The 72,089-nt window shown below is 41.5% G+C and overlaps 1 pseudogene; it reads left to right on the forward strand.

The window, feature by feature from the left end:
- Window positions 1-44,351: 44,351 nt before the first annotated feature.
- LOC147881324 (calmodulin-like protein 3 pseudogene) lies at window positions 44,352-45,029 on the forward strand (annotated as a pseudogene).
- Window positions 45,030-72,089: the final 27,060 nt, after the last annotated feature.

Raw genomic sequence — 72,089 nt, forward strand, 5'->3', positions numbered from 1 at the left:
GTGGTGTGCTCTCTGAGAGTGCTCTCAACGGAAGCAAGAACGGAGGAAGGAGAGACAGAGACAGAGACAGAGAGCCACACAAGTTTTGGTGGGTGCAGAACCACCCTAATCTTCGTTTTCATTCATTTATATATGTGTTTGAGTATTGTACATAACCGGGGTAAAGGCACAGTGACCTTTAACCCCCACAACCTCCCACTTAAAGGACAATGTGCCTTTAAGGGAGAACAACCAGTGAGCATACTATCCAATGCCCATCAATACACGACAATATTCAAACCGCTGACTAGGTAGACTCTTCGTCAGCATATCTGCAGGGTTATCATTTGTATGAACCTTGACAAGCTCTATGCGCTTGTCCTCAAGTACCTCCCTGATGAAATGGTACCTGACCTCAATGTGTTTGGTCTTTGCATGAAAGACCGGATTCCGTGCTAGTTGAATAGCACTCATGGAATCACTATGCAATGTCGGTACACCAGTACGAATCCCCAACTCTCCCACTAGCCGATCAAGCCATATAGCCTCCTTGCAACCCTCTGTGGCTGCAACATACTCAGCCTCTGTGGTAGACAAAGCAATGCACTTCTGTGTGCGAGACATCCACGACACTGCACCACCTGCAAAGGTGAACACATAACCAGAAGTGGATCTCCTACTATCCACATGCACTGCATAGTCTGAATCTATGTACCCAAGTACACGCATGTCTCCTCTACCAAAGCAGATGCACATCTCCTTGGTACCCTTCATGTACCTCATGATGCACTTAACTGCCTCCCAATGCCTGTTTCTTGGATTAGCCATATACCGGCTAACAACTCCCACTGCAAATGCAATGTCTGGTCTAGTAGCTATCATAGCATACATAAGACTCCCAACTGCTGATGCATAAGGAACCTTGGCTATCATGGCCCTTTCCTCATCTGATTTGGGACTATCTGTACGACTCAGTTTCACATATGGAGGCAATGGAGTACTCATTGGCTTCCCCCCCTCCATATTGAAACGCTGCAATACTTTTGTAATATACTCTTTTTGTGAAAGCCAAAGGAGTTTCCTACTCCGATCACACGTGATGCGCATACCAAGAATATGACCTGCAAATCCCAAATCCTTCATATCAAAGGCCTCATGCAACTTGGCCTTTAGTGCATCTAGCTCATAAGTATTCTTGCTAGCCAATAGCATATCATCCACATATAGTGCCAAGATTATCAGGCTATTATCCTTAGCTCTTTTAGTGTAGAGGCAGTGATCAATTTCACTCCTTCTAAAACCCTGGGACCGAATGAACGCATCAAACTTCTGATACCATTCTCTAGGTGCTTGCTTAAGACCATAGAGACTCTTCTTCAGCTTGCAAACTAAATGCTCTTTGCCCTTTTCTTCAAAGCCTTTCAGCTGCACCATGTAAATTTCTTCATGCAAATCCCCATGCAAGAAAGCTGTCTTGACATCCTTCTGCATAAGCTCCATATCCTCTGATGCCACTAGTCCAAGCATGCATCTAAGTGTGGTCATCTTCACAACCGGAGAGAATATCTCATCAAAGTCCACACCCTTCTCTTGCTTGAACCCTTTCGCGACCAAACGGGCCTTGTACCTAGGCATATCATCACCTGTGACCTTCATTTTGTAGACCCATTTACATGGCAATGCTTTCTTCCCATGTGGCAAAGAAACCAAGTCCCAAGTCTTATTCTTCATAAGTGAACTCATCTCTAACTGCATAGCATACTCCCACTTGCGTTGATCCTCACGCATCATAGCCTCTCTATAACAAGAAGGCTCCCCGCAATCAGTAAGCATCACATAGTCTATTCTTGGAACAAACCTATCAGGTGGTCTAGACACTCTAGATGATCTTCTCAAGGGCATTTCAGCTTGCTGTCCCACCTGCATATCAGCCACATTTGGCTCATCATTTCCACCAATAGATGATCCATCATCTACCCTTGATTGTATACCTGTGGGAGTACTTGGTGGCACCATTTCTTGCACATTTGGTGCATGGACAGCTTGCTGTCTATCAACATATGCAGGTGGATTCACATCCTGGAAAGTGATTCTTCTCATTTCCACATCCCTCATGGGTGCCTTATGCATCTTCTTCTCATTGAAGACTACATCATGGCTGCGTATGATCTTCTTTGCTTCTGGATCCCAGAGACGATAGCCCATCTCTCCACTTTCACCATAACCCAAAAAGATGCATTTCCTAGACTTAGGATCTAGCTTCTTTCGAAGCTCTTTTGGCACATATGCATATGCCTCACACCCAAATATACGCAAATGAGAGTAAGAGGGCTTCTTGCCACTCCATGCCTCTTCAGGAATACCACCATCCAAACTCTTACTAGGTGATCTATTGATCACATGCACTGCAGTCTTCATTGCCTCAGCCTAAAAACCACTAGAAAGACTTGCATTGGAAAGCATGCATTGCAACCTTTCTTGAATGGTACGGTTCATCTTTTCTGCAACTGGATTTTGCTTTGGAGTACGAGGAGATGTGAGCTCCCTCTTAATCCCACGTGTATCACAGAAATGCTGAAAGTCATGAGAGAGATGCTCTCCACCATTGTCAATCCGTAGGCATTTAAGTGTTCTACATGACTGATTCTCAACCAAGGCCAGCCATTTCTGAAATACCTGGAACACATCACTCTTCCGAGCTATAGCATAAGCCCACACTTTCCTAGTTGCATCATCAATGAATGTCGCATAGTATTCAGCCCCGCCTAATAACCATGTAGGCATGGGACCACATACGTCTGAATGCACCAAATCGAGCTTTTCAAACTCTTTCTTTCCCCTTCTTTTATGGGCTGATTTAGTATGCTTCCCATAGAGACAATGCTCACAAAATTCAAAATCAGAGAAACTCAAATGCGGTACATAACCCAAACGGCATAAGAGTTTCATTCCATTCTGGCTCATGTGCCCCAACTTGCAATGCCACAAAGAAGTGCTTGGCTGCTCGGTTATTGCAACAACATGATCAAATACCCCTGATACATGTAAGGAATACAAAGTCCCACACTTGGCACCCCTGGCCAAAAGCATAGAGCCCTTTTGAATTTTCCAACTCTGAAAGCCAAAAGTGGTGTGAAAACCAGCATTGACCCACTGAAATAAGACTCTTGGTTAGCTTAGGCACATGTCTCACTTTTTTCAGAACAAATGCAGACCCATTTGCAAAAGAAAACTTTATGTCACCTACTCCCACTATGTCACATGCATAGTCATTTCCAAGATGCACACAACCTATCTTTCCATTGTCATAAGTGGAGAACCATTCCCTATGGGGAGTAACATGGAATGAAGCACCAGAATCCAAAATCCAATCCTGGGAATATGCATCATCTGAAGTGGTAAGCAACTCTGCAGATAAACTAGACATGAAGAGAACGTCATTGTCACTATCATGTGTGACTGCATTGATCTCCTCGATCTTCACTTTTCCTTTGTCCTCCCTTGGACTCTCTTCCTTTTGATTTGCACCCCAATTTGCATTCTTTTTCTTATCCTTTTGCTCTCTTTTCAGCTTGTAGCAATCCTTTTTCATATGGCCCTTCTTGCCACAATGGTAACACTCAATGTTCTGTGCCCTGGATTTGCTACGAGACTTCCCTCTTTCTTGGGACTTCCCCCTGAACTGTGATCTGCCCCTTTGCACATTTAAGGCTGCATCCTGCTTGTTGCCATCCATAGACTTCTGTCTAATCTCCTCGGCCAACAAGCTACCCACAACATCATCAAATTTTAGTACTCCACCAGGTGCAGAGTTACTGACAGCTGGATGGCAATGAACATAAGAGAAATATTGCCTTAGTCTCTGCATCAAAATTCATCTTCTGAGCCTGAAGCTAGCTGAAAATAATATTGAATTCATTCAAGTGAGAAGCAATGGAGACCCCTTCTTTCATCTACAGCTCAAACAACCTCTTCATGAGGTAAACTTTATTAGAGGCAGTTTCCTTCTCATAAGTGGCACATAGTTTCTTCCACAAATCTTCTGTAGTCTGCTCATTTACTACTGTGAAATAAACTGACTCTGCAAGATGAAGCCTAATAGTAGACTTTGCTAATGCATCCAACTCATTCCAATCATCCTTAGACATATTTGCAGGCTTAGCTTCAATCCTTGCCAAGGGTTTAATCTGCTTCTTTTGAATATGCACATCCCTTATCTGTTCTTTCCACAAAGAAAAGTTTGTCCCATCAAACTTTTTAATGTTGAAAAACTCCTTTTCAGACATGGAAGAGGATGCCATAATGCAAATAAAACGAAATCCCAAATGCTAGTGCATACAAGAGAGAATCACACCAAATACTAGGTGCACCCAAATGTGTATGCCACAATAGAGTGAAATATCACCAAAACTCAAAGCTCAAAGCATCAAAAGATGCATCTGACTCATGTGCATATACTATGCATCCATATGAGCAAATCTGGCCCAAAAGAAAATGGCAACTACAATGGCAATCCAAAATGCTAATAAGTGCCAAATGACTCAAGCATAAACACCATCCACTGGCATATGCATTAATAATATCTCATCCAAGAGAGCATAGCACTATTAGTGCATCACCTGCAATGTGTCAAAGTTGTCCCTCAGCATAAAATAGCATCCATGTGCAAAGCGTCCATAAAAATAGCATCCCACAAGGCAATTTGGGCCTATCAGCGCATTCAATAAGGACCGCAATGCATCCAAATGGCCTATAAATCATCCACTACAACCAAATGCACACCACGAATGAGCACACACTACTCAAACTACAACCAGAGTGATCTGCATAAGGTATGCTCAAGAAATCATGGTCCCACGGTAATGCCATTGCATAATCGGACTCAGCAAGAAAATCTACAAATATCTCTCTTCTGCCGGAACTCCAAAATCCCAACCGATGACTGAGAAATGGGAGTCAACACTTATCCACTTCCATGTGGCATAAATCTAAGGTTTCAAAAACTTAGAATGAAAAATGCATAACAGAGAGACGAAATCGAATACACAGAGATCTATAACTCTGAAAATACTCCATCGAATCGTGCAAGAATTAATAGGTAGGGGTTTTTGGGCGTCCGAAACGCAATGGGACAGACGGTTTTGGAAACCGTGGTCTCAATCACTGGGTCCAACACACGGGCTGAAAAACGTTTTTTGAAACAGGGCTGTTTGTAAACTCCACCGGAGTGTGAATGATGAGCAACATAGAAGTTTTAGGATCTCCTGAGTCCACTGGAACTGACAAATCTGCAAATGGTTGCTCCAAACATGAGTTCCAACACCCAGGCAAAAAACGTAGAAACTGACACAGTGAGTCAGAAATCCAATGAAATGATCCCAGATTCAAGAATGAAGATGTTTCCAAGCTCCTGAAGTGAAGTGGACACCAAAGGCAAGCAATAGTTGCCTCTATAAGTCAATATGGAGTCTCTGTCATCGAACGGAACAGGGAAAAGCTCAAAAACGACTTTTTCTTTGAAAAACACTTAACAGGCTCTCAAAACCACTTCGCAAAGCCAAAGTGACTTTTTTCCAAAGGTTCCTCCAAGGTCTCTGCACACTCGGATCCAAGTAAACTGCCCACAAAGCTTCCCACAGAGCTTCTCCTTCCTCCCACAGAGCTGATGAGCTTCCAGGTATTCACGCACGCTCAGCTAGATCACCCGGGCTCTGATACCAGTTGAGAGTGGTCTCAACGGAAGAAGGAGAGAGAGAGAGACAGAGAGCCACACAAGTTTTGGTGGGTGCAGAACGACCCTAATCTTCTTTTTCATTCATTTATATATGTGTTTGAGTATTGTACATAACCGGAGTAAAGGCACAGTGACCTTTAACCCCCACACTCTCTAGCTGTGCTCTCTCTCCTCATCTTCATTCTTCTCCTCTCCCCTCTTCATATTTTGTTGTGGAATGATGGTGCAGGTCTAGAAATAGTGGTATATGAACCGAATAGCAGGAAATTAAATTTAATGAATATAAGTACTAAGAAACATAATAATTTCAACCACCGGGCTAGTCAAAAACTAATGTCTATTCAACCACGTTGGTTCTCAGGACAATTACATAACTAGTGATTGAGCTAAAGCAGCCACGGTTGCATGATGTTCCAACCACTGGGTTGGTTTAGTAAAGTAACAATATATTGCTATTAATTTCTACTCAACCATGCCACTGGCCTGGACAACAACTAACATATGTTTAACCACGCTGGTTTAGGACAATCACCCAAACCTCGTCGCTTGCCTACATTGCCCCTAGGGGGCTACCACCCCTCGAACCCCTTGCTATCAGGGGAACTACGACCAAACCCTCGTTGATGCTTAGAGTTTAAAGAACCTTCCGCTACATGTCTTTTTGTTTTGGGATTCCAAATTCTTTCACGCCTTAGTTGGACTTTAGAAGTCCACTCTTCCCAAACTTTGGGATTCCAGAATCTCAAATAGAGCTATTTTGTTTCTTTACAACCAATGTAAGCTTTAAGGTTAGGGTCCAAATCACAATCAGTTGTTGAGACTTATGAGGAGTTGGCAAAGGTTGAAAGTATATGTTGCATGTATGCTTACAGTAATCATGAAATTCGACAATGGGCTGGCTTGCAAGAACCAATATTGGCAATAGAGGGGGTACCAAAAGAAGATGATACAATTGAAGGTGGAGGGGATAAAGAAATTGATACCATACCAAGACAAAAAGTGCTTCAACCCTTCGATGAAGAGCAGCATGAGCATTTACAAAAACATGCTTCAATGTTTTGGGAAAAAGAAGAGGAAGCAACAGGTCCTTGAAATACAATGCAAGTATGTGGTTCCTTAAACCCACCCAATGGTTTTTTGTGATTGAATTTTGGAATAGTTTAATAGTTTAATTTCTTTTTTGCTTGCCCTCATGAAGGGGACATCATAGCGATGTGATGCCTCCAAAAGAAATGAAAATGGGTTGGGAAATAATTCAGAAACGTATGCCATTTTGTTGGTCTGTCTCAGTTGTGTAAAACGTTGTTTCATCTCTCTGAATGTGCATTTTTGATTCGTCTCTTTCTGACTTTAGTCACAGATGTGAATCCAACTCTAGTAGTTCCATTACCAGAAGTGGATGTGTGTTGATGTTTTTCTCCCTTTTGAATACACTAGTACCACTATGACCTCAAACATGCGTAGGAGGCTTTGAAAGACATTCAAAGTTAGCGCCTTTGGAAGCAGTAGCAATTCCATCTCAAAGGTCTTTCCCAAATGGGTTAGCCTACTGTAACAAAGGTAGTTTTGGATGCTTATTAACCAAGGCATGCTTGTGGTTTTCAATATAGATGCAGATGTACCATTAGATGGCCTCTGAGCAGTATTTTAAAAATATGGTAAGTGATGGTTTTTCCTGATGTCTTTCATCTGTACCCTCCAAGTTTAATGGTGAATGTATCTTGGGCATATCCTCCAAGATATGGATTTCAACCCCAACAAAAAACCTAGTAATTGATGTTTGAAGTACTGATAAAAGCTAGGCTTTGCAAGTCCTCTGTAAGATTTGAATTTTAGCATTCAATTTGTCTAATAATAATGGATAGCATGTTTTAATATGCCTTTTGTTGTGAATGCATTTTTTTATGTTTGTAGAAAGTGAAAGACATCTACGTGACTGGTGTGTGCAAGAGATTGCTTTCTCAAGTTTCAATACAAGTACAAATATTGACATTCAGGTAATAAGCTAATATCTTATCCATTCGCAAGGCTTACTCTCGGCCCTAATATTATCGACGTTATATTCTCGACTCATGGGGAAGGGCCCGTTCCCTTGGATTATAGCTCTTTTGGGAAGGAAGCACGCCACCTCCCCAGCCACACTATGTGTGGTTATAATAATTATATGTTATATATTATCATATAAATATTTTCAATTGCTCGTTCATTCAAAATTCCTTGTTTTCAATCTGAATTCTTACAACATTCCTCTCTTTTGATGCATGTTCTCAATGCGAGGGAGCAAGGAAATCCAAGCTCAACGCAAGATCAAAACATATCGACACCTTTATTCAGATGTTTGTACTCCATGTGACAATATTGTATAGACTACAAGAAGGATCAGTGATGAGCTCTTGTGAGCATTGCCTTATTCATGTATTTGTTGGGCTTCAACTCCTAAGATGCAGAAACAATATGGCCAAGTCAATAATAAATCACCACCCCTGACATTTGCAAGGAGGACTGGGTGCATATGGAATCCTTCGTCCCTATCCCTTTTCCTAACTTTGATAGTCTAGAATGGCCTCTTCATGCTCCATTCTCTATAGATGCAATTTCAAATAAGATGAGATTTGATGCTCACTCATCAATGAAGACTACTCCCGGTTTAAAGTCTATGAGTGCTAGTTGGTTCATGCCCTCCATTGTATTCTTTAATTACTTCAAATTAGTTTTCCTCGACAAAACGAAGACCTTGTGGGTATGCAAAGACTCGGTATCGGAATTTCTTGATAATATCATTTACCTAACATGGGATGTTAGGGAAGGTTTTCAGAAAGGAGACCATTTTAGATGCTGCTAACCCTGTGGCAACAAGGGCCAAAAGTGTAGTCTAGGGCAGTAACGATGAAAGCATTATGTGTATAGAGTAGCGGCAGCAAAACTCCACTTGTAATATCTTGAGCCTGAAAGATGGTATGATGAATCTTAAAGGATGAGGATAGCCAAAAACCTCTCTAGAAAAGATCCAATCATACATGCAAAATCAAGATCTAGAGAGAGAAATACTAAAAGCCTACACTTTTTGAGGTCTCCCCACTTTGTGTAGAGACCTAAAAGGGCCCCCCACTTTGTGTAGAGACTCAAAAGGTCCCCCCACTTTGTCTAGAGACCCAAAAGCCCCCCCCAAAGTGGAGGGACTCTTATTCAAAAGGTCTCCTACAAAAGAGGTCCCACCACGGAGGTACTTATGGATTGTCTAGAGACCAACATGTATAAATATCTCTCAATGGACCGAAGCTCCCACTCTTTGGGGTTCAGTGTTCAAGCTCACTATTGTGGTAAATAGGCATTACTTGTCTACCCAATTGAAGCTATGTGTTCTAACACATAGTTTGTCTTGGATGGTGGTAGGTAAGTTGACCCCGACCTCGGTTCTCGAATAACTGGAAAGATTTAGCATTCAAAATTTAACCAATACATGACTAAATTTCTTTAATTGTGTCACTTATGTTCGATAACTTTTTTACTTTGTGGCAGTCAATCCTCCCCTATCTACATACATTTAATTACAAGTAAATGTTTTCATATATACCTTGATAATCCTTGCATTTGTATTGTAAACAAGTATTAATATATTAGGTACATTTTCTCTAAACTATTTATATTCTTTCATTTTCATGCAACTTTTTCTATGATGTTTCAATATTAAGTATGCTATTTTTCAGTACTAAGTATGCTTTTAAATCCTACCATGATATTATCTAACCTAGATTAATCCTTGAAGTCATTTTTAGGGCAATAACTACAGCATACCTTCTATTGATCACTAAGTCCCTCCAACCTTTAACAGCTGTATGGGTTACTAATGTTTTTATTGACATCGAAGTGTTTGCTATAGTGACATGTCGTGTTCATGAGTACTTACTGCTTCCTTATACAAGGTTGGATTACCCTCCCAAGAATAGGATCTCACAAGGGCAGTGGCTCTTACTTTTAGACACTTATTATTTCTTACACAGTTCATTTCATTTCATTAAGTCAGAATCTGGAAGGTGGTTTGGTTCTTTGGTAAAAGGGATAACAAGCCAGGGTAAACATGCATTACCTATCTACCCAATTGAAGCTATGTGTTCCAACACATAGTTTCTCTTGGATGGCGGTAGGTAAGTTGACCCCGACCTCGGTTCTCGAATAACTGGCGACTATGTTTTGGAGCTCTAGGGGGTTGAACTGTGGAATGGCGAACTCGTTTTTGATCTTTCTTAGAAGGTCTATTTGGACGACTATGGCATTTAAGGTTTCGATAAGGCTACAACTTTTGGACAGGTCGAGGCTACAGCTAGGGTGAGCTCCATGATTGGGGTGACTCCCTTGGTTGAGCCATGGAGCTCGGCTTAGCCTTGAGCCTGTGAATTAGATGGTCCCTCATGAACAATCATTGTTATTATAGCCTGATTCCGAGTGAATGCTAATCTGAACCTATGAATCAGATGGTCCCTCATGCACAGTCATTGTCACACTCAAACAAGCTCGATGGTTGTTTGGGATTAGTATACTATTTGGGATTTACTGAAACAAGCATGGTGGTTGTTTGGGATGTACTAAAGGTTATATTTTGTGGGGGTTACAACAAGTAATCCAAAACCAACAAAAATGCATTTTGTTTGCTTATCTTCAACATTGTGCACCGAAGCTATTTCTCCATTGTTTCAGAGGACACCAATATAGCTAATGTTGCCCTCTTTGCAACTAGTTTATCTAAGCTGTGTATACCTTTCACTTTCTGTAGGCCATTTCTCAAGTGAGAGAGCATCACCTCTTGGGCATGCATCTCTGGAGGTGTTGATAAGGTTGTTACTCTACAAACTTTAGGGTGCAGGCCAAAGCTTGTGAAGACTTGAGACTGGTAATCACCTGAATGGCCTAATGTTGCTACCTCAAATGCTCCCACCAATCGTGACACCATAGCTCATGTTATTCGCTTCGATGGCAATGATCGAAAGCATGCATCTGCAAGTGCTTCATGCTACTACTTTGCAAGGAGTCTTATTTCTTCTCATTGTTTCTTCCTTTACAGATGTTGCAAAAGTGTCTTTTGTTCCCGTTTTGATACTGTGCTAGTGTTTTCCTCAACCCACAATCTGTTTCTTCTGCCTTGACCAAGCTTTCTAGCTTTCGTGTCTCGCAGCCTCTGTATGCTTCTCTTGCAAGCCATGGCGAGCTGCATGTTGCCATTGATGCCATGGCCATGATCAGTCTAGAAATGATCCAGAGAAGCTAGCTGGTGAGGTAAGTGAGACCCACATGTAGGGTTCTTCTATTTCTTTGTACTTGAGTTCTTTTGGCTTTTACAACTAAGAAGACGAAAACTGTTTTCAGCCTCCACCTTTGTGTGTATTCCCCCATTGTGCATGTGAGAAAGCCGCAAGTGAGACTCCTTCCCTCTCTCCCACTATCTTCACAATTGTTTGCTTGGGTGTAGCCATTTTTTGTGAGGTTTAGAGACTTTTCTGTATATAGGTATCTTGCATGACCCATAACTTATGCATTGCTCAACGGAATTCAGCAAACTTTGTCTTCAAGTTGTAGTACACATTCCAAACTTGAACATGAGAGAAAAAAATTATGGAATAAGGATTTGGAATGAGACCGTCAAAGCATTACAAGTGCTATGTTGTTGCATGTGAAGCATGCATCTTGAAAACCATAGGATATAGCAATTTATTCAAAAACATCAAAATTTTGCTCCATATATGCATGCAACCAAGTAATCATTCAAAAGTACACTACGTGAGCTTCTCCTCAACCCAAGGACACCTTAATGAGAACATTAGGCATGGGTGAACGGGCCTCCAATGTTGTGCTAAAGTTGATGCATACCCATTTGAGGGCACACTCCATAACTTTTTTTTGATATGTTAAAAGCCAAAACGGATTGAAAGTTTGGATCCAAACTAATGGGACTACTTCATGGTGGTCGGAGGATAGGGAGGGAGGAGGAGGGAGTACAAGGGTAGGGAGTGCAAGGGTAAGGGCATGCTAGAACACGAGAGTGTAAGAGAGCATTGACGCAATGAATATCAATCATATGAACATTGTTATCACTTTTACCAAAGAACCAAACCACCTTCCAGATTCTAACTTAATAAAATGAAATGAACTGTGTAAGAAATAATAAGTGTCTAGAAGTAAGAGCCACTGCCCTTGTGAGATCCTATTCTTGGGAGGGTAATCCAACCTCATATTAGGAAGCATTAGGTACTCATGAATACGACATATCACTATAGCCAATACTTCGATGTTAATCAGAACTTGGGCTTAGTGATCAATAGAAGGTATGCCGCAATTATTGCCCTAAAAATGAATATATTGCTTACAAGATTCAAAGAATTAACTTTAAAAACCTTTAAGTTTAGTAGAAAACATTAAGGTATAGAGACCGCATGAAAGTGAATCACAATCCTCCAAAATACGCGTAAACAAGGAATCAAGAAGCGTATAAAACTAGCGATAATATGTTCTAAGACCACCCCAAGATATTGCTAATACGATAACAATTCCAGAATGATAGAGGAGTAGATCGAAGATTAACTAACAAATCTATCATTTAATTGAGAACATGAGCCATAGGATCTCATAAAAGAAATGTTGCCCAAACGTATATAGCGCAACACAGCTAGGTTCACCATAGTTTCAGCCCACCAAGTCCACTCACACGAAGGAAATCATAAGCAACCCACCTTGTAGGGAGTACGTAAGTCTTAGTACCAACCAAGTGCTAGGTCATGCATGTTCGCAACCACCCTCTCTCAAGCAACACATAATGGTAGTATGTGTGGATTGCGTAGTCCAAAGAAAGCCAGAGATACATAATCTATCTCTCCCATACTCCTACGTATTAGCTATTACATAGAAGAGGTTATATATCAAAACACGAGTATGACAATGAGAAATCCAAGCATGGGAGGCAAAGCTTGTAAGTAGGATATGAGCTATGGTGGGAGACAAAGTCCTCGTAGGGAATTGCAATCTTACCAGAAGCGCCAAGGGTAAGTGCATTATATACCAAGTGGTACCAGTCTGAGAAGTCACCATGCCAACATATTGGATTGAAGCATACCATACGCCACATTTCGGGCCTGAGTGTATCAGTCAATGAGAGAAGCAAAGGGGTTGTAGAGAGTAAGGATGTCTAGAGGTTTGAGCACATTGCCTGAAGCACTCGCACAGAGTACCCAACGTCAAGGAGGAAGAACAGCAAGGAAGTGTCGATGCAGTACTCTAGAGTGGCTAAGAAGCAAGCAACTAAGGAAGCCTAGAGAAGGAATATTGCAAACAAGTTCAGCCTTGTAGAGAAACACAAAGAGAAGCAAAGGGAGTATGTGAAGGAAATGGTAGGTTGTCCTGAGCGTAGAGGGTGGCCAAGCAAACACACCCACACACATAGTGCAAGAGACACACAGTGCAACTACTAGAGAATAGGGAGCAAGGCGAGAGTTGTGGAGGTAGGAAACTGTGCGCCAAGGTGATTTAAGCACATCCTGAGCGGTGTATGTAAGTGCGCACAGCAAAGCCATGGAGCAACACTAATAGTTATTGTTTGTGTATGTCAGTGTTGTGTGAGCGCAAAAGCTATGCACCAAGCAATGTTGGACGAAGGAAGCATGAGAGGGCAATAGCACCACCTTACGAAGAGATAGAGTATATTATGCATCATTGCCAACGATACTAAAACAGACAAAGCTTCAAGTTTTAGACAATACTTGGAACAGCAAGTATATCCCATGTAGTCAAGACCATATACATTCCCATCCACGAGTAGCCAATATGGTAGCCTGTAACAATGATGCAGCCAGCAAGTCTGAGTACTATAGCACAATGAAAACGATAGTACATAAGATGAAACCGTATCTATGATGAAGCTCGTACCTGAGAAGTTGCCATTGTGTAACTTGAACCAGGGAAGTGTGATGATAAAAGCACCAGGAATCTAGTGGGGGAGGGATGTAGGGTGAGCAACAGAACCTTTATCCAACAATCAGGAGTAGAACAAGGTAAAGATGAAATAGCACACCTAACTGCCATTGCATATTAGTCACAAGTAGACTTAGGATAGCGAGGCTTGCAAGCAAAGAGAGAATAGTTAGAGGGTAGGGAAAGCATGCCACATCATAAGGTAGTGCTTCAATGTAGGGGAGACAAGTAGGCAACCAAGTCACCCCCAATATAGGTAGATCACCACCCAACTCATTAAAACCGTATCTTATGATCACCTAAACCAGAATTAAACATGCCCACATTATTACATCCATACCATGTCGATTAGGTAGTGTGTTAAGCATTTGCTAGCATTGCTATAGCCATGTAGAAGAACTATAAGCCCAAACAAAAAGGTCCGATGCATTAGATTATATATAAAGGGAGGGTAAACACAAACCTATTGGAAATACTATCAAGTACCCCAAGCAAGACAATGACATATGAGTTTAAAATATACAATGTAGAATTGTGATGCATAGTACCAAGAAGGAGATCTTCATAATATTATTGGAGGGATCCTCCACGTGTAGCCTCTCATATCTTGGAGGCGTCCCCAAGGAAAAATTGTAGTAGTTGAATAGAATCATGGAAGATTTTTAATACAATTGAAGTCCACCATAAAGGTAGAGAGACCATAATTTTTTTATTGCTCAAATGTCCATGAGTACCTCACCATAGAGATATTACAATCCACAACCAAATCAAGTAAAGAAAACACACCTCTCGCCTAAAGAAGGTCACTACCCTACATTAGAAAGAAACAATCCATAATAAACCAAAGCTAATGTATTACGTTCTTCATGCACAGATCATGTAGAAGGCATCCCTTCTTCTTGTATGACCTATCTGTAGATCATTCTTCTCCCAAATTAGTGCTACCCTGCATGAACCATAAAATGAAAGTGTGGGTACGAGTCATAGGTAAGCATATTACAAAATAAAGGGCTACAAGCATTGTAAAAATGAATTATTACAGTAACGGCATGTAGTATCAGTATGATGATGAAGAGAGCGCGCACGTGTGTGTGTGTGTGTGTGAATGTGAATAAGCATGTGTGTAAGTGTATGGGGGTGTGCATGTGTATGCAGGAGTATATATAGATCCGTATGTGTGTGTGTGTGTGTGTGTGTGTGGCGAAGGCAAGAAACTGACTTCCTTTTGAGAGGTAGATGTGCTCCTCCTGGAACACCACCTCCTTCTACTTCTCCTTGCCTTTGGATCGATGTCCTTGCCACCCTTCTTCCTCTCCCATCTCCTACGCTCCTCTCGCCTAAATAAATAAATATAAATATATAAATATATAAAAGTGTATCCCCCCCCCTCTCTCTCTCTCTCTCTCTCTCTCTCTCTCTCTCTTTGTCTGTATATGTACTAATATAACATACATATATTATATTATATATTTTTTATAATAAGTTATGTTATATTTCTATTGCTTTTGTATTTATTAGCACTGGCTCTCCTAGATTATTCTTAGTATTAAAAAAATACAAAAGCAACGAGTGGGATTTTTTTTATTATTATTAGTTTTTAAGGAATTTCTAAAATTCTTAACCTCTACTTTTAGATGGCTCTTGGCTTTTAGCTTGTGTGTGCCTTTTACCCCTCCAACATGGCTATAAATCAATTTAGGGGCTCCACTCACCCTCCGTACTAGAGCTCTTCCTAGAACGATTGCCTTGGCTTCCTCCAGCTACAAGTCTTCAAGTCACTTCTCACATGTTCGTTTGTGAGGAAGATGCTAAATCTGATTCGCCTATTAACTGTTGAAGCCGTTACCTAAAAAAACAAATTGCTATCCATAAAACCATTTGCCAGAAAAGCAGGTTCACGTGTAAAAAAATTTTCGTTTTCCTATTGAAAGGGCTTTATGCCTACCAAACAGGCTTGTGCCTACCGGTGAAGAGATTGTCGTCTACTGGATCAAAACTTCGCAGGTATCAGTCGTTGTAAAACCTTCAAGGAAAAATAATGCCGATTTACCCTTCAGTTTTAAATTATAGTTTTTTAAAATAAAGGCAGTGGCTTTGCAATCAAACATGAGAGCATGCAAATAACTATAGAACCTTGGCAAAGCCTAATGGATCTTGCGAGTCTTCAAAGCGTTTCTTTTTTATTATTTCTTTCTAAACAATCGACCTTGTCTAAAGACCCGTTAAACCCACAAGTTGGAGCCAAATGCTTTCGTGCATACATGCACCCTTGCTTATATATTTTTATTTATATACTTATATTTGGATATATATGTAAAAAATAAATAAATATAAATAAATACATATTTTTTAATTTAATATAGTTATGTAAATATATATATGTAAATATATAAATGTATATATAAATATGTGTGTGTGTGTGTGTGTGTGTATAATCTCTCTCTCTCTCTCTCTCTCTCTCTCTCTCTCTCTCTCTCTCTCTCTCTCTCTCTCTCACATCCCCCCTTGAGCCCTCGCTGCACAGTGCGTATGTTGCATCGTGACACATTGCCATGTGCCACCATGGCACATGTTACTATCTTTACTTTCTGAGGCCCCATCTGCGATTGCATAGGCACTGTCCCTCCACCACATGGTCGTCTTCGGTCCCGTCACCGTGCTGAGTGCAACCCTTCTTGCTCTAATCTACGTTGCCACGAGGCATCCTCGTGTGTTACACTCCTGCCCGCCATGAGGTGTTCCCTCTTCAAGACTCCACAACTGCCATGTGTCACACTAGACGGGTGGCCTCACAGTCCGTGCCACATGTCGACCTCTCGTAGTCCCCGCTTAGTGCGTTGCTGCCCAATAGCATCACCACATGTTCTCTGAGGACTGCCACACAAGCACTAACCTTGCCAACTGTGTGTTGTGCGGCCACGTGGCCGATTCAAGCACTACTCATCAATTTCTGCCACCTTTGACCTCACCTGCTTCTTTTTCTCTGCCACAATTTGACTCGTGCCATGCAGCATGTGCGAATGTGCCGCCCTACTCCTCCCTTATTTATTTCCTACAGGACCCCTGCTCCTCTGGCTAACCCCCTGCAGCCTGTTCCTCTGCTCCTGCATCGCTTGATCCCTTACTTCTCTGCTCCCATGCCATGTGGACCTTACTCTCGTGCCCTTGATCCTCTACCTGACAGGGCCATGTGCTGCCATGAGGCTCTCTAGAGATTCTCCTCTCTCCTTGAACCTCCTTCCTCCCTCGAACTTCCTCTCTTCTTTCCGAACCTCCCTCAAACCTCCGTTCCATTGCCAAGCCTGTGGCAAACCTCCATTCTTGCCATGTGGCATGTGGCATGTGCGAATGTGCCGCCCTACTCCTCCCTCATTTAATTCCTACTGGACCCCTGCTCCTCTAGCTGACCCCCTGCAGCCTATTCCTCTGCTCCTGCGCTGCTTGATCCCTTGCTTCTCTGCTCCCGTGCCATGTGGACCCTTCTCTCGTGCCCCTGATCCTCTGCCTGACAGGGCCATGTGCTACCATGTGGCTCTCTAGAATCCTCCTCTCTCCCTGAACTGCCTTCCTCTCCCCCGAACTTCCTCTCTTCTTGCCGAGCCTCCCTCGAACCTTCATTCCATTTCCGAGCCTGTGGCGAACCTCCATTCTTGCCCGTATGGGATTAGCGTCCTTTAAGAATAGAATAGAATAGAAGTTTTGAACTTCCAAGTCCATCGAATGCCAAATTGTCGAATTGTTTTGAACTTATGCCAAATTGTCGAATTACTAACATGTAGCTCACCAAATTGTCGAATTGTTTTGAACTTCGAATCCCAAATTATCAATTTACTAACATGTAGCTCCTTGCCTTTTTAGCACTGTCCCTTTTAAAACCAAGCTTCTTTCAATAACAACTTTGAGTGTTGTTTATATTAGGTTTGCAAATCTAGGTGAAATGGTCTTAATGTCTAACATTGAGAGAAATTTTGATGAGCCAAAGGTACCAGGAACCTTTGTGAAGGTGGAGGACAACATTGGTTGTTCACAATATTGTGTTGAGAACAAGGTTGACACAACCTAGATGAAGTTCATTCTTAGGACACCAAATGTCACAGTACAAAGCAGTGGATGTTGTGGGTTCCTCCAAGAGGAACCTTGCTTATTTTCAAAGCAGGTAGTAGGATGATTGGGTCCAACATGGATATTCTCCGTCCATTCATTCAAACATTAGTAGGTTGTATTGGACACACTATTTTTCTTGGTTTTCTTAGGTATTAAGGTATTGGAGGGTGAAAGCCTTCTTAGGTATTAAGGTATTGGAGGGTATAGAGGTATTGGACGCAGTGTTTTTCTTGGTTTTCCTAGGTATTGAGATATTGGAGGGTGAAAGCCTTCTTTATAGAGAAAGGGGAAAACCTTATTTTAGAGGTCATCAATCCTATTGCTTGACGTTAATGGAGATTAGTAATGCTTGTTTAGAGGAGTTTGAGTTGCTAGCATGGACAAGTGATACAGCTATCGCTTCAAGAAAAAATTGCACATGCTAGGAGAAAAAAAAGCAAGCCTATTGAAGCCTTTATGGTGGAGACAAAACATCAGCATATTAGGTAAACTTGTTGTCGCCAATGGGTTACTCAAGTAGGAGCTCATTTGAGCTTGTGGCCTAAGATTTTTGGAGTGATACTTGGTGATGGGGACCTATGTGGATCAACCACATTGGGATCTCATTGCTCACGTTTGTTGAATGATTGGGAATTGTGCCAGAGTAATGACGGGTTGAAGCAAACCTTGGGAGTGTAAAGTGGAGCCAAGTTGTCCTTAGTTTGTGGGGAGAAGCTCGATTGTACTAATTTTCATAAGAGAGATAGCTGGATGAGCACAATGCAGCAAACAAACCCTATAGTGTGCAACGAATAACTACATGAGTTGTATAGCTACCAAAAAAAAGATACGAGCCATTCAAAGGCATGCAACGAGCTAGTAGCGTTTGCAAACACATCGATAGGTGGCAGATATGGTTCGTCTGCCAAGTGGCACAATTGGTATAGGGGGGTATAGGTCAACAGTAGGGCATTGGTTGGCTGGTCTTAAGCTTTTTGCCCTACTAGGTCAAGGGGCTTCCAATCACTATAAAAGGCCTCGTTTGGGGCAATTTAGCCCATAGTATTCATGCACCTCAAGAACGACTCAATAGGGCAGATCTATACACAAAGCAAAAGAGCCTAGTAAGGGGGTGGATGGCACAAGCATGCGATAAACAGGAAGAATCCCTATACATCATACAAAGCTACTTGTGGTGCCAGACCTCAACAACATTGTGTTGTAGGTGTTGGTACATTTTGTAATTCATTAATACATTGTTCGTTAGCTATACGTCTACGTATATCCTCTTCCAAATTTGAAGTGTCTCTAGTAGTGTGCACAATATAGTGACCTATGATTTGTCAACACATTGTGTGATCCTCTGGCATAGTTTTTTGATGTGGGAGTGTTGGCCATGAAGTAACCTCCATTAGTTATTCTCAGCTATGCTCATTTCTGCCTCATTTTTGTCCCCTTTCAGCTGCTTTCTACCCGTTTAGGGTTTTTGCACAGCAGTCTTCACTGCTCCCTCCATAGCTACCTTTCCTTGCAGTTTGTTGCATCCATTTCTGCCAGTCTAATCTCTCCACAGCCTACCGATCGGTGCGTTTGCAAGAGGCGTATGCACACGTGCTGATTCAGAGCATTTCCATTACTGTTTTTAGCATTTGTAGGTCACTACCAGCATTGGCTACAGATTTTCGAGGTCTTTTGAAGGTTTTTCGACCTATTTTGGAGCTGCTGCTTGGATTTCGAGTTTTTCCAGGATTGTTGCTGCAGAACTACCTTCAACAGATTGGAAGCCTTTTTCCTTAAAGAACGGGGGTTTTTGGAAGGCATTGTGCGAGTGCACAAGTTGCAAAATATGAAAGTGTGACTTTGTACTTCCTTGTGCACATTGATCAACGACGATTGACCAATGTCAAGTCAATGATGATAGTCCAATGTCATCTCGATTCTCAACTTCTCCAATCTCATCTAGTCACTATCAACTATATATCTAAGGATAAAGTAAAACACTTGCAGACTCTAGAGGACCCAAGTGATGTGATGTGGCTTTAGGGTTTTTTCAAACATGGATTTTTTCAACGCCTAGTTTTTTAAATGTGTTTTAAAAGCACAATTTTTTTTAATGTGGTTGTCAAAGCACAATTTTTTTTGAGTTTCCAAAAGTGTCTTTTTCAAACATTACAAGCAGTTGATAAACCTATCAAATGTGTATAAGGAGATAGAGAAATGCTCTAGGTGGGCAAGGACTCTCCATAATAAAGGCTTGTCATCTTGGGAGCGCCCAGAACCACAGATCTTCTCATATAGAGGCACGGGCAATTGGTCCAAAAGACCTCTAAGTATCTTCACATATGCACTGAGATTACCCATTTTAATCTTCAATCATGCTTTATTGAACCGCAAAAGAATCTAGTCACTTTCACTGCCTAGTGTCATTGATTAATAGCATTCCTTTGGAGCTCGTCACTGGATGATATGCTTCCATCCGCCTTAACTTCCCTCCCCCCTAAGTCACCTAAGATTCTTAGGACACTTGACCTATCATCATTAGAACACTTAAGACAATTAAGACTCCCCTACCAACCCAACCTGAGTCAACCCTAGTTAATCAAACCTAACCCAATCCAAGTTGTTAATGTACTTAACCCAAGGCAAGTTAATTGTATCTAACACAAACTAACCTAACCCTAGGAAGTTAGTTGTACCTAGCCCAAACTAACCTAATCCCAAGGTTCGTACAAGTGTCATACACATTTGAGTGCATCTCTCTAAAGAAAAGTTAATTCACGCTACCAATTCTACTCCAGGCATCAACTGCATTGTCAGTAGATCCCTTTTGATTGGTCTCAAAATCAAATTCTTGCATAAGCTTCGACTCTTTTTGATGGGATATCTCAAGGTGTATGCCCTAGGCACACCTTGGGTTCTATGTGTGTGTGCTACAGGCATAGTTAGGTGCCCATAAGCACTGTTAGGTGGTGGTAGATGCCACATAGGATGATTGAGAGATTCTAGGAGCTGATTGAGGAGATGATTAAGGAGATGATTGTGGAGCTTGGTGGCTCATGTAGAGGTGCCTACATAGGGACCTCACCTTTCTTCATTCCATAAGCAAGCAAGCATTCTCATTTCGTGTTCAGCTTCATGCTTTCCTTTCACTTCTTCAACATGGTATGAGAGCACTATGATCCTCCTTGAGCCCATTTATGCCATGTCATCTTCTTCTTGTTCTTCTTCACCTTCCTCTCCATTGCCCGTTTCTGCGCAACCACTTGGAGGGCTGAGTTCTCTACTACAAGCAACCATTCCTAGGGTCCTTCTGGCTGGAGAGACCCTTCATATGGGTGACCTTCCACGTCAAAGGAATTAGACAATGGTGCCCACAAACCCGCGCAACAGTCGCCTTCTTCCTGACGCTATTTCATGCGATACGACTTGCTAGAGTAACCATTCTGAAATTCCTCTGATCCACGCTTGCACAACAGCATGAGCTAGCCCCTGTTCAGATTGGAAGTGAAATGGTCCACCAAGGAGGGAGAAATAGACGAAAAACCAATCGACATTCAAGCTACTAGATATGGTGACGTGACGCGGCATTTTGCCTCTCTTCTTTAGTGGCTCTTCTCTCGTATATCAGCTTTATTTCTACCTAGAAAACCCTCTTTTCTTTGCTTTGAAGAGTGAGATACAAGCCCTCCAAGATTAGGCCTCTGTTTTGGACAATTTTGACAATGTTGTGAGTTTGGTGCTACATTAGATGCTACTTTAGCATTTTTGATGTTTTAAAGTGTTGAATAGCATCAGTACAATTGTGGCTACCACTTTCCTTTAGGTTTCTATACCTAGATTTGCTTGGAATACTTTCATTTCACCACCTCTATGAAGCATGCAAGTTGAAGTATCATTTCCATTATTATTTTTATGGAATTTGGTTACAAGTCTTTGCTACACTAAATGCTTGTACTTTGAAGCTTTTTAACTCTTTCTAGCCTTGTAAGAGAGTTCTTGAATATTGATAAGTTCAATGGTAAAGGCTTTCACACATGGCAGATGAAAGTTAAGTTTGCATTGATGAGGGAAAACCTCTGGGGGCTTGTCAAACCTGCTTCAACTTCTTCTTCAACAGCCTCTAATGTTGGAGAATCCTCAGCTCCTACACGCCCGGCACGAGATCCTGCTAGAGAGGAGAAACCCTATGGCATTATTGCTCTTGGCTTAGGAGATGACTATATTCATCACATTTCTGATTTGGAGTCTCCTTCTGAAGCTTGGCAGAAGCTTGATATTATTTTTGGTACTAGCTTTCACATCTCAAAATTGTCACTTAACATTGCTTTCTTTGAATTGAAGATGGCTAGTGGCACTCCCTTGGTTGCCCATGTCAATCACATGCGGAGTCTCATGACTCAACTTGCTTCTATCAACTCTCCAATCACTAAAGATGATGCAATGGCAGTATTGCTCAAAAGAATGAAAAGATTATGATCATGTTGTTACCACATTGAAAAATCTTCCTAATCCTACTCTTGAAGGTCTTATTATTGCTCTTCAAGAAGAAAGGCACAAGGAACTCCGGAGAGGCAATGACACAGCCTATGCCATAAAAACTCAAATGGGCAAGTTTCAACCTTGCAAACATTGTGGGAAGACTAATCACCTCTCAAAAGATTGCTTCAAGATCAATCCTTGCAAATATTGTGGCAAAAACAATCACCATGAAAAGTTTTGTAAGGCCAAAAAGGAAGCAACTACAAAACCAGAAACTGCCAATTTACTTTCACTTGATGTGCCTCCACAAGATGAGGCCTCCTATGAAGATTATGCTTTTTGAACCATCTCCATATATGCTCCAGATCTCTCTTTTATGTTGAGTCAAGGTACTCTTCCTGGATAGTCCTCCAAAATAAATGGAATAAACTATTGTGTTCTTTATGAACACCTCTGGTCACCATATGATGGTTAGGCCATGTGTATGTGTTTTGCTCCATGGTACCTCCTGCAGACGTTGTGTGCATGTACATGCAGGGGAGATAACCATTGGAAGGTCTTATATATCCCTTTGTTTACTTCACACCCTTGGGAACACTTGCTAGCATGAGATCCTAGCCATAGATTTATCCTTGACCACCATGAGATGGCATGAGAAACTATGAGACTAGATGTATCCTTGACATAGCCTGAGGCCTTCCCTTGAGGGGGGGGTTGATGGGATATCTCAAGGTGTATGCCCTAGGCACACCTTGGGTTCTATGTGTGTCTGCTAGAGGCACAGTTAGGTGCCCATAAGCACTGTTAGGTGGTGGTAGATGCCACATAGGATGATTGAGAGATTCTAGGAGCTGATTGAGGAGATGATTGAGGAGATGATTGTGGAGCTTGGTGGCTCATGTAGAGGTGCCTACATATGGACCTCACCTTTCTTCATTCCATAAGCAAGCAAGCATTCTCATTTCGTGTTCAGCTTCATGCTTTCCTTTCACTTCTTCAACACTTTTTAGGTCAGAACTATTTCAGAAATACTTGTTATGGATGACCACAAAAGTAAAATCCATATAGATAAAGCCTCCACTTTTTCAACATGTGAATAATAACATACAACTCTTTTTCATGCGTTGGCCACTCATATTGTGGCTTGATTAGGCTTTTTACTCTCAAAAGCTACTGAGGGTGGTGAGATCCACTGTAACCACAACATACACGGTAAACCACGGATAAAATCACAGGGAGCTAGAGCGATTGGCCCCAAACACTAGCGCCCCTTGCGGTATTTCTTTAATATTCATATAAAGCCCAGAGGCTGATTACAAGGTCTCTTGAAAGCTGTACCACAAGCAAACCACTGCCCACAGACTTCCAATATCCTGCACACCCTGCAATTCCTGCTCAACTTTATATGGCGAATATGCATCCAATCACTAGGCAAACACGCATCCTTCCTTCCGCCAAAGCGTGCAACAGATCCCAAAGGCATAAACTCTCTCTCTGTCCTCTGCACTTGCACAACCAAGTGCCCAACCAGCCAAGCACGGCTAAACAATTGTAAAAAAAACGATGACAGCCAAAGTCTGGCACAACCAACCAAGGAAACTCTTCGAAAACAGTTCGTCCCAATCTGTAGCCACCCAAGCCACTACCCAACAACATAAAATCAGCCTTTCCCTGCCTGGAAACAATACCAAACGCAATAGCCAACCCACAACCAGTCCGGGAACGGCAAAAGCAAGAAAAAACCAACCTTCCTCTACCATGAATCCTCAGAAAACAAGTCCTCTGGTCTCGACCCTGAGTCCAGAAAGGAACTGATGATTCAATATACCTAGATGAATCCAGGAACATTCCCAAACCCATCCTCTAAAAACACAACGTAGTGCAGTTTCAATCTCATGATAGTCACTCGTAAGGTTGAAAACCATAAACTCCATCACGCATAGTAAGGACTAGCTACTATGACATCCCCACTGACATCATCAGCGCCCAACAATGGGTATAGACCATGGTATAAAAATGCTCTCACACATACAAATCCACACACCCACACATACTTGAGCATCCATTTATACAAAGTCTACGTCCTGAGTTTCTGTCGACACTCCGAACTTTTCTACTTGCTTTTTGACCTCATGCATGCCAAACAAGCATCCTGTGCTAATTTTTTAGACTCCCGTGCGAAAGTAGCAATTTTTAATTGCACCATATTGTTGCACACTCGTCCTAGGAATTAATTGCCTAGTAATTGGCTTGCACATTCACAATTTCCAAAGGCCCACTAGGAATTTTAATTCCCCAAGTCCCGCACACGTGGCCAAACTTCTACGCCCAAGGCAGTCACATGTAAATTACGGGAGTCGCAAATCAAAATTCCCATATATTCATGTCCTCATGACAGCTACCAACCTATTGTCTTGAACAATGTCGCACTAGGTATCTATTTAAATATGAAACCAAACTAAGAGTAAAAGAGAAAATGAAGTAACCTAATAAGAAAATCTAGACATATGTTCTCATCAACACCCAAGCATTAGCTGCCATTTAAGTTTCAAGAAATTCTTTGCTAATATTTATTCAGTTTTGGCACTTAGGATTGATTGCTTGGTTCTACAACTATATTTAAAACAAGTTTGCTACATCATAATAATGTTGGAAATCGGTGTTAATTATAGTGAAGCCTGAATGGAAGATTGGTCACACGTAAATTACGAGAGTCGCAAATCAAAATTCCCATATATTCATGTCCTCGTGACAGCTACCAGCCTATTGTCTTGAAAAATGTTGCACTAGGCATCTATTTAAATATGAAACCAAACTAAGTGTAAAAGAGAAAAATAAAAAAATAAAGTAACCTAATAAGAAAATCTAGACATATGTTCTCATCAACACCCAAGCATTAGCTACCATTTAAGTTTCGAGAAATTCTTTGCTAATATTTATTCAGTTTTGGCACTTAGGATTGATTGCTTGGTTCTCCAGCTATATTTAAAACAAGTTTGCTACATCATAATAATATTGGAAATCAGTGTTAATTATAGTGAAGCCTGAATGGAAGATTGGTCACATGTCTTGGAGGATTAATCACTCAGCCTCCAGTTAATTTTTCCTAGCCATCTCCAAAACTTCCAACATGGGATTTATCTATTATTTCAGATTCTTGAAGTCCTATTTTGTAGAGGAAGTATTATAATTGGAATTTCAGCTCCTAAAGGTCACTAGAAGCTTCAAGATTGTGTGACCTCTTAATACAATGAAGTATAATTGACATAAAGAAATATAACAAGACCTATTCTTGGTAGGGGGTGGTTCTATTAGAAATGAGGTCCCACCAAAGGGTATCCCGCAGCGGAGGACTGATAGAGCGTCCCAAGGAATTACACGGGGGAGTGTTTCACTACGGAATCAAACTTCTTTACTTGTGTGTACTTCACAACCATCTATGTGCATGCTAGACAGTAAATAGACAGTGCCTCCAAGACAAATATAGAATCCACAATTACATATTTCCGTCCAAAACGAGACACAATACAAAAAAAGAGATACAAAGTCCCACCAAACCGTGCTCCTCTAACCTTCCCAAAGCTTTCCTACCATCTGCCTAGCACTCCAGATTTCTAAGCCCGTGTGCTCCTCTGAGCTTACGTAGACTCTCTGACTCGTGATTCTTCCACCTTACTGCCTGGATAGTCAGCCTAGGTAGGCACTTCTTTTGAGCTAAGTCTGCAGCCTTTTGTATGCTTCCTTCACCTCCTCAATGTAGGCCCAAGAGAAGCTGTTCTGCAGCTCCTTTTTGCTCTGGATCTGCTGCTCCAAGTGATGCCTTATGGGGACCCAAATGGCCCCTTTTATTCGGCAAAGCCCTCTCAAAACCCACCAAACACCTAGGTCATTTCGGCCAACCCAGGGGCCTGATTGCAGCCGACCCAGTCAGCCCTAATGGCCGACCCGGTTGGCCCACAAAACTATGCATCTGCAGGCCCTGCCTGGCCACATGGCAGGCTGCCACTGGCCCAGGCAGGAAAACAGCCGCCATTTGCTGCGCCTCTTTTCCTGCTGATTCCGCCTGCTGTTGCACTGCCTCCCGCGCAAAGGCCTGCACCAAAACTGCACGGACATGCTGATGTGGCTGTCCGTACGGTTGCTGATGTCATCTGCTGAGTCATCATAGCCTATCGCTGCTGCAAACCCTGAGCAGAAATGCCTTTCCCAAGCGTGGACTGCCTCCGGACTCTTCTGCCTCAAAGCGTAGACTGCCTCTGGACTCTTCTACCTCAGAGCTGCCCCTCCATTGTGGCTTCCCTCATTCCTGCCCACATGGCAGCCACAATGCTGCCCATGTGGCATTCTCTTGAACCCTAAGTTCACCCCCCCAAAGCTCTCCTCATTTGGTTGGGGGCTCACAGGTGGGGATGTGACCAACCCTAATCCAACAGGTTCTCATTCACACCATGCAATATCAACCTTTCTTTAAAGCATTCTCTAAACGAACCTCTTTGTGATGGCTTGGGTGTTATTATGGTTGTAGCTTTATTTCAATTTCATGGCTATTTGAATTTCAAGTTATGAAGTAGAGTTCACTAGAAAACACACTCCCGAGAACAGGCTCTTTGCTTGACATTATGACACAATCATCTTAAATTCCAAGAAAGCACAGTACAACCAATAATCTTGTTTCCAATCCTATTGGTATCTGCCATTGAGACAATCCCCTGTAACCCACAAGCAGCAGAAGGATTGGGGCATTAAATTGTTAGTAGAAGATTCATACCAATTGTGTCAAGATTCATACCAGTTGACACAATGTCCTGTCAATCATCTTAGCGCCTGGGCTGTTTTCTTTACTAGGAACTCGGAAGCATGAAATTGGGATCCAGGATTGCAGAGGCTTAGGTGCAACGATTGCTCCTAATCACCTTCGTTTTAACCCTCCTCCTCGCATCTTCATCAGCTTGCAAATCAACCTCTGGAAGGATTCCCAACTTTTTGGAGCTCAGCTAGGAGGCCTGCTTCACATGCTTTCTAGGAAGCTGCCATGGGTTGGGGCTGAAGACACTTACCAGGAGGACAGTCCAGAACCTCCATTTTGGAAGGGGAGTCCTTTTTAAAAGGACCAACCTATAGAAATGGTACGCATCGAGAAGGACCCAGATATTCAAAAAGACGTAGCCAGCAATCTGTACATTGTCTGGCTTTGGGAGAGACTTGGCCTGTTAAACAAAATAAAGGCCTTGTATGTTAATGTCAATTCTTTACAAAGTAGGGGACCAAGCCTCTCCTTTCGCAACCACTTCAACCACATCTTGCCAGGAACACAGGCAGGTTTGGGAAGTAGACCAAGAGAGGGCAATCAGAATGGAATCCTCCAAAGGTGGATACATGGAAATATGAAGACCATAGACCCTCTGAAGATGCCCATCTTGCTGTAAAGGTTGTGAAGTAGAAATCTTTGCCACAACTTTTTCCTTCTCCAGAGCACATCTTTTCACAAACTAACCCACAAACTGTCTTGATTCAAGATGATGAATTTTACCAATGAACAGCATATATTGCTCCACAACTCACACGGCATTGGAACCCCATAAAGACACTGTCGCTGATTCACAACAGGGAGCATTATCAAGTAACAGCATGTATACTTCACAGAAATATATAGCATCGGAACCAAATAGACACTCAACTGAACGGATTTCACCACTCCGCAGAGCTCCTTGATTTCATCTGTACCCTTTTAAACTTTCCTGGTTTCCTACTTGAAGATACCATAGGCCAATTATTGCTTGACATACTCAGGGTATGGCAACATATATTGGTTCTGTATCCTATTGATCCCCTTGACAGGAATCAATACTCTTCTTCCCCTCTTTCCTCTCAAAAGTGCTGAAAATTCATCACTCCATCCTTAAGGAAAGCGGTCATCAATTCCCTGTGGCATTCAGTGCTGTAAGACTTCGCTTCTGAATGCGTCGTCCCTCTTTCAAGCCCTTACTCCAATGCAGGGCACATGAGAGAGTGACAGGACACATGCAACCTCTTGTCCCGCCTCTGTTCCAAAACCCAGGATGACCGCATGATCTCGAAGGTACTTTCCCCAGCAGTTGACATAGGACCTCCTCACAATAATCCCGAAACTCAAGAGCAAAAATAAATCCGTTGTTATAAAATATAGCTACTCCGAGGACAGCATGCTAATCAGATTCAGGACATAGCATTAACCTCCAAACAAACCAGTAAGAAACCAAGAAAGGTTTTTTTAATAAACATAATATAAGAGCGCTTGCACTAGTATTTGCTTTTGAAACATAAGTTGTCGCATTTATACATATACCTTTGTAAGACTAGAATATATCCAATCGTACAAATTCAGATTTATGATGTTCTGAAGACCAAAATTCTACTAAGAAAATAAAAGAGAAAACTAAAGAGAAGAAAATTGAGGTAACAAAAAAGTTTTGAAAAATAAAAGGTGGACATACTTAGCAAGCAAAGCAACGCTTATGTCATCATCAGCGCCCAAGCGTAAGCAGCTATACTGGGTTTCTAAAGACCCGCGGAGTCTCCTGGTCATACCCAGTGCTTACTAAGATATGCCTTGTCGCACTTAAATGGCAAAGGATAGAACAAGCACGATGAAGTTCAAATACTGATTTTATGTCAACTTTCTGCAACTGTGCAGAAAAAGTAACCAAGTCCTTGACCAACCTATATCTACAACATGCCCAAACTTTATCCGTTGAAGACACAACAAATAGTGCAGTTTCAATCTCACGACAGTCACTCACAAGGTTGAAACCTAAACTCCATAGCACATTGCCATATAACAACCCCACCTATGTCATCAGCGCCCAACGCTAGTGTAGACCACAGTATAAACAAATGCTCTCTCACACACATATCCACACACCCAAGCACACTTGAGCAGCCTAGTCCATGATTTTATGTCAACTTTCTGCAACTGTGCAGAAAAAGTAACCAAGTCCTTGACCAACCTATATCTACAACATGCCCAAACTTTATCCGTTGAAGACACAACAAATAGTGCAGTTTCAATCTCACGACAGTCACTCACAAGGTTGAAACCTAAACTCCATAGCACATTGCCATATAACAACCCCACCTATGTCATCAGCGCCCAACGCTAGTGTAGACCACAGTATAAACAAATGCTCTCTCACACACATATCCACACACCCAAGCACACTTGAGCAGCCTAGTCCATGAGAATATACAATATCAACTTCAAGGATAGCCTAAAAGACAGAGGGGAAGTACCCGTCTAGCTTAATCAGTACAAAAGTAGAAGAAAACACCTATGAAAGGCTAAAGTCTTAGGGAATTGTAAGAACCCTTCTTGGCTGAGTAGTTTTGGCATCAGACTTGGATGGTTGTGTTCAAAACGGATGTCAACATTCCCAGCACCAAGAAAGCCAAAAGAGGACTCACATCCAGTGCGTTGAACAAAGGCGGAATTATGTTCCTGAAAAGGTTCAAATAAGGATCACACATATCCCGTATCGCCTGAAGGGGCTGACGCTCCCACGGAATGTTAGGGAACCAGCTGAGCAGCACACGCACCATGAGCACGCCACTGTAGAGCTCCAACCACTTGGCCATGCCGGAGGCGACAACGGTGAGGGGGGTGTTGACGGAGGCGGAGGACCTGCTAATGGCAGCGAAGCAGAGGGAGGGGGCGAAGGAGAGGGAGAGGGAGAGGCTATTCTTGAGGGATCGGATGGTGGGCAAGTCGTGAGGAAGGGGCTGGGTGAAAGGGAAGATGTGGGCGATGAATTGTTGGGCAGAATGGGAGAGATGGAGGGCTGTGGAGAGGGGGAAGGGGGGAGTGGAGGTGGAAATGGAGATGGGGGGGAGTTTACGAGGGCTGAAGGGGGAGGAGAGGGAGGGGAAGGTCGCCATAGCCACAGGCATCGCCATGGGTGTTGTTAGCAAAGCCATGGCTCGCAGAAGCAGAAGCAGAAGCAGAAGCAGAAACAGAAACAGCAGCACAATTCACAACACCTTCAAACTTCTGATGAGAAGAAGAAAGAGGAGGCCTTTTGCCTCACACGCCTTGCTTCCATCGTCTCCACCCTTGTTCTTCTTCTAGTCAACATCCTCTATGCCTACGTACGCTCCATGTGTCTTGTTTTGTCTCAACACCCTCTTGGCTCTTGGAGTTGCAAAAATCCCAAGAAGGTTGTATTAGTGAACCATCGCTCGTTGTATTGATGAACCATCATGGCTCAAGTGAAGATTATCTATGAGCCAAAGACCTTCAAAGAAGCGAAGCATGTCCCTGAGTGGTGGAATGCATTGAAGATTTGAGATGGATGACCGAGATTTGCCAAGAGAAAGGCTCTTGGAACCAAATGGATCTACAAAGATGATACTCTCGGTAACTATAATGCAAGATTGGTGGCCAAAGGTTATTCACAAGTGGAAGGGCTTGAATATGATGAGACCTTCGCACGACAACTTGCATGAAGACTATTCAAACGATGATAACATTGGTTGTCCTCTGTAAGTGGCCCATCTATTAGTTGGATGTAAAGTTTGCTTTTCTAAATGGTGAGTTCAAGAAGGAAGTCTATGTGGAGCAGGCACACAGGATGTTCAACCATTGTGTGCATGTTCAAGAAGGCACTCTACAGGTTGAAACAATCCCCGTGAAATTGGTATCAACACATTGATGACTATTTTATGTAGATTGGTCTTTCTCATAGTTTGTTAGATGCAAACCAGTATCTCCCACTCAAAGGGGGATAGGAGAATGATTGTGACTCTCTATCTATATGATCCCATCTTGACTGGAACTCAACAAGGTTAGGACTCTTTTGCACAAAGAGTTTGATATGGCTGACCTCGATCTTTTGCACTATTTTTTTGGGATTGAGATATATGTTCATCTCTCAGGAGAAATACTATTGAGAAATTCTAAACCAGTTCCAGACGGAGGAACGCAAAGAAGCATGACGCCATCCATGGATGTTGGGAAGAAACTTAGCAAAGAAGACACATCTGAGCTAGTGGATAGAACAAATATCGACAATTCGTGGAAAGCTTACTCTGCCTCACCAATGCTCTTCTAAGTGGGACTACTATGTGAATTCTCATCAAAGCCTCATGGGAATCATTAACAAGCTTGCTTGTGGGTATTATGCTACCTAAAGAACACCACATGATATGAAATAATGTATCACATAGGTATTGGCTTCTTGGGGATACTATCATTTGGATTGGCAGGGACACTCCACATTCCACGACTAGCTAACATTTCTTGATGGAGGTTAGACGTCATTTCTTGGCTCAGGAAGAAGCAACCAATGTTTTCTCTTAGGTGGAGTACATAGCATCCTACATTATTAGACTAGCTAATGGACATTACTTCATGGCCAACACTCCCATAGCAGAAGAGTATGCCCAGGAATCACACAATGTGTTGACAAACCATTGGTCATTGTCTTCTGCATAGAAGTAATAGAGACACTTCAAATTTGGAAGGGGGTATACTCAGACGTATAGCCAACGAACAATGTATTGATGAATTACAAAATGTACCAACACCTACAACACAAAGTTGCTGCGGTTGGCGTCACAAGTAGCTCTGTACGATGTATAGGAGCTCTTCATGTTTATGCATGCCAATCTGCCCTACTGAGACCTTCTTGAGGTGCATGAATACTACATGCTAAATTGCCCCGAGCCTTTTATAGAGATCAAAAGCCCCTTGACCTAGCAGACCAAAAAGCTTAAGACGTGAGCCAACCAGCTCCCTATTGTTGACCTAGATCCAACTATACCGACGTGCCACTTAGCAAGCCAATTGTATCTACCACCTATCATGCCACTTGGCAAGCTAATTGTATCTACCACCTATCGACTTGTTTGTAACTTCTACTAGCTAGTTGCATGCTTTTGAATGGCTCGTAGCCGTACAACTATTATAGTTATTCATTGCACACTGTAGGGTCTGTTTGGCATTATGTTCATCCAGTTGTCTCTCTTATGAACATTAGGTCTATCTTGGTGTCTCCCTCATGAACCAACTCAGCTCCAATTTGCACTCATGAGGTTTGAACCCGTCATTACTCTAGCACGATTCCCAACCAATCAACAAACCTGAGCAATGAGATCCTAATTAGATCCCCATCACCAAGTATCTCTCCAAAAATCTTGGGCTATAAGCTCAAATGAGCTCCTACTTGAGTAACCCATTGGTGACAAAAACTCACCTAATATGTTGATGTTTCGTCTCCACCATAAAGGCTTCAAAAGGCTTGTTCTTTTTTGCTCTTATCTTGTGTAAATATTCTTATAGGAAATAGCCGTGCCACTTGTCCATGCTAGCAACTCAAACTCCTCTAAGTAGGCATCACTGGTCTCGATAGATGTCAAGCAATAGGCATTGATGACCTCTAAAATAAGGCTTCCCCCTTTCTCTACCTAGAAGGCTTTCATCCTCCAATACATTAATACCTAAGAAAAACATTGTGTCCAATAGAAGCTACTAATGCTTTGACAAAGAATATCCATGTTGGACCCAATCATCATACTACTTACTTTGAAAACAAGCATGGTACCTCTTCGAGGAACCACAACATCCACGTGTAACTTTGTACTATGACATTTGGTGTATGTATACCTCCCTAACCTTGATTATGAAGTTGTCAACATTTGATCTGGCCTCCTCTTGTCCCAATTTGTTTTGTTTTGAGTGTTGGTTTATCTATGTGAGACACTAAAAACCCACCAAACAACTCGTGGGGAGAACTCTTTCCCCCCACCTTATGTATTTCGGTGCCACCTTGCTTTGTTAACTAACCAAAGAGTGGAGAAGATACTAGGACCCTCACTAAGCTAGGCATGTGGGACTTGCTAGGCCTTGAGCTCACCATGCTAAAACTCCCAATATAGCCGCCACCAACTCTTCAAATGTGAGTGTCTTTGTCCCTTTCAAAGTCGTACAAATCTCTTTAACAACATATTCAACACAAGAATAGGCAGTTGAACTAGGTCCACGTGATGACCAATTGCTCCCAATTTCTTTCTAACCACCTTCACTCTCATGAGATAGTCATGCACAATATCATCCTCATGGTGAACATTTGATTCTCATAGTATTATTCCTCTCATAAAAGTCCTTAAAGATGTCCCATGCTTCCTTCGAGATATTCATAGCTAAATGTGCAGGATCATTGCATCTGTTTTTCTAATGATCATTAACAATGCCTTAGCATCCTTCTCCTGCCACTTTTCCACGTCCTCTAGAGCTACACGTTTTACTACCTTTCTTGTTATATTCACGTGTTGAAGTGTTTCACATACCCTCCTATGATCACCGTCCATAGCTTCATTTCCACCATGATGTAACTCCGTAGCTTCATCTTTCGGATTGGATAATTATCCTCATCTAGGTAGCCTCCCTCTCCAAAGTTTGGGATCATCAGCCATTGGACTAAAGATTCTAAAATAGACCAAACACATACAACTCATATCAAACCTTAGAATCCCTTCTTGACCAAGGCACAGTTATCTAAATCTCAGTAACCTTTCTTTTGACAATGGTATCCAGGACATAGGATTCAATCTCCAACCTTGCACCTTTTTAAGTGAGGTTACCTTTCATTCAAGCAAAGGTTCTCTTTTTCACATAGCATGCTATTGTGAATCTCCCTCATGACTCTAATACCATGTTGGAATAATATATGAAGGTTGCTTGGTATAGCCAATACTTCCAAAGTGGAAGAATATGCCTAGGAATCACACAATGCATTAACAAATCACACTTCATTGTCTTGTGTACACAAGTAATAGAGACATTTCAAATTTGAAAGACGATACACTCAAATGTATAGCCAAAAGGACAATGTGTTGATATAGAAACCAAGAACAAAAGCTGTTATGAAATGTACCACCAACTATAGCACAATATCGTTGGGTAGTCACCACGAAAATTCCATATGTTGTACCTTATGCTGTAGGAATTCTTCATGTTTATCATTAAGGTATGTCACCACAAAAATTAATGTATGCAATACCCTATTGGTACCTGGAAAGCTCAAGTTCAGAGGATGGTTTTTGACTAAAGGTGGTGGTGCCATCACGTGCTACCAAATATGGACTTGTGTACCAGTCTGGTGTGCAAAAGTGGAATCAGACATGGCAAAGCAGTAGCCACTATTGAAAAGCTAAGAGAAGACTATGACAACACCATAGTGTTCCAAAGGCTATGACATGGGGGCTACTGGAGCATCTTCATCGACGGATTGGGATTCGGACCAATGTGGGTCGGTGAGAGGAGGTGTTGGAATAGGACTAGTCACCTCCCCACTTGTGAGCCCCCATATTATCAATGCGTAATTATCAATGCGTTGCGTTATTAACGTAGCAACCCATTGCATTAAGTGCTAACACCATCTACCAATGACAATTCAACTACCTCTTGCCACATGTCATTAAATGCCTTGACAACTGTCAAATCAAGAAGTCAACCCACCGCGTTAGTGCTAAAGAAGCTACATAATCAAGTCATTGCTCGTTGCATTACCAAGTCACCATGCTAGTGGTAAAGCAATGGCTCCTAGCCTAAGGCCCTGTGTCCAATTGATGAGCCGTCAATCCATAGGAAGAAAGTAGATCTCGGTCCTTTGTAGCATATTGTGGAGGGCTTGCTCCATTTGTGGTGTGCTTTATTGTGAATGGCCATTGTTGGAGACTGTCAAATGGTGCCATATGTCGTCCCCATAGCACCCTAGCTATAGCAGTGTCTATAAGCTAGCCCCCCTACATGAATTTTGAAATTTTCACCCCCTACATCAATTCAATGAGTTTCTAAAGTTGATGGCGACATGCCAGGACTAGGGCAACAAATAGGGACCTAGGCAGCCAACTTCCCTTGCCTAGAAAAAATGGAGAACACAGTAAAGAAAGCATTGAATCATCGCCCCACCACACCTCCAGCACCCCCCAGCCCCCATTCTCTCCTCCTGTTTGCCCTTTTTTTGCAAAGGGTCCATCCACTAGTAGGTGTATAACTAGCTTGAGAGGGCATTCCTGAGATGCAAGATTGGTGTCAATAGTAGCTAGTTTGAGGAGAGGCTCGATGTTTTGTTTAGTTGCAATGTCCCCAATAATGAAGGAAAACTGAGTTTCACGCTTATTATTGTCGGTTCTTGCAATGTCAATGGGCAATCCTGGAATGTTGACAGATCATGCTCAACATCATGTGATTACATGTGCATAGCACTAACACTTATAGAGTGCTATAAAGGAAAGGGTTAGATGCCCTAACCCTAATCCTAAATGGGTTTGTATATATTCTACATTTTCAACTAAATCTAGTGTACAGTTTTTCATTTGTGGTGTGCTCTCTAGCTGTGCCCTCTCTCCTCATCTCCACTCTTCTCCTCTCCCCTCTTCATATTTTGTCATGGCATTAGAGCATGGTTCTGCCTTCCCTTGAGGCGCCATCCTTGTGAGAGAGATTGTGCTAGATTGAGTGAGATTGAGAGATTGAGAGAATGAGAGCGACTGAGTGTTCTTTCACTTCCGTTGAGTGATAGAGAATTTTCATCCACACATTTCATGAGAGAGATTTTTTGTCCAATTCATTTGAGAATTCTATTCATTGCATTTCTTCTTTGAGAGAAGGAATAATAGAGAGAGTGCTTTCTTTGAGTCTCTTCAGGAAAATCCATGAGGAAGCTCCTATCTAGAAGCCCACAATAGCGACTTGAAACACGACTAGCATGTAGCTCCAACAGGCAACCAAATTGGCTGGATCAACACTCAAAGCACACAAGCTCCTACGAGGTCCACGGCAACTTCTCCATCTCATGGGACTAGCAACTCAACAAGCAAGCTCCCGGCCATCTCTGCTATGCTTTCTCACACAGCTAACTAATGCTCATTTTCGACCATCTACAGCACACGGGCTGCCTCAACTGTCCACACTCCATAAGGCTGACATCTCTAAGCCTCATGGCTCACAATAGTAGCGTGCTACCTCTACGCAGACATGACCTCCTCAGGCTTGCAATGCCATACTCTAATGACCACCAAACGACTGGCTATCAAGCGACTCTCTCCATCAATGCTCGTGGCCCGACGAACTCCTTCAACGCGCCTTTGCCAAAGCGGCTCCAACCCTTGGAGAAAGCCTCAACAATTTTGTTGCTCTCCACGTCTCTCTGCCTAAGGCTTAGCCAATGAGCCACCTCCATCGATGGCTCCTCCTCCAACAAACACTGCCCAGGACCACCCATGACTCCACAACAGCCCAGCTAGCACAGTAGCAACCGGATCGTAGTAGAATTGGAGGGTGTGTCCACCAACTACACCATCCCTTGCTAGTCAAACGAGTAGCCTCCTCCAACACGTAGCGACTAAGGAAGACTGCATCACCATACTCCATGATGCTTCTCTCTCCACGTAGCAAAGCTAGAAGCTCCCTCACCATCTACAGCTTCAACGACCTGGCCTCCACAGACCTCCAAAGCTCACGCATGAGCTTCATCAAACTTGCCATCAAGGAGCATTTGACGATGCTCAACAGAATGTTGACGAGGTAGCTAAGGGAGCAATGGAATCTTGTTGATTCCGGTGGATCTGATCCACCACGGTATCGACATGTGGCACCCTATCTAAAGATAAGATTGGGTCAAACTGTGACCCGAGTAAGGTTACCCTGGGTCATCCTTTTGGATAGGATTAGTTAACTTTACACGTGGCAATCTAGTTCCCACATAGGAGGGTAAGGTCACCTATTTGCCACGTGGTAGATGTGACACTTCATCATCATGTGGCACGTAAGCAATCTACCACATCAGCATTCACATGGCAATGCCATATCATTAACTACCATGTCAGCAATCAGTGCCACCTCAGCAGGGACACAATGCCCAGTTAGGAAGGCCACCTCAATAGCCCACTCTGCCACATCAGTAGGGCCAGCTAGGCACGGTGTCTTCTAAGCACACTGCCACATAGGCACGCTGTATGTGCACCTAGTTGCGACATTATCATTGCTCTAGAGGCACATCCCACCCCTGCATGTGAACACAGTGGCCACATCATCACTTTGCACCCTTTTTTGCCCCTCCACCTAGATCAAGTCGTATCTCTTGATCTACGTGCTACAAAAAGAAAAATCGCTTGATTTTTCATGCTCTACGTGCTTGTCACATCACCCACACATTTTGGCGCAAGTATCACTCACTTTTAAGCCTCGTTAACAAATCCACTTCCTACACGCACATTAGCCTCTACATCCATGCATTTGACCCAGCACATAAAAAGAACTAAAGAAAAGAAATTATTTGTTTTTCTTTCATCGATCAACAGTTCGTATAGATCTAGATCAAAGTAGACTAGATCGCCATAGAGGAGACGCCTTGAATTTCTCCAAGTTGCCAATCTAAGCCATGTCCAAAATTCTCGACTAGTTCCAGTCCCTACGTTCACATACGGTTTCACATTATTACATTACCTAAAACCTAATGTTCATCAGTTCAGTGAGAGTAGACTTCAAAGTGTTCAGAGGCATTCCCAATTGATCAGTGGGCAGATAGCACATGATTTGATTTCACACACACATGCCATTGTAAAGCCTATTCGGCTATTTCACGGCATTGTGCACTTTATTCCAGCCTTGTAAAGCCTCTTGGCTATTCCCAGCATCATTTGCCACAAGCCTTGTAATTCATATCGGATTATATATTGCAGCTCTATCTTCACAAACAGTTCAAATTTCACTTGCTCCAGTCAGTGTTTTGTAGTTGATTCAAACAGTGATTTTCATGACACTTTGAGTACATTTCTTGCACCATGTCTACATCTAGCAACCTCAATCTAGAGGCATCTGCTAAGCTAGACAACTCCAATTACGGCACGTGGAAATACTAAATGGAGACCATTCTTGTACTTTAGGACAAATGGGAGTATGTCGATGGATCTACACCTAGATCATTGGACAATCCAGCCAGCGGTAGCTCTTCTCCACCTATTGTCACATTACCAATGGTGGGACCTACAATAAGATCTCCAGCACACCAGTAGTTTCCGCACCTATAGCAAATCCTGCCATTCCCCGAGCACAGGTAGAATGGGATAAGAAAGATAAGTATGCATGTCATCTGATCAAGTAGAATGTGCAAGATGTCATTCTAGGATAGCTCAACACCTTCAAGACATCCAAAGAAGCATGGGATATGTTTATAGCTCTCCATACGAGTCCAAGAACACTTGCAGGATTATCACACTGAGAAACGAGATCAACCAGAGTTTCCACAACAGTAGTGAAACCGGTCATGCTTACGTACTCAGGATCAAAGACTACATCAATCAACTCGCAGCTGTGAATCCTGTAGAAATGGTTTAAGTCATCCTGAATGGACTAGGAGAGGGATACGAGAATCTAGTCCAGAGTATTGCCATTCAACGACGGCAAACTCCAACACTGGAAGAACTTTAATTAGTCTTACTTGGTGAAGAACTCAGGACTCAGGCCATTCATGCACACAAAGGTCATTCTAATAATCAAGCATTCATAGCTTCAAACAAAAAGAGGTAGATCTCATTCCAACAAAGTGATCATCATTAGCAGCAAAATCATCATCAAAGTCAGAATCAGCATCAGCATCAAATTCAGAATCAGCATCAGCATCATCCTTAGCAACATCAGAATCAACAAAGAGGAAATCATTCCAATCGAGGAAGATTTCAAGGATGAGGGAATGCATCCACCAACGTGTCAAACATCCAATGCAACTATTGTCATTAGTTTGGACACTATGAAAGATATTGCCACAAGAAGTAGTATGACCAAGGCGGTCAATCTAGCAGTAATCGAGGGAATTTTCGCGGAAGTGGAAATCATCGTGATGGACATTCTAGTCTCACAGTCATTATGCAAATGAACATAATGTTTCTTGCAAACGAGGAAATGGAGAAGACTGATAGAGTGTATCTAAACACTGATTGCAATAATTCAAAAGAGGAGTTTAGCTATCAAGTTGGCCAAGCAGATCAAGATCCTTGGTACATTGATAGCGGTGCATCATCTCATATGACAAATCATCAGGAATGGTTTACAAAGATGAAACCATTAGAAGGTCAGAAAAATGTCATGTACATGGTAGATAGATAATACACCGAATCTAGTTCAAGGGACATGCATTATCCCTATGAACAATTTCACTGGCATGAACAGATTGGTGAAAGGTGTACTATATGTTCCAAAGCTCAACAAGAACCTCTTGTCATCAATAGGTCAAATGATGGAACACAACTATCGAGTCCTCTTCAACGGATACTTACTAAAGATTCAAAAAAGCCTATAGTCAATGATAGGTACTACAGATAGCTCATTGGATCTCTTATATATCTGACTATCACACGGCCAGATATTTGTTATGCAAGTAATTTCACTAGCATAGTTTATGGCAAATCCAAAACAGTCTCACTGGAATGCAACCAAAAGATTCTTGAGATACATCAGAGGTACAAGATAGTTTGTGATAGAATATAGAGGAAGTCACCCAAGGTTGCATGGATACTATCATAGTGACTATGCCGGAGATCATGACACCAGGAGATTGACTCAAGGATATGCATTTTTCCTTGGTCAAGGTGCTATACCATGGTTGTCAAACAAACAGCCAATTGTTTCTTTGTCTTCGACTATAGCAAAATATAGAGCACTCACTATAGGTGCATGTGAAGCTATATGGCTTAAAAGACTATTATCAGAAATAGATTACTTTGATGAGTCAAAGCCAACAACGATATACTGTGATAATCAATCGGCTCAAGCATTAGCCAAGAATCTAGTATATCACTCTAGTTTATCTAAGCTGTGTACCCCTTTCACTTTCTGTAGGCCATTTCTCAAGTGAGAGAGCATCACCTCTTGGGTGTGCATCTCTGGAGGTGTTGGTAAGGTTGTTACTCTACAAACTTTAGGGTGCAGGCCAAAGCTTGTGAAGACTTGAGACTAGTAATCACGTGAATGGCCTAATGTTGCTGCCTCGAATGCTCCCACCAATCGTGACACCATAGCTCATGTTATTCCGTCCGATGGCAATGATCAAATGCATGCATCTGCAACCGCTTCATGCTACTACTTTGCAAGGAGTCTTATTTCTTCTCATTGTTTCTTCCTTCACAGATGTTGCAAAAGTGTCTTTTGTTCCCGTTTTGATACTGTGCTAGTGTTTTCCTCAACCCACAATCTGTTTCTTGTGCCTTGACCAAGCTTTCTAGCTTTCGTGTCTCGTAGCCTCTGTATGCTTCTCTTGCAAGCCATGGCGAGCTGCATGTTGCCATTGATGCCATGGCCACGATCAGTCTAGAAATGATCCAGAGAAGCTAGCTGGTGAGGTAAGCAAATAATACAAGACAACTTACCCGAAAGAAGACAGTGCCAAACCAAAGTCTGCCCAAGGTCACATCGAGGTCTATGTGGGTTACAAGGTGTTTGCTTTTAATCTTCCAAGATTTGATGGGTGGGAGGTGTAAAAATTTGAAATTCATGGGAGTAGCAAAATTTTTAGCCATCGATTTTCCCCCCTCTGGTAATACATGTCAGCAGAATTGGATATCCTAAACAAGTGCAATGTGGTCTAAAATGCTTCAAAACACAAATAGGCCAAGAGCATGCTATCGGGTTTGATGCAGTGTATTATGAAATGTAATGACCTTTGGCATGCTTATGATCCATATAGCAAGCAAGTGCATGGAAAAAGAAACAAAACAAAATTATAAATAGTGTTGGATTTATTAAAAGATCTTTGCACATGCACAAATTGCACTTTTTCAACTTCTTCCATTTTAGGGTGAATCTAGATACCAATACCAACAACTATCAATGTTTAAAGACTACCATGCAGTAGTCCCACTAGTTTGGATTCCAAATTTTCAATCTGTTTTGGCTTTCAAAAAATCAAAAAAAGTTATGGAGTGTGCCCTCAAATGGGTATGCATCACTTTAGCACAACATTGGAGGCCCATTAAAACATGCCTAATGTTCTCATTTAGGTGTCCCCTTGGGTTGAGGAGAAGCTCACATAGTGTACTTTTAAATGATTACTTGGTTGCATGTATGTATAGAACAAAATTTTGATGTTTTTGAATAACCTGCTATATCCTATAGTCTTCAGGATGCATGCTTCACATGCAACAAAGCACTTGTAATGCTTTAACGGTCTCGTTAGAAATCCTTATTCCTTAATTTTTTAACCCTCATTTTAGAGAACATCATCTATATATGAACAAATAGTGAACACTTTAGAAACTCTTACAAATCCCTCCCTACCATACTCTCTTTTTAGGATTATGTTAATTCAATGGATTTAGAAGGGTTTCCCTTAACTTTAGCAATCCCATATTTCAAGTATTGAGAAGCTCCCATGTAACAATGTATACCATATTCCTTGGATGAGTAGGAAATAGATATTGAAAACCTTCATACCTAAAGCCATTATAGTTGATCATAAATTCATCTCTACTATATTGTCAAATATGGGAAGGACAAGAAGGGATTTTCAAAATATTCCCAATACTCCAAACTTAAGTACTTTTAAGGAAATGTAGTCCCTACCGAACTCCTTCCTACCATTATATGAACTAGGGAGAAGTTGTAACTCTCATATACATCTTGAAATTCCCAATTTATCTCTTCTATACAATTATACTTTTAAGGCTAGACTTACATAAAAATTTGAACATTCTTCCTTTTTAAAGGAGAATACTTTATGGCACCTTCTTTGTAGGCCCTCCGAGGCTATTCTGTTGTTAGTAGAATAGGGTTGGAGCAAGCTCTTCAGACCATATTTCTTTAGAAGAATACACTTGGAGGGTCTATTAAAAAGGGGTTTTATCTTTTTCTTAGGTCATCCTAAGGAACTATAAAGAGAAGATTTGAAAGAAATAAAAAGGATATTTGAAAGTCTTAAAATAAGTCAACACTTGGACATTATATAAAGGTATATTTATATCTATCTCTATTCATCATTATTTCATATGTATGTACATATTCATTCAAAAAACTTGGAGTTTTGTGCTCCCCAAAAATGACTTGAGACTATATATTATGACCCCTCTGCATATAGTGATACTACGATAACTTCATGGCATCTACAACGTGGTGGAAGGAAGTAGAGTTCCTTGAATTGCAATCGAGAGAATTGAAAATAACATACATAACTCAACTCTTAGGATACCTTTGCCAAAAACCTCCAAACTTTGATAGAACATAGAGTAGGCGGACGACGATGCAAATGGACTTCAAAGCATTGCTCGTGCTTCCTAAGGACGATAGGATTTTGGAGAGATAGACAAAAAAAGGTTCAGTATCAAACAGAGCTTTGCAACCAGCAAGATGAATACAAGAATCCAAATAGGAAACTTATGGGCACCCATACCAGGAAGAACTACATCCACATGATGGGCAACATCATGGCCAAAGTAAGCATAGGTCGCTTGGCAAAGGAGGGCTCAACAGTTTTAATTAAAAACATGGAACACTTTTATGAAAAAAAGAACATAGAGCACTTTGTGGAAGGCAGTGCTAACAATCTAGTAATCAATGGTTATATCTTCTTTTCTAGAAAATAGATGACTTTTTCAAGCAAAGAGGCAACATTCAGCACATCACCCTTGGACTAGTAAGGAACAACTTGAATGGGCACAATAATCGCTCTTCTCTTAATTCTAATGGTCAATCACACCAACAAACCATGTAAGCAAAACTTAAGGTGAGCTTTAAACTGGCCGTTCATCTTCTTGCAACACCTATCAAATTAATCTTTTTGTTCAAAAACATTTGATGGAGAGAAACTAATATGATGATGCTCTCAATCTAAGTACTTTATGCCAATTTCAAATTTTCATGTGCTTAATGCAAAGTGATATGAACCAAGGAAGTGCATGTTCCTTGGTCTTCTAATTTTTAGAGAGGAAGCATGCTGACTCTCTCTCTACACAAAGGTGTGGTGACATGCTAAATACCAAGTGCTATGTGTGGAATGCAAACTTCTATGTGCCAAATTCAAATTGTTATGTAGTAAATTCAAATTGCTATTTGCTAAACGCAAAGTTTTATGTGCAAAATGCAAAGTTCTTAGTGCCAATTCCAAATTGCTATGTGCTTAATGCAAAGTGATATGAACCCAAGGAAGGGCATGTTCCTTGGTCTTATAATTTTTAGGGAGGAAGCATGCCAACTCTCCCCTCATACAAACATGTGGTTATGTGTTGAATGCAAAGTGCCATGTGCTGAATTCAAAATGCTATGTGCTAAATGTAAAGTGCTTTGTGTCAAATGCAATGTTGTGTGCCAAATGCAAAGTGCTTTGCTAGTTTCAAATTGCTATGTACTTAATGTAAAATGATGGAACCTAAGGAAGGGCATTTTCCTTGGTCTTATAACTCTTGGAGAGGAAGCGTGCTAACTGTTCTCCCATAGAAACGTTTGGTTATAAATGCAAAGTGCTACATATAAAATTTAAAGTGCTACATGCCAAATTCAAATTGTTATATAAAATTAATTTGCTACGTGCTAAATGCAAAGTACTATGTGCCAAATGGCTTAATGTAAAATGAGATGAACCAAGGAAGGGCACATTTCTTGGTCTTATAAGCTTTGGAGAGGAAGAGTGCCAACCCCCCTCCCACATAAACGTGGCTAAATGCAAAGTGCTATGGACCACATTCAAATTGTTATGTTACAAATTCAAGTTGCTATGTGCAAATTTCAAATTGCTATGTGCTTTTCATGAACCCAAGCAAGGGCATGCTCCTTGGACTTATAATTTTTTAAGAGGAAGCATGCCAACTCTCCCCAACACTAACGTATGTGCTATGTGCATATATAAAATTAGAAGCTTTAACAAAATGCTATCTTCTTACTCAATAAAGTAACTAATAATTTTGTTATTCCTTTTAAAATTTTTTATTTGAAGCGTGGTCACTAAAGTACGGCATGCGTCAATCAAATTATGAAATTCAAATAAAAACGTTTTTGGTCACTAGTTATTTTGGTCAATACAACTACCTGCCGGGATCTACTTATATATTTATTTATGTTAAAAGAAAAGAAAAGAAGAAGAACCCAGCCAGAATTTCAGTCATGCAGTCGAGCTTAGACCTCCTCCAACCTTCCGCTGCCGTTGATGCCTTATTCGATCACTTATGGTTGCGACGCTCCATCTTCAAATTTAGCCCATCGCCCAACCACCTGGTTCCTTTCCGCAATCTAATTGTAGACGACACCGTTCCTGCTGTATGCAATGATCATTCTCCAAATCCTAATGGGGAATCTGGGTTTTGCTATCCATCCAGAAGTGAGGCTCTCTGGCTTGAGAGAGTCTTTTCTGTCGTCGACAAGGACCAGCAAGGGACGATAAGCTTAGAGAGCCTCGGCCCTTTTCTGTGTAATCTCGGAATGGAGATGTCCGATGACAACGTAACGTCTCTGTTAGAGTCTGTGAAACCAAAGGTTCCGGGATGTTTGGACTTAGAGGAGTTCGTTCTTCTCTACAGTATCGCATGTAATTCGTCGAACGATATAGCAGATTTTGGCGATAACGAGGACAAAGATATGTTCGAGACTTTTCTAGTCTTTGATAAAAATCGAGACGGCTATATTTCCTCTGATGAGCTTCAAGAGACTCTGTGTAGCTTGGGCTTTAAAGAGGCGGAACATTTGCACCGCTGTCAAGACATGATAGATAACGTAGATGAGGATGGAAATGGTAAAGTGGATTTTTTGGAGTTCAAAAAACTGATGTCTCGACGTTGTTCTTGAGCGCATTGCCATTCCACTATTCTTTGTAACTATTCTGGGTAATTTCTTGAACATCAATTCAGAATCATGTCGGTCTTTGGTTTCCTTACTTTTCGTCCATTGTGCAAACATGTGATTCGTATGTCTCTTGGAACGACAATGTATGATCATATCGCCTCCTCTTGGATGCATTTGAAGCTATATTTCAATTTTATCGTCCTCTTGGATGCAATTGAAGCTATATTTGTGCATGTCTTTGACAAGTTTGGATTCATTAAAAGGCAATTTTAGCGCATAAGTCGATTAAAGCGATCCGCGATTAGCAATTGAAGTATTTACGTCTCAAGTACATCTCCAACGTGCGTCTGTCAATAGCGGCGGCGGTGAAGGCTTACAGATATCGGTTAAGATATTGATTCACAGAGTTTGCAATGCAAAAGCATGCCACCGCTGGCAGTTTTCCGTCGTCCATATTCTGAGGTCTTTGGTTTGAGTATGTTGAAAGCTTCTTTTGCGGAGATTGGTGGTGCAAGCCATCTCCTCGCGTGTTTCAATTTGATAGGCTTCGTGTGAGGAGGTGGAACCTGCAGTCCCGACAAAATTGAAACATGTGTGGGGCAGAACAGTCGCATGGAAACAAGGAAGCGTCGGATTGGTTTGATGGGTTGGAGGAAGGATCAGAGGAAGTTTCCAGGAATTGGATTTCAATGTGTTCTTGCAAATTTGTTCCTTACACAAGAAGTCGATTGCGATATCAAAACCCAACACTTCGACGTGCATGGAATTGCATGGAAGCTTTGCAAGCCACCCACGTGGTATGATTCTTTCAAAATGCGTGTTTTGCTCCTTAAACAATGGGAGGCTCTACAACAAACGTTAATTTCGAGAGGATCTACATCTCATAAGCCGTCTTTTGGCTTCTCGCAATTGCCCTAATGTCTAAGAATTCTCTGTACCCCCTCTATAAGCTATCTTTCCCCACCAAGTTTTGCAAAACACTTCTGGGTCTTGGTGGTTGAGGCTCTCATCCGTTATGGTTTGCATGTGTCCGATCCCTAGGATCGACATCTGATAAGCTATCTTTCAGCTTCTCCTCACATTAAACCCCTCTCTCTCTCTCTCTCTTTCTCTCTCTCTCTCTCTCTCTCTCTCTCGATGTGGGTTTTGCTTCTTCTGAAGATTTGATGGGGTTCCACTTCGTCATCATGGACCAGGTGTCATTCTTCTCTACACTCATAAGTTATAATGCTTCCCATTTCAATATCTATGCCAAAATTTCATGAAAAGAGATGCCAATCATTGCTAGCATAATAGTAATCCCAAAACCACCTATCTCATTTTACCACCTCTGTGTCTTTTGTCCTTGCGCAGTATCCTTGCTATAGTGGAAGCACCCCTATATTTGTGGTAATCATATGTTCTTGCTTGGAACTGATAAAACCTTTCAATGAAGCGTCTCTAGTAGTGCATCATCTCCCTTAACTCTCACTTATCCCAGTCAAACTCAACATAACTTCTAGGTAGATCGGCTTGTACTGGCACTGTTGTTAAAAATATGATTGAAACTGGGCACATCCTCATCCTTCTTAAAAGTATTCCCATCAAAATGACAATCTTTGGTGGATTCCTTTGAAAAGGATAAAGGTGTGCCCAAGTTTCAACGATATTTTTGAATCACCCATCCAAGAGGCACTACAACCATCGATCAATTGACTCAACATGTGTCCATCTTGATCCCAAAGCTTTGGGTGCCAAAGCAATGGCTAGCACTTGAGCTCTTTCTACATTCTAGGTTGGTTTAGATGAGGCTAGTGAAGAGGTGTTGCCATACACCCATTAGGCTCTACATTGAGGGTGGTCTCTTCCTCATTAGGGGAGCCTCTATGAAAATCCACCATTGTGACTACCACCATTGGCCTTCACTACATCTTTGAACGAATGTTGCCCAAAGCCCTCTCCACCTAGGAAGAAAGGATCTACCAAGAAACTCTCACACCTATAATTCTTCCTAAAGATAGGTCGGCACCAAGTCTTTAGGTATCCCATAAAACCTCAACTAAAACAACCTACTTTACCACAATCTACCAACAAAGACAACTTAGGTGAGAGCTCTAGAAAAGGAGCTTAGAGTGCACATTTTCTAGCACTAGGGCTATCTCTTGGTCCTCTCTTGGTCTATTAAGCTCTACGATGCCATGTGGCAACCAAATTAGCACACCCTCTAGCCTTGATATATCCATTTGAAGCCAAGATCAACCCCCATGTGGGTAGCTCCTCTGTCATGGTAAGGAAGCATATTGATTTGGTCCAATTAATCTTGGCCTTAGGGACTCAACAATAGATGTCCAATAGGAACCTCACATTCTCCAAGGTGGTGGAACAGCACATAAATGGTAATGTCACACCTATAATTCTTCCTAAAGATAGGTCGGCACCAAGTCTTTAGGTATCCCATAAAACCTCTACAAAAATACTAGCATGATGTGATTTAGCAAATCATAACTAAAACAACCTACTTTACCACAATCTACCAAAGACAACTTAGGTGAGAGCTCTAGAAAAGGAGCTTAGAGTGCACATTTTCTAGCACTAGGGCTATCTCTTGGTCCTCTCTTGGTCTATTGAGCTCTACAATGCCATGTGGCAACCAAATTAGCACACCCTCTAGCCTTGATATATCCATTTGAAGCCAAGATCAACCCCCATGTGGGTAGCTCCTCTGTCATGGTAAGGAAGCATATTGATTTGGTCCAATTAATCTTGGCCTTAGGGACTCAACAATGGATGTCCAATAGGAACCTCACATTCTCCAAGGTGGTGGAACAGCACATAAATGGTAATGTTACAAACTTTGAAGTCAAAGTCTCCTCCTCTTGTCATACCAAAAGTCATATATCTTGGCCAATCCAGCCTCCTACAATCTAAGGAAATAGTCTCATGCCTTGACTATGAATAGAAATTGAAAAGAGGCAACGGTGTAGCTTAACTTAAACCTAGTCTCCTCATGATCTTGGAGGCCTAATCCACCTTATCATAAGCGTTCTCAAAATCCAAGATTAGGATCTAAGGCTCTTGCCATCCAAAATAACAGCTTGATACTGTGTTATCTATATAATCATGTATGTCATCTTTTGTATCAAGAATCATGCATAGTGTATCATATCTTGAACTTTGGTGGCTTCCTCCTCTCCTCTCCCTCTTGTACCACTTATCTCAACATGTATCTGAGCTTCAAGGTGCATCTCTTGTCCTTTCTTGCCCTTTCACAACTAAACTTGGCATCATGTTGCTTTTTACTACAGAGATGCCAACTAGCCTAATCGCTATACTAAATTCGGCTTTTAAAGAAGATCTGGTCAAAAAGATCCTCAAGCAGAGTCATGTATCTCATGCTTAGTTTGAAGGTTTTAAGGGTTACTAATGTGGGAGAGTAATTTTTTATTAGTTCTTATTGCTTGCTAGGGTTCTATGTTAAGTTATTTCTTGTTTGCTCTACCTATTAGTCCTTGTAATGATCTCTATTGGTCCTTGTAAGGTCTGGCACTCTTTTTAGGATCTCTTTTGGTTCTTGTAAGGTGTAATAGCTCTTGTTACTATCTCTCTTGGTCCTTGTAAGGTATTTTGTTAGGATCTCTATGGGTGCTTGCAAGGTACATTGTTGTATTGATAAGGGAAATGGTATGATAAAGCAATTGCCATATTCACACTTTTGAACAACTCAAAGGAAGAATACATGACTAACAGTAATGACTCATAAGCACGGAGGAAACCATAAAGTTGCATGGTGAATAAAGCCAGCAATTGGTCTACATGTAATAGAAGCAAAGGCTAGTGAATACTCAAGCAACCTAATTTTATGATCAAAGGTGTAGTAGGATTAGAATTTTATTTTTAGCTTGTAATGACTCAGCTTACCTAGATTTTAGCATCAAAAGATCTTTTAAAGCCTCATAAGGCTTTGAAAGTTGTAAGCTCAAAAGAGCACTTGAGTGACCAAACTAGCAATGGAGAATAAGATAAGTAGCATCATGCTATTTTATCAACACCTAAAGACTTAAAAATATTTGAAATGATTTTCACAAAGATAAATGATCTCTAATCAAAGGTATTAAGTAGGGTGCCCAATGTCTTTAGTAGTAGAAGTTTACCTTCACATAGCCCAAAGGAAATCTGAAGTAAGCTTTCAATTGTGATTAACAGCCAAGCAACCTCATGTGAGCTTTTCAATGGAACAAGCATTGGCTCCCTAATGCAACAATGCTACTTCTCATTACCAATCCTTGGAAAGTCATTTGAGGTGTACACACAACAAGCAAGGCAATGCCATAATGAATCAAAGGTAGTGCATCTATGATGCTAATGTGGAGACGAAGAAGAACGCATGCTTAAACTCATGGAAGCACACACAAAGATTACAATAATTTCCTTTTCCTCTCACTCAAGGTCATATAAGACAATTTAGCCTAGATGTTAAGGCATATGGATTATGTTAGGGAGGCCTATGGTTTGCTTCTTGTTTAAGACAACATCTTTGATTCTTGTTTGGGACAACATGTGCACTAGATGACAATCGTGGATCTAAGGTTTAAAGCCTAAACCCTTTAAGTAAAATAGGTGCCCCAAGTACTCGTCTCTTTTTTTTTTTTAATTTAAAAAGTAGCTCACTTATAGCCATGTCATGACATGTCATCAACCCCCTCTATCCCCTCGTCAACTTGGCTTGGCCACATCATCACACAATTACTGTAGGTAACATTAACACATGGCATAAAGGATCTAAGCTATCAAGCTACCAAAGTGTGATACATGGCACTGGCCATATCATTAAGCCCCAGATTTGTGTATATCATGCAAATTACACTAGGAACAATGATAATCTAAATCTAGAGTTAGGTCCAATTCAGAAACCCTCATCACCCTGCCAAAACTACATGTAGTGCAATTTGTGTTGGCCTACAAGTGTCAACCATTAGGGTTCACGTAGTCCCCTTAAGGTGAGCACTGCCTACGATCAAATTAAGTAAATATTTTTTGTAAATTTTTAAATAAAGGGTATCCTTTTTATGCACTTCTCTCTCTTTTTTGACATGAAAAATGCCCTTTTTCAAATTGTCATGTGTTTTAGACATTATATGATATCGGATTTATTTTAACTAAATCAAATGGCAAAACTTGCTCTTTAAGGTGCACTTGTTAGCCATTCTATCTAGTGTTTTTTTTTCAAAGGGCCCCTTTGAAAAAGGAGCACATAAGTGGGTTATCCTAATATCCTCATGCTTGAGAATGATAGCCTAAAATGGGCAATCATGCTCTAAACTTGGTGGGGGAAATTAGCCATAACTTCATAAAATGCTTATTTTGATGCATGTAACTTTATTCATAGGAAAGCACATTTGATATCTAAATCTTTTGATTTGATATGCTACATGACCTCATTTGGATTTGTTAATCAAAAGATATCGGCTGACAAAGTTTGGCAATTTTGGCTGATCAACATAGATTTTTCCTTTTAAAATTAAATGCCATGTCACCTAGCTTTTTGTCCAAAACCCAAATGAGCACCTAATTTTCTAACATTGGCCTAAAATAAACATTGAGACGCGGGTTCCAAATGAGAAAATCCAAGCCGATAGTGTGCCAAAGCATGATGATATAACTTTTTGGGATCATATTACTAAGCTAGATGACAATACTTTTGACACATGGACGTTCAACATGGGGAACGTGCTCTGTTGAAAGAGCTTCGGGGAATTGAATCGCATAATTGAACCCTTGCCACCATCAATGTGGATGATCAAGCTAAGAATCCTTATATATGGTTAAGGTCAATGTGAAAGGTGAAATCTTTTCCCTTATCGATTGGAACAAGAGTCCAATAGGTGTCAAGAAATTGAATGGGGAATTATTTTGCTTCTAAAAATATGCCCAGAGTTATCTTGCTTGAGAAGAAGTTAACCATGGCCAAAAAGATTCATAAAAACCTAGAGCTAACTATTTGTTCTTGTTCAAATGCCTTGATAATCAACAACAGCTAAAAGCCATTGATCACAACTTGATAGCACTAGATTGTGTAGATTTCATTAAATGTCCTAGGCAAAGAAAATGATAGTTTGTAATCACCATGGTCAAAAGAGAGAATGCCCCAACATTTGAGATCATGCCCAATATGTTGATGATGCAAGCTCCTATTTATAAAGAAGGATATAGAGAAAGCAAGGGTCATGAACAAGAATTTGTAGCGAGAGCCCAAAATCCATAGAGGAGACCAACTTAATGCCCAAGGAGGTGTACACCATGCCAAAGGCTTCAACAAACCCTCAATCTTTAATATAGTTTAGCAAGAATTAAAGAATATGCAAAACTTCAATCAAACATTATCTGGCGAGCAGGTAGGCCAAACATGCCTGGAGGAACTTGGAACAACTAAGGCAAAGGAATCCCCAAAAGGAAATATCACTTCAACAAAATAAACTTATTAATATGAACATTGGTTTAAATGCACCAAGAAGATCAAACAGTTGGAATTATTCTGGTGCACCTGGACAGTGCACCTGGACATTGGGAGTGTGAACTCCATACAAAACAAAGAGAGGAATCACAAGGACAAAGAGAGCAATTACAACGAAAAAGACAGGAATCACAAGGACAAAGATCTAGACAAAATGAAAAATATGTCTATAAGAATGCTCAAAGATGTAGATAAGATGGAAACTATACCCATAAAACATTATTAATAGTTATCATGGAAGAGGAACATTCCAAAAATTAATTTCTTGGAAAGTAAACACTATATTCAATTCTAAGTGATTGCTTAAGCAATACAAATAGTGGCAAGTAAAAAATGCAAGGCCCTACGATTGATGCAAGTCTAAACAATTCGGCATAAGGCTAGCCACACCACAAGTTCATCTTACACCGATGTAACCTCATCCAAGTACTCAGGTTTTTGCCTTCCTAGATGATGGACTTTACACATATTGTGTTGATTGATTGAAGACACATGAACTTGTGGGTTTCTTCCCTAGCATCTATCCTCTTGCCTTTGAAATAGGATGAAGTGGGTTACGAAAGATAATATTGTTACCAATGTACGATTCATGTGTAGACCTACTCCTTTCTTTATGCAACCAAGTTCCTTCCCTTTTTAGTGGACTTGGTAAGGTCTTAGGGTTTGAAAAAGAAAATATCATCAACCCCAAGGGTAATCCACAAGTATGTGTGGAGATGGACATGGCAAAATAACTCTCTAATAATTTAGTTATCTTGAACAAGAATTTCTCTATCTTCAAAGAGCACGAATGAGAAAATAAAATCTTCCTAGGTCTTGTTTCATTTGTGGCCTTTCGAGTCACATAGTTAAGAAATGCCCCCAGAAGAAACCCAAGCCTAATTCTTACAAGACTCGAGAAAAACCCCTATAGTCCCTCAAGAGAATTGGGTCCCTAGGATTCTCTTGAAAATCCATCTACAACACCTCAAGCTTCTATGAATCTAGGTAGTAGACCTACATATGGTGCCTCGGTGCTCCTATACTCACATCCCTCTAGCAATAGACTCTTAGCCTTCCAACTCCACAAGTAAAGAGAAAGACGCTTCCTTCATTTCTTTTAAAGTCTTGGTCGATAAAGAAACTGAAGATTGGATAAAAGAAAATGAGAACAACATGGAAGATATCAAAGTAGAAACATGCTAGTCAAAGCAATTTGAAGAGGAGGTCAATAGAATGGATGCAATGGATGTTGATTAAATCCAAGAAGATGCTGCCACAAGATCAACGAGAGCACTATTCTCAAATTGCTAGGTATTCCTTTGGCTTTTGACATGACAATGAAATAGAGATGGGAATGGCTCTTGGATAGGTTTAAGAAGAAGTTGGAACACTTATTTCATTAATTTTGGACTTGTCAATGTACAAATTCATTTTTACATATACTTTTGGACTAGTTTTCAGATAAAATGTAAGAAAAACCCAATCTTCAAAGCACATATAAAAACATAAAAACAAGCATTTTTTTATATATTTTTAAAGGACATGAAACTAAAATTATAAAATTTAATGCAGCCTAGATAAGTTACATGAAAAAATAAGATTCGGTTGTTGTAAACTCTCTTAATATTTAATGGTGAATAAACACCTTCAAAAGTTAAGCCTGAGATAAGTTACACAAAAAAGAGTGGTTTACAAAAAAAAGAGTGGTTCAATAATTGTAAACTCTCTTCATATTTATAATAGTGTTTAGGAAACACTTTCAAAAGTTACAAGTGGAAGTAGCAAACTCTCACAATATTTATAATTTAGGTGTTGAAAAACACCAAAAGTTACAATAAGACTCTCATTGGAAGGCAAATTACACCAAAAGTTACAATAAGACTCTCATTGGAAGGCAAATTTATTTTCAAGACTACAGCCATTCAATTTGATGAATTTTCTATTTTAAAGTCTTTAGCCTAAATTCAACCCATTCAAGAGCTGAGCTCATCTCATCCTCATCGATGAAGTTAAAATTATAGAAGAGAAGTAAGGATTGATGAATTTTCTCCTGCATAACACTTTGTTTATTCCGAATGGCTTGCGCTTCCTGGGGGGAAAATCTTCCATAACGAGCCACACGCGAAGATATCTCACTTTGAAAGTCTATCAGCTCTCTCCTATATGACTACAATTTATCTATTTCAGTAGTAGCCATACTTATTTTTCTTTCCTCTTCCTTCTCTAAGCCCTTCTGACAAGCAAAGTCATCCTTCTCGTACTGGGTTAATGGAGCTGGATTTTGCTTTCTCTCCTCTCTCTTTCCTTAGTTCTCGGCAATCCATTCTTTGATGCTGCTAATGGCTTGCTCGACAGAATCAATTACCTTAAAAAGATCCATAAAAACGAGAGGAGGAAGGTAATGAGAGTGAGGAAGGTAACTAGAGGAGGTAAGGCAAGATGAAAGGAGTATGCTTGAGAAGAGGAGGTAAGGCTGCGGGCAAGATGGAAGGAGCAAGCTTGAGGAGAGGAGTAAGGTAAGAAGAGTAAAGTGGAAGAAGTGTGGAGAGGAGTAAGGTAAGAAGAGTAAAGTGGAAGAAGTGTTTGCTACGGGTGAGATATAGAAGACGAACGAGGTGAGGAAGGTAACGAGAGTGAGGAAAGATATAGAAGACGAACAAGGTGAGGAAGGTAACGAGAGTGAGGAAGGTAACTAGAGGAGGTAAGGCAAGATGAAAGGAGTATGCTTGAGAAGAGGAGGTAAGGCTGCGGGCAAGATGGAAGGAGCAAGCTTGAGGAGAGGAGTAAGGTAAGAAGAGCAAAGTGGAAGACTTGTGTTTGCTGCGGGTGAGATATAGAAGATGAACGACTACTAGGGGATTTATAGAACTACAGACTCATAATGTGGGGTGAAATATTTAGAATAAAGAATTGGTAGAGGCTGAGATGACTAGATGCAAGACCGTAATGCGAGACATGTGAGACATGTAAGATAGTGAGTATGATGGGATGCAAGACCGTAATGGGAGACATTTGAGACATGTAAGACAGTGATAGTACATTGAAATCTATAAAATAAAATGATGGAACACAAGAATGATATAATTATTAGAATCTCATCATGAGATATTCTTTTAATATAATATAAGTTAGTAATTATTAGAATCTCATCATGAGATATTCTTTTAATATAATATAAGTTAGACTTGCTGATGCAAGACCATGATGCGAGACATGTGAGATGATAGATTTTGAGTACATTGAAATCTATAAAATAAAGTGATGGAACATAAGAATGATATAATTATTAGATTCTCATCATAAGATATTTATTGTACATAATAAATGATAGATTTTGAGTACATTGAAATCTATAAAATAAAGTGATGGAACATAAGAATGATATAATTATTAGATTCTCATCATAAGATATTTATTGCACATAATAAATTAGACTTTCAAAAAAGTAAAACCTAATGTATTGTAATGAATAAATATCATAAAATATCCTAATGTATTGTAATATTTAACATAAGTTTAAAAAACACTATCATTAATCAATACAAACAAGATAAAAATCTTTAAGGACTCATGTTTCTTTCTACATGTTTTACAACTGAATAGAGTCTGATGAGTCCTCTTGAGGCTGTGATTCTCTAAGAGTACATTGAGTCTCTACTTGTGTGGATGGTGTACATTGAGATTCTACTTCTGGTGTAATCGGGATAGACTTAATCTCTTCCTCCTTTACAAGATGTGATGTTGTAGATGCACATTGAGTCTCCACTTCTTGTGTAGGAAGAATGCATTGAGTCTCTAATTCAAGTGTAGACTGTAATGCTTCTACTTGAGGCTGTGATACAGAAGGAGACTGAATTGTCTCTTGTTTTTCTTTGGCTCCCTTAGGTTCTTCATTGAGTCCATCATGTTGTTTCCCAATGGTAGCAGTTAGGTAGTGAACAGTCTTAGCCACAAAATCTTGTAGCTCGAGCTTGGTATATGCTTCTATTGAGACATGTTCAAAAATTTCATTGAGATACAACATGAAGTTGTAGGCAATTCTCCACCCACTACTAAACATGTCTTTCTGCTCCACTGTGAGGCGTGTCTGGAAATTTAGTTGGTCTTGATGCTCCCTGATTTTCATAATCGCAGAAACTAACTTGCTTGCGGACCTGTCCATCATGACATATGACAAAGTGAATTTGTGTAGTAAATAGTAAGATGCATGTTCATAATGATATGATAAAAGAACACTTACCTGAACACCCCGTGAAAGCCTGTAAATGAGTTGACAAACCAACAATGGTTGTCATCAAGATCCCATACTATCAGGCTCCAATGTGAACTACATCACCAATAAAGAGCGATAAGATTTATCACAATATTAAGTATTAATTGACACAATATTACAAATAAGAGAGTAAAAGAAAGATTGAGACGATACTTCTCATAATATGGCATAAAGACAACTAGCATGCCATCCAAGTCTAAAGGTTGTAGCATTGAACAAACATCATCTACTATCTTCTTGGTATCACTAAGTACAGCTGAAAGAAGAGAATCAAGCATACAGACGTGATTCTGTACTGATCTAGGAAAGTGAGATATAACCGTACTGCAGCAATAAATAAACAAATGTTAGAAGCAGATTGAATCAAATGATTGAAGTATCAAGCCAAGAGATGTTCATATCAAACCTGAGGATGGCCATCATGACTTTGTCATTAGCCTCTTTCAAAGGGTCAGAGAGGATTGTAACTTCCTCGCTACCAAAAGTCAAAACACGAGGTTGCTTGCTAATGATAACCCTAACCTCAAAAGAGCTCCCCATTTCATCCAATACAACGGTTACATTAGGACAACTTATGGGCGTAGCAACCAATGTTTCCTCTGGATGCTCCACCCGTTATCAATAAACGCCTTAATGATAGATGACATAAATGCATATAGATGCAAGTCTGTATATGTCGACAATGAGGTTTCACCGCCTCTTAAATTAAAAATTTGAGCAAGGAGCAAAAAGCAGTTATATCCAACTCTCCACCCACAACTGTGGTCATCATTCTGCTTCACTACAGGGCATGTTACATACTCTATTTGATCTTCTAAGTCACCCTTCATTTGCATAAGTGCATCTATAGCACCTACCAACTTTCGAGCCGATCTACACATCAAAATAGAAAACATAAATGAATGTGTGCATTGCATAGGATGCATCTCATTCACATAATTATGACACAAGTAGGTTATACTTACTCTGACACACTGTCATGGATAGATGCTATTGAATTGACAAAGAAGCATTGCTTGGCTAAGATGTCCACAATTACCAAGGTCCAATGCAAGCTGCATTATCAATTAAGAATAATTATTATTTGATATAATCCTCCACAATGTAAGAGATAAGCTAGGTAGGGATTGATACTCACTCCTCATGATATGCAATAAAGATAACTCGTGCCGCAGTCAAATCAATAGGTTGCAACCACTTAAAAACATCATCTATGGTCTTTTGCTTATTGCTAAGTACACTAGAAACAAGAGGATCGACCATATATGCACATCTTTGTATATATAGGGGAAGCTGGTGTAAAACCATACTGCAATAAAAAGAAAAGAATATTAGTTCATTTGATCCAATGGAAATACAAAAGCATAAAGTCAGTAAAAAGTTTGTGTCAAACCTGAGGATGGCTATTATGACCTTGTCATTAACCTCTTTCTTGAAGTTTATAAGGATTGAAATGTCCTCTTCATCGAATAGAAAAGTAAGAGGTTGTTCTCGAACTTGAAACCTAACTTGAAATGACTTCTCCATTTGTTGCAAGGTATGATTATTTTCTAGAGTCATCTGATGGATAGCCAGAGCAGCTTTGCTTTCTTGAGATGAGCTTTCTATATTCTCTACTCCAGCTATGTCCTCCTCATCCTCCTCCTCTCCCTTCTCGTATAAAAGGATAAAATAATTATGAGATTCAAAATTTCAAATGAATTATAAATTTAAAAAGACCTTTAAATGAATAAAGAAAATTAAACATAAGTTTTCATACCTCTACATATCTTCGTGGCCTTTTTATGTAACCTTCAGAGGCAAGGTCAGTGTCATATCCATCTTCTTCTGCTTCCTTGCTATCGTTGGTGTCCTCACTATCATATCCAGAGCTTTGATCATTTTCATCATCTTTCTTGCTCTCATCATACATGACCATCTCTATGTCAGCATCCTCTTCATGTGAGATCGGACCTTTCTTATCAAACTTTATTGTGAGAGAAGCCACGGTATCAAGGTATTCCAAGCAAGCAGGGCTCTCAATAATATTTACATTGTGTCCTTTTCTGATAAGAGCTTCAAACAAATGTCCCATTCTCGACACAATGTGACTTCCCATCCGTACGGCAGCAAAAATTCCATCATACTAATTAAAAGATCAGCACTTTTTGCTAGCCTTTCATAGTGATTTGTGTTGCGATGGAGGGGACTTGGAGCTTCATGCTCTTCCAGCAGTAGTTGCAATCTCTTTGCATTCCCTCTTATATTGTTTTGTAAGGAGTGATCATTGTAAGGGCTCTTCATGCACAAGAAAAAGGTTTCTAGACTCTGTATCTTGAGACTGCATTCTCTGTTGTCCCTTTTTCTTGAGTATATACCATTGTAAATCTTCATCTCATTGCCATATTGTTTTTCTAGGGTAGCAAACATTTGTTCCTTGTCATCTTTATCAGCAAATATGACTATGTTACATTGTCCCACTCTACCAATGGTGGTATGTAATATTCTGTCAAGGAGTTGACGAATGTCACCCGGTGATATTTCATAGACAAAGAAAAGCTGAGGTCTCTCCCAAGTAGTGTCGTCGGACAAAAAATCATTCAATGAAACTCCCTTGCACTCAACACTCTTTCCAGACTCTGAAATGATTTCATGTATGAAAAAAAAGCCCTTGTTCAAAGTTTTTTCTTTTCTGAGAGTGTGCTTATTGATGACTTTTTATGCATATGCATACACATTTTCCGGAATGTCACTTCTCATAGAAGGAGTAATTTTAGATCCATCATCTTCTACCTTCACCCATTTATGCACCCAAGCCTTCTGTTTAGCTGACGGTAAAGCTGATGCCATCTGCCTCACAATGTTATGATCAATTTTACATTGGCTAATTGGAATATTTTTTTCTGCCAATAAATATTCAATTGCACTCTTTACTGCATCACGCTTGACCTGTTGGATGATGCAATCTTCCATGCAATGATCTTTATCCTTTTTGCCAAAAAACCATTCTTTTGACATTAATTTCTCTGCAACAAGACTTGCGTATTTGTCTGTAAGTTTCTTAAAGGCCTCCACATCCGAGCTATCATCTCTTTTTTCTCAATCTTCTTTGCCTTCTCTTTAATCAATGATGGAGCCTCATATGTGACATCTCCTTTCTCACATGCAAGACACACATCTTTGATCTGATAAAAAACTTCATAACTACGGAAAAGTATGCTTGTGTAGTCTTAATACCTATCCCTTACTGTCTTAAAGCTTGTAATCACCTCTACTCTTTCCTGCTTTCCCCTTGGTACAATGGCACTCAAGCATGTGTAGAAGTCAACAAGATTATCCGCTTCCACTTTAGTTGCAGTTCTTTTGAGAGTGGTCAAAGGAGAATTAAAAGTTTTCCATATGGTCCTAGCTTTGAGCAACATCTCTGAAGTGGAGGTGATTTTTCGTAGTGCATAAATGTCATGATTAAGTCTTTCATATTTTTTCTCGTTCTTGAAGATACAAATGCATGCAGAATAGTAGTGAAATTGAGGCACACTTGCGAAGGTTTGATAAGTAATTTCTCCTTTCTTGTATGCATCTCTAGAGCGCTCATTACAAGCATAGGCATAGTGCTGACCATCTATTGCCTCAAATGTATAATGAGCTAAGAAATTTCTCTTGGCATCCCTTATATGTCGTTCTGGATCATTCACTGAACTCTGTCCTTCTTGAAGTGAGGGAACTTGTTTTCCAAGGAACTTAGTGAATTGCATCTCAAAATCTATAGGCTGAGAGAAATTGATGGATTGACTATAATCTCCCATGACTGGCCAAAATGTTCTTGGACGGAGTACCAAATTAGAAACAACTGGTTTTTTTCCATCAATCAAAGCCTGAAAAATCTTTTCAGCATAGGCTGTATCTAAGGTCCTGCTGTTGGTGAAGACACTTGCTTTGACCACTGTTGAAGCATGTATAACTTTGAGTCTTCTGGCCCCATATATATCCTGGATCCTCATCTGTCACAGCCTCATTCAAGTGAAGATTTAGGTTCTTCATTGATAACATTTCTGCTTCTAGATCTGACTCCATTTCAAGACCCTCCGCATCCTCTTCATGTTCTTCCTCTTCTCTTCTTTGCCCTTTCTTTGTATATGAACGACCTCTTTTTCCAGTTATAGGACTTGGAACTGTAGCTCGTGAAGTACTTCCCTTTTACATTTGACGTCAAGGTTTATTTTTTAGGGGCTCTATGTGAACCGCTTTAGATCGCCCTACTTCTTCTTCTATTGCCTCAACTTCAGGTATACTTAAGGGCTTCACTTGTTCTGTTATTCCATCAACTTCATGAGTTACACCATCTAATTGAGTAATACCATGAACAAGAGATGTGTGTGCATGTCCTGTCTTATCTGATGCATGTCGTGTCTCACTCAATTCAATTTCTGTCTGAGATGCATGTGCATGTCCGGTCTCCACCAATTCAATTCCTATCTCATATGTAGATCCCTTGTAAGCATCCACATGTACAAGACCCTCATCCATTGCTACAATGTGTTCTATCTTATCCACTCCAGTTCCTCTCTCATTTGTATTACCATGAACTAGGTCTACATGGCGTGTCTCATCACTTCCTTTCTCATGTGTGGATTCTTGCACCTTAGGTCCCTCCAATGAAGTTGAACCTTGTTCGATGACACCCTGAAAGTATTCAAGGATAATCTTTGACTACATTTTTCTTGCTTCCTCAATGTTGAAGGATCTTCAATGCAGGAACCAATTCAGGAAATCTAGGTGCTTTTGGCGGCGGCATCACAAAGTGCATTGCATCTTTCTTAGAAAGAAGAAACGATCTGTTGCTCATTCTTGACTTTGTGTAAATCATCATTGTACTGCTATCTTTTTCAATTTTTATTCCTACTAAGGTGCCCCCTTGAATCAAATTGCTCTTTGAGAAAGATACATTTGATGCCCACTCATCTTTCTCCAACTCTCTCTTTGTCATCACTAGAATGAGATTTCCTTTACTTAAGACCAAGAACCATGCTTTCTTTGTTGTGTCAACAACGGTTTAGTTTGTGAAGTCCTTTGGGGCATAAATTCTTCCATTGTATTTCAGTGTCATACCATTGACAAATGTTGTAGCCTCAAGATCCATCCTATATTCAAGCACAACACAAATTTTAGGTACTTTGACAAACTACAATTACTTTGAAAAATCAAAAGTACAATGAGTCCCATTAATACACCTCAAGTTTTTATTCTTCCCAATCATATCAGTGTCAATTTCATGCTTTGGGAATAGCCTAAAAGGCTTTACAAGGCTTAGAGCATAAATGTGAAAAAAAATAAGGATTTACAATGATCTCTGAATACAAATTTGAAGTCTGTCATATATAAGTGCAAAATGCTCTGTCAACTCCCGCAACTGATATAAGTGTAAAATGCTCTGTCAACGCCCACAACTGGTACAAATATAATCTGCTATGTCTAGTCCCTTAACTGATTCAACTGTAATCTGTCATGTCCACTGATACAACATTCAATCATCTTGAAAGTTTAAAAACCTTAATCGTTGCTTAAATGGTACGGTTGTTGTGACTGTGAAACCGAATGTGAATGAATGGACTGACTCCGATTAGGAACTAGTCGGGAAATTTTGAGCATGGCTTTGATTGGTTTTTTTGGAGTTCTCTCCTCTAAGGACAAACTAATCTATGCTAATCTAGACTATACCAACCGTCGAAGCGAAGAAAAGTAAGAAATAATTTCTTTTCCATTGTTCTTTTTAATATCCTTAGGTTGCGAATTAAAAGCAAAAAATAATCTATTTTCCATTATTCTTTTTAATACACTAAGGTTGTGAGTTTAAAAAATATAAAATTTATATTTTCAAAAACTAATTTACTTACAACTCATAAGAATTGAACATTCACATTAATAAGAAGTTAAAATCTTAATAAATTTGAATTTAAATAATAAAAACTATAAATTTAACTTGACTCCAAACCCTAAACCCTAAACCCAAATCCAAAAACCCTAAATCCTAAACTCCCAAACCTTAAACCCTAACTCCCAAACCTTAAAACCCTAAAACCTAACCCCCAAACCCTAAACCCTAAACCCTTAACCCAAACCTCAAAACCCTAAACCTAAACCCCCAAACCCTAAACCCTAACCCCCAAACCCTAAACCCTAATCCCTAAACCCTGAATCCCAAAACCTAAACCCTAAACGCTAACCCCCAAATACTAACGCCCTAAACACTAACCCAAACCCAAACCCAAACCCTAAACCGTAAACCCCTAATCCCTAACCCCAAACCCTAAGCCCTGACTCCGAAACCCCAAACCCTCATCCCCAAACCTTAAACCCAAACCCCCAAACTCTTTTTTAATTCAAATTAATTTAACTTAATTCACAATTATACGAAGTTTAAACTTTGACAAAGTAAATTCTTATTAGTTTGAAATCACAAAATTTAAAATATAAATAAATTCAATTTAACTTAAAGTTTATGAAAAAATAAAGTAAAATTAAGAAAATAAGACTTAAAATTTTGAAATCACACAATTTGAAATATAAATAAATTCAATTTAACTTAAAGTTTATGAAAAAATAACGTAAAATAAAGAAAATAAGACTTAAAATTAAAAATTTAATATTTGCCTAGAAGAATATATTAATTCTCCCTAAAAAGAAATAAATTAAAGTAATAATAACAAATGTAAGTTAAACTACTTTTAAAATTTTAATTTAAAATGTAATAAAATTGAAATTATACTTTCTATATTCCAAAACAAAATGCATTATAGTTTAAATTAAACTAGTAAATTGAAAATGAAAGTGAAACTCATTTTAAATTCAAAAACAAAGAAAAATTTAAAATTCAAGTTTCCACAAGTTTTCCTTTTCGCATACATTTGTCTTTTCATACTTTTCAAGTTTCCACGCGTTTGTCTTTTCAAACACAAGGTTGTCTTTTATCACAATTTTCAAGTTTTCACACGTTTATCTTTTCAAGCACAAGGATTCATAGTTTAAAAAAAGGTGGGAAATTTGAAATTCTAGTTTCCACACGTTTCTCTTTTCAAACACCAAGGTTTATAGTTTTGTTTGTTTAAGTTTCGACTAAATCACACACCAATCTCCTCTAATATGCCTCATTGATCGTAGCTCCCAAATTCTTCCATCAAAACATCTCTCCTTTATCTCTTCTTGATCGTCGCCCACTCATTTTTCCTCCTCATTGGTAAGATTTTCTATCTCGATCGTACTTTCTCTTGTGCCCTTCCTCTCTAAATTTTCATCAGACACCAAGGTTTATAGTTTTGTTTGTTTAAGTTTCGACTAAATCACACACCAATCTCCTCTAATATGCCTCATTGATCGTAGCTCCCAAATTCTTCCATCAAAACATCTCTCCTTTATCTCTTCTCGATCGTCGCCCACTCATTTCTCCTCTTCATTGGTAAGATTTTCTATCTCGATCGTACTTTCTCTTGTGTCCTCCCTCTCTAAATTTTCATCTCTCGTCCATCTCTCTCACTCTTCTCTCTCTCTCTTTCCTCTCCGCTCTAGTCTACGTTTCCTCTCATCTTAGTCTACTCTCTCCCCTCCTCTTCATTTCCCCTCTCTCTCTCTCTCTCTCTCTCCCACTCTCTCCTCACCTTTTCTCTCTCTCTCTCACTTACGCTCCCCACTCTCTCTCCCCCTCTCTCTCTCTCTCCCCACTCTCTCTCTCCCCCCTCTCTCCCTCGCACTGCCGTGGCAGTGGCCTCCCCCCTCTCTCTCTCTCCCCTCCCCTCTCTCTCGCGCACTAGCCTCCCCCCCCTCTCTCTCTCTCTCCCCCCTCTCTCCCTCTCACTGCCGTGGCAGCGGCCTCCCCCCCTCTCTCTCCCCCCTCTCTCTCTCTCCCCCCTCCCTCTCTCTCGCTGCCACAGCAGCGGCCCCCCCTCTCTCTCTCTCTCCCCCCTCTCTCTCGCTGCCGCGCCTCCCCCTTCTCTCTCTCTCCCCCCCTTCTCTCTCGCTGCCGCGGCAGCGGCCCCCCTCTCTCTCTCTCCCCCCCCTCTCTCTCGCTACCGCGCTCCCCCCCTTCTCTCTCATTGTCGTGGCAACGGCCCCCCCTCTCTCTCTCTCCCCCCCCTCTCTCTTGCACTGCTCCCTCCCCTCTCTCTCTCGCTGCCATGGCAGCGGCCCCCCCTCTCTCTCTCTCCCCCCCTCTCTCGATGCCGCGGCAGTGGCCCCCCCTCCCTCTCTCTCTCCCTCCCCCTCTCTGTCGCTGCCATGGCAGCGGCCTCCCCTCCCCTCCCCCTCTCTCTCCCCTCTCTCTCCCCTCCTCTCTCTCGCGCTGCCCCCTCCCCTTTCTCTCTCGCTACCGCGGCAGTGGCTCCCCCCTCTCTCTCTTCCCCCCCCTTCTCTCTCGCTGTCGCGGCAGCGACCCCCCGCTCTCTCTCTCTCCCTCCCCCTCTCTCTAGCTACCGTGCCCCCCCTTCTCTCTCTCCCCCCTCCTCTCTCGCTGCCGTGGCAGCGGCCCCCCCTCTCTCTCTCTCCCTTCCCCTCTCTCTCGCTGCCGTGCCCCCCCTTCTCTCTCTCTCCCCCCCTTCTCTCTCGCTGCCGCGGCAGCGGCCTCCCCTCTCTCTCTCTCCCCCCTCTCTCTCTTGCTGCCGTGGCAGTGGCCCCCCCTCTCTCTCTCTCCCCCCCTCTCTCTCGCACTGCCCCCTCCCCTCTCTCTCTCCCTGCTGCGGCAGCGGCCCCCCCTCTCTCTCTCTCCCCCCTCTCTCTCGTTGCCGCAGCAGCGGCCCCCCCCTCTCTCTCTCCCCCCCTCTCTCTCGCTGCCGCGGCTGCTGCCTCCCCTCCCCTCCCTCTCTCTCTCCCCTCTCTCTCCCCTCCTCTCTCTCGCCTTGCCCCCTCCCCTTTCTCTCTCGCTGTCGTGGCAGCGGCCCCCCTTCTCTCTCACTACTGTGGCCCCCCCTTCTCTCTCTCTCCCCCCCCTTCTCTTTCGCTGCCGCGACAGTGCCCCCCCTCTCTCTCTCGCCCCCCCTCTCTCTCGTGCTGCCCCCTCCCCTTTCTCTCTCGCTGCCACGGCAGCGGCCCCCCCTTCTCTCTCTCCCCCCTTCTCTCTCGCTACCGCGGCAGCGGTCCCCCCCTCTCTCTCTCTCCCCCCTCTCTCTCACTGCCGTGCCCCCCCTTCTCTCTCGCCCCCCCTTCTCTCTCTCCCCCCCTTCTCTCTCGCTGCCGCGACAGCGGCCCCCCCTCTCTCTCTCTCCCCCCTCTCTCTCGCTACCGCGCCCCCCCTTCTCTCTTGCCCCCCCTTCTCTCTCGCTCCCGCGGCAGCGGCCCCCCCTCTGTCTCTCCCCCCCTCTCTCGCTACCGTGCCCCCCCCTTCTTTCTCACTGTCGTGGCAGCGGCCCCCCCTCTCTCTCTCCCCTCCCCTCCCCTCCCTCTCCCCCCCCCCCCTCCCTCTCCCCCCCTCTCTCCGCTACCGCGGCAGCGGCCTCCCCCCTCTCTCTCTCTCCCCCCTCTCTCTCTCTCGCCCCCCCTTCTCTCTCTCCCCCCCTTCTCTCTCGCTGTCGCGACAGCGGCCCCCCTCTCTCTCTCTCCCTCCCCTCTCTCTCGCTACCGCACCCCCCCTTCTCTCTCGCCCCCCCCTTCTCTCTCGCTGCCGCGGCAGTGGCCTCCCCTCTCTCTCTCCCCCCCTCTCTCTCGCTGTTGTGCCCCCCCTTCTCTCTCTCCCCCCCCTTCTTTCTCGCTGCCACGGCAGTGGCCCCCCTTCTCTCTCTCCCCTCCCCTCCCCTCCCTCTCCCCCCCTCCCTCTCCCCCCCTCTCTCCGCTGCCGCGGCAGCGGCCTCCCCCCCCTCTCTCTCTCTCCCCCCCTCTTTGTCGCGCTGCTGCGGGCAGCGGCCTCCCCCCTCTCTCCCCTCTCTTCCCCCCCCCCCTTCTCTCCCCCCCCCTTTCTCTCCCCTCTCTTTCCCCCCCCCTTCTCTCCTCTCTCTCCCTCTCTCTTTCTCTCTCTCTCTCTCTTTTGCTGCCAAGGCAGCAAGACTCTCTCTCTTATAATCTCTCTCTAAAAGTCTTTCCTTCACTTTTCTCTCTCTAAGTTCTCTCTCTATAATAAAATTTCAAAGAATACAAATTTTAAAAAAAGTACCTGGAAAAAAGTTGAGATCTATGCTTGTGCTTGCTTGTGCTTGCTTTTGCTCTTCCTCCTCTTTTTGCTTCTCCTCTTACTCTTCCTTGTTGAAATGAGAGAAACAATGAGAGAAGGAGAGTATATATAAGAAAAACTAGGGTTTTAAGTGCTTCTCTCTCATTGGTCCTTCTATAACATTATCTCCTCTCCCATTGGCCTCTCTATTAGATTATCTTCTCTCTCTCTCCCACCCACTCCCATCCTCCCACCCCATTCCCACTCCCACCCCCATCCTCCCACCCCACCTCCCCCATTCCTACTCCCATGCCCACGCCCATTCTTTCACCTTCCCCATTCCCACTCCCTCTCCCACTCCCATCCTCCCACCCCACCCCTCCCACTCCCACCCTCACCCCACCCCCACCTCCCCCATTCCCACTCCCATTCTCCCACCCACTCCCATCCTCCCACCTCCACCTCTCACTCCCACTCCCATCCTCCCACCCCCACCCCTCCCCCCCTATTCCCACTCCCATTCCCACTCCCACTCCCATTCTCCCACCCTTATCCTCCCACCTCACCCCTCCCACTCCCATCCTCCCACTCCCTCTCCCACTCCCACTCCCATTTTCCCACCCCCCCACCTCCCCCATTCCCACTCCCTCCCCCATCCTCCCACCCCACCCCTCCCACTTCCACCCCCACCTCCCCCATTCCCACTCCCATCCTCCCACCTCACCCCTCCCACTTCCACCCCCACCTCCCCCATTCCCACTCCCTCTCCCACTCCCATCCTCCCACTCCCACTCCCCACCCCTCCCACTCCCACTCCCATCCTCCCACCCTCACCCTACCCCCACCTCCCCCATTCCCACTCCCTCTCCCACTCCCACTCCCATTCTCCCACCCCCACCCCCACCTCCCCCATTCCCACTCCCTCTCCCACTCCCACTCCCATCCTCCCACCCCCACCCCCACCGCCCCCATTCCCACTCCCTCTCCCACTCTCCCTTTCTCCCACTACCACCCTCCCACACTCCCTTTCTCCACTTTCCCACTCTCCCTTTCTCCCACTACCACCCTCCCAACTATCAATTCCACTATTACTTATGAATTCTAATTAAAACTATTACTTAAATAAATGATATTACTAAAAACACTCATAGGATTTAAGGTTTAGGATTTCGTGGTTTGGGTTTAGGATTTGGGGTTTGGTGAGTTAGGGTTTACGGTTTAGGGTTTGTGAGTTAGGAATTAGGGTTCGGGTTTAGGGTTTGTGAGTTAGGGTTTAGGGTTTGGTGGTTTGGATTTAGGGTTTGGGGGGTAGGGTTTAGGGTTTAGGGTTTAAGGTTTGGGAGTTAGGTTTGAGGGTTAGGGTTTAGGGTTCAGGGTTTGGGGGTTAGGGTTTAGAGTTTGGTGGTTTGGGTTTAGGGGGTAGGGTTTAGGGTTTAGGGTTTGGGGGTTAGGGTTTAGGATTTAGGGTTTAGCGTTTAGGGTTTAGGGTTTGGGGGTTAGGGTTTAGGGTTTAGGGTTTAGGGGTTAGGGTTTAGGGTTTGGGAGTTAGCGATTTAAGGTTTAGGGTTTAGGGTTTAGGGTTTAGGGTTTAGGGTTAGGATTTAGGGTTTGGGAGTTAGGGTTTAGGAGTTAGGGTTTAGGGTTTAGGGTTTAGGGTTTGGGAGTTAGGGTTTAGGGTTTGGGGGTTAGGGTTTAGGCTTTAGGGTTTGGGGGTTAGAGTTAATGGTTTAGGGTTTAGGGTTTAGGGTTTAGGAGTTAGGGTTTAGGGTTTAGGGTTTGGGAGTTAGGGTTTAGGGTTTGGGGGTTAGGGTTTAGGGTTTAGGGTTTGGGGGTTAAGGGTTTAGGGTTTAGGGTTTAGGGTTTAGGGTTTAGGAGTTAGGGTTTAGGGTTTAGGGTTTAGGGTTTAGGGGTTTAGGGTTTGGGAGTTAGGGTTTAGGGTTTAGGGTTGTTATTGGTTAGGGTTGAGGGTTGAGGGTTTAGGGTTTAGGGTTATTTTGGTTTATGGTTTAGGGTTTAGGGTTTAGGGTTGTTATTGGTTTACGGTTGTTATTGGTTAGTGTCTAATTAAATTTTTAAACAAGTTCTAGATTTTTAAATCATTAATAAAGTAGATTATTGAGAAGAGACTAATGTTCTTTATAATGGTTGTTACAGCTTGTTTGCAAAGGAAACTCATAAAGGAGATGGTTACAAAATTTATTCCGGGGATGGAGGTGATTTTATGTTGTAAAAGAGAAGTAGTTGCATTTGCTACAATCCATGGAAGTGATCCAAATTCTATTTGTCACTTTAGAAGACTTGGCGAAGATAAGGTGGCGGTTATCGTATCAAGGATTCTTAGTGCACATGTTGAGCTAAAGCATAAGTGTGCGGATATGGAAATCCTTGGAGATGTTATGCCCTATAATACTTCCAACAAAGCATTTATTGCATGGGACAAAGATGAGACTTATCCAACACATGTCATCAGGAATACAAAGTGCATATCTTTGGATTTTAGAGTGGGAGATATTTTACAAATGTTATCATTTGCAAATAAGAATGTAGCAGAAGGTCAAGTCTTGGGATTTGAACAAGTGGAACACTGGACATTTGCGCAGATGAGAATTCAAAAAGTTACTGATGATGGTATGGATGATAACTCAATGTTATTGGATGGTCCCTACTATGAGGTAGGTAAGGATTTGAGATGGAGCATGCAATTTTTAAAGATTGGAAAGACTCAGCATGTGGTTTTTAATGATAAACATAATCTATACTACAACATCAAAGAATTGAAATAATATGCCAATGTACCAAGCTCTATTCCTTCAGAGATGGATGATTCCAATGCACTCAACTATAGCACTGACGTCTTATCAGAAGTCGATGAGTTCATTGGTACCGAGAAAGAAAAATATTTCACAAGTGATGCCTTATCCGGGGTGGATGAGTTCATGCACATTGAGAACTTGGGCAAAGATGTCAAAAGTGTTATATTTTCAAGCATGGATGGCTTCATGGATACAAATAAAGTTCTTGGAGTCAAACCAGGTAACTATGGAATTATGGAAATCATGCACGATAGTATAATGAGTGATGTTCTCTCTGGAGTAGAGGAGTTTCAAGACTATGGAGTTATGAAATCCATAGAAAGTGCATCGATGAGCGATGTTCTCTCAGGAATAGATGAGTTTGAAGATCATTCTGGACACTCTATCACCACTGACTATGGAGTTATGAAATCCATAGAAAGTGCATCAATGATTGATGTTCTCTCAGGAATAGATGAGTTTGAAGATCATTCGGGACACTCTAATGCCATTGTGATAAGTGGTTCTATGATTGTATCAAAAGTAGGGATGAGATCAACAAAGGACTATTCGGTGTTTGACTTTGATTGTGAACTTGTAAATGTTACAAATGGTTTGACGAATGTATCAAAAGCAAGGATGACATCAACAAAGGAATATTCAGTATTTGACTATCAGAGTGATAAGATCAAGGATGCAACATCTCATGAAGACAACATGACAAATAAATCTTACAAGGAGAACTACACAAATCCAAATAAGAATGTACAGAAGGTCCCAAAATGGACATACAAATGCATGAAAAGACAACGAGTGCAAGCAGATCCAGAAAAGCAACCAAAGAGAATAAGAGTAATGAATGAAGATGTTATGCTAAGAGCAATGTGATCTACATGCTGTAAGCATACATGTATGCGATCCATTAACTTACATGACATCAAGGGTTGTAGAGAACATGTCTGGCAAAGGAAAGGAAGCAGAAGAAATGAATACCTACTCACGAGATTGTCTTGCTTTCTTGTAAATGATAAGAGAAGGCGAAGTTCAGGACATCAAATAAGGCCTCTTATAAATGGAAAAAGTATATGCAATAATGCATATCGCATTATTACAGGATTATCACATGGCACATATTGGAATTTGGCTAATAAAGCAAAGTATGGAGTTAAATTTAACATTCATGGAAACATAGGAAGGCCCAAAACAAGAGCCTCAACGGTTGCGGCAACAGCAATTTTGAAAGATTACATTTATGAAAATGCTTTACCGCAACCCCACCTATCATAAATGCATCTTCCGATAGGTTTGACCAAAAAAGAAGTATTTAACTTTATTGGAGAAACACAGAGGCAAAGAGGGCATGCACCAGCATCTTTTCATACTTTGTATACTCTTTGGAAAAAAAGCTTTGGACATGTTAAAATCCCAAAGAGGCAAAAATGTCAAAGTGCAATGACTGTGATGATCTAAAGCGAGCACTTGAGAGTGCAACATCTCCAGAACAAAAAGAAGCTTACAAAAGAAAGAGATAATTTCATCATGGACTTGTTCGACATTCTAGAATAAAATATGCATTTTGGAAGGAGCAAGCTATTTCTCACCCAAATGAGTACATGTGCATTATTGTAGATGGTATGGATCAAAATACAACAACATTACCTCGATTCGTTAACACTCCACCTAAGCTACAAGGCAAATACTTTTTGGATTGATTCCTTGCATCTACACGATAGCAATCAAGTTGTAACATATGTTATGAAGGCAATTCACAATGTACATGCAGAAAAAGGTCGCCTATCAGCAACTTTGAGAGTACAAGCAGACAATTGCGGACGAGAGAATAAGAATGTACTCTTCTTTGCATTTTGCTCAATGCTAATCGCTCATAGAATCTTCAATGAGATTGAAGTTGGGTTTTTGTTGGTTGGGCACACACATGAGGATATCGATCAGGTATTTAGCACAGTTTCAAGAGAACTAAAACACAAGGACATGGAGACAATGGATGACTTGATAAGAAAATGTGGGAGGCAAGTTGGTGGCCGTAAGGAAGGAACAATATGCTCAATGGTTGAGAGGATGTATGATTGAAAGAGCTTTATTCTACCTTTCATACAAAAAGGTGGTGATGCCCTGATAGGTCATAGCGCTCCACACTATTTTCGATTTTTCTTAAAGGATGAAAACCAATGATGCAATGGCAACACTATTCTCTTGATACAAAATGGGAACCTAAAGAACCTTACTCTCTCCTAACTTCAATCCTGAGCAAAGAAATGCATCCAACATGGGCTCCTATAAAAGAATTCAGCGAGAAATCCAAAGGTGAAATAGAAGGCTTAAAAGCTTTTATTGCATACAAAGAGGAAATGCTCCGGAGATTTCCTGATTGGAAGCCCTCTTGGAAGGAACACACTACTATTGTAATTAGCAAGACCTACCAATTGATAAAGGACCTTGCAAAAATGCGAGAAGATGATATTAAGGTAGAACGGCCTTTATTTTGGCCAAATGTTGGTAATGACTTGCGTCCAGCATGTGGTCTCTTTGAAAATGAGTTTGAATCATTGCTTCCACGTCCATATTGTGGACCCAAGAAGAAAGAGTTTATGCCATAAATAGACATAGATGTCCATTGTTTTGTTGCAGTTCGACCATCGGATGATGAACATGAGAATGTGAAGTTTTGGGTTGCGAAAGTAGTTGACGTGAGCATGGATGACCGGGGGAGAGCTACAACATTTACAGTGGTATGGTATGAGCCAAGGGGCAGGAAGGAGAACCAAGATAATAGTACATTGTATAGTAGTTGTCTGAAAAAGGAATGGGTCCCAAACCATGAAGCAATTTCAAGACTTTCCACAGAGACAGTCATAGTATCCTGGAAATCAAGGTCAAAGAAAACAAAGAAGCACATGGGGTATGATGTAGAAGACAAAATAAAATTACTATAACCAATTATTACGCACATTACAGAGTTCATAAAGATGCTCGCCCGGGAGGAAGTAGAAGGAGATAGCGCAAATGAAGAATGCCCATGATAACACCATTCAAATATCAAGAAAGAGTGAAGGTGGTGGTGGTTGTCAGATGAGAGTGAATGAAGATGGCACCCAAGCGACAAGTGACGACAAAAGGACATTCTGAACACGCAAATGTTTGGATCGCTCATTTCTGTGATCATGATAGAAAAGGACATTCAAACAAGCAAATGTTTGGATCGCCCATTTGTACTAAACTCATTGTAAAGGAAAAATTAAATTATTGAAAAGGCCACAGGAGATCCTTTGTACAAAGACTCATCCAGAGCAATATTTGTTGTAAAAGTTATGACATGATAATGTAAAATTGCAAGCATAGCTATTGCTATTTTTTGGAGTACAAAAGAGGCTTCCATCATGTCTCATGTCTATATAAA

Source organism: Dipteris shenzhenensis, chromosome 31, assembly GCF_047967505.1.
Source record: "Dipteris shenzhenensis isolate YYH24624 ecotype China chromosome 31, Dip_SZ_1.0, whole genome shotgun sequence".
Lineage (NCBI taxonomy): Eukaryota > Viridiplantae > Streptophyta > Polypodiopsida > Gleicheniales > Dipteridaceae > Dipteris > Dipteris shenzhenensis.